Genomic DNA, 72,089 nt, shown 5'->3' with positions numbered 1-72,089 from the left:
TTTTCAGAAAAAGAACTGGTGAGTACAAAGGCCTAACGCAAATATCAAATATAATAATAAATTTTGCATATACTCAACTTTGATATTGAATTCCCAACAGTTTAACTTATACAGTGTATAATATTGGTATTTTTGTTTCTTAGGAAATAACTTGGTATGAAATCAAGATAATTGGTTTAAATCATGAATAGCATTAACATTGAAATTACTATTTGTATATGTGACATTAATTGAAATCTTTATAATTTTTCTTCAGGTAGTTTGTCTATTGGAGAAAGAAATCTTCCATTATAATAGAATATAAAAACAATTATTCACTTAAATCATTCTGATTTATTTCTGTTACTTCACAATACATTATAAAGATTCTCTCTGGCTCTAATATTTAAAGTTCTTCACTCTTTTCTGCTTTCCTTGCCCATTCTTTCTTCCCTTTCTATGTTGAGTACAGAAATGTTTGGGAACAAAATAATTCATTCAATGCATTCTGTTTTTTTCTCTTCTACTGTACTTATTTCCTACATCTTTTTGTAGCATTTTTTGTGGAATTAGTGCATTTTTTCATTACTCATTAAAAAAGTTACCATTAAAACTTTTTTTTGCATAAAATTTTATTTTAATTGTTTCTTGTTTGAGTATAGTTGAAATGCAATGTTATATTACTTTCAGGTGGACAACTTAGTGTTTGACAAGTTTGTACATAATGCTATGTTCACCAGAAATATAGCTAGCATCTGTCTCATTATATCACTATTACAATACCATTGACTATTTTTCTTTAAAATCTAACTCTATCAAGTCATTTCTGTTTCTTGCAGAGTAGTGAAGGTGATTGTTCTTAGTAGAACATCATCTTGTCACTTAAACATTATGGCTTTTAGGTGTTAGGTCACTTTCAGGGCTCAGTCATTCCTTATACTATTATGTAATTTTATTTTTTTCCCAAAAAAAGAATATATATTCACCCCAAAAAAGTCTTAAAAAAAAAAAAACTTGCTCATGTTATAGGCCATGATATTTCAAAGGAATTAGCTTTTATTTAATTTTTGTAATCCTTTTTTAAAAACCTTTTGGCCCCCTTCACCCATTTCTCTTACCCTCCACCCCTCACCTCTGGCAACCACCAATCTATTCTCTATATCTATGAGCTTATTTCTGTTTTTGTTTGTTTAGATTCCACTCTAAGAGAAATTATATGGTATTTGCCTTTCTCTTTTGTAGTCTTTGTATTTTGTAATCCCCTTTTAAATAATAGGCCCCTTCACTAGTTTGTGAACTGGTTGTTATGTTCTTGGAGATAGAGAACTTACAACAAATGTAAATTATTTCCCTAATATATTGAGTAGAGATAAGGATTTTCCATGAAAGATGAGTATGTTTATTTCTATTTTGGAATAAGCTGTCACCTCACAGACCAATAACAGTCTACAAACTAGAACTGGTTCTTAACCCCATTTTGAGTGGCATTGTTGTAAAGAATTTTATGATTTCCTTTAGGGACACCTGGGTGGCTCAGTTGGTTAAGGGTCTGCCTTTGGCTCAGGTCATGATTCCAGGGTCCTAGGATCAAGCCCCACATCTGGCTTCCTGCTCAGTGGAAATTCTGCTTTTCCCTCTCCCTTTGTACCACCCGCCACCCCAGCTTGTGCTCTCTGTCCCTCTGTGTCTCTCTCTCTCAAATAAATAAATAAAATCTTAAAAAAAAAGAAGGTTTCCTTTAAAACTATGTAATGGAGAAAAACTTTATATTAGCACTATCTGTAGAAAGAACAATAAATTTATTCATTTTCACCAACGAATGAAGAGTGGTTACTTATGGGAAGTTAGGAACATCCAAGTTTTTATATGCATGCATCAAAAGTTGGTTTATTAATCCTGTTATTTTCTTGGACATATTTTGGCATTCTCAAAATGATAAAATATATTGATTTTGTCAGCTATAAATGTCTTTATTATACACCATGCTTTTCTTTCACAGAAGTAAACATGGCTTTATGGTTTAGAAATTATATCAGTGAGGGAGCAGTCAGGAAAATAGAAATATACTACCTATTTCAAACAAAGGAGTTATGAAACAGGGAATTGGTGATAAAGTGTTAGGAGGACTGGTGTAGCAAAAATAAGAGGGGCTGGCAGAACAGAAGGGAAGAAGAGTGTTACCTACTAATGCCAATAGACTAGAATCTCTAAACCAGCACCTACTGCTGGCTGCTGGAGGTCGGCTACACAAAGACTGAAACTGCCAGAAAGAACTTGAAATTTCTGAAAGAAACTTGAGAAATGCAGCATGTGGAGTCCTAGCTCTTACAGTTCAGAGTAGGGTATAAAAGGATGGAGGTAGAACAGAGGTGCAACAGGTATAGAATCAGCTCAGTCTTCCTCATTGTCTGCTTCCATCCGTACATGTACTTCCATACAGTTTAAACCATGTAATACATATCCACTCCTATATTTAAACTTTGTATATATGTATAAAGATAATATATGTGAGATACATGTGTATACATTTCTCACAGGTTACAAACTATTCTTAGTAAAAACAAATATTCTTTAACCTTTCCAAAAGAGATGTAAACTAAAATCCATCATTAATGTTATCCATCTCTTACTAATGTTATTCCCTCTTAAGAGTTCAGTCATCATTTTAGCATGATATTCATTAATGTAATTAGTAACTGGGCTGAGTAGCAAAACTTAACCTAACTTTTTAGATGCAATAAAACAAAGAAGGGGCACCTGGGTGGCTCAGTGGGTTAAAGCCTCTGCCTTCAGCTCAGGTCATGATCCCAGGGTCCTGGGATCGAGCCCTGCGTCAGGCTCTCTGCTAAGCAGGGAGCCTGCTTTCCTTCCTCTCTCTCTCTCTGCCTGCGTTTCTGCCTACTTGTGATCTCTGTCTGTCAAATAAATAAATAAAATCTTTTAAAAAAAATAAAGCAAAGAATATGGAAAGCAAGGGGAAAAAAGGGAAGATAAAGAAGGGAAAAGGAAGTAAAGTAAAAATGGTTATTTTACATATAACAATGAAGAAATTAGATATGCACATTGTTAAAATCCTTTTTATGTAACTGATCAGAAACCCAGTACCTATTGGCTTGCTTAGTGTACATTCTGGATGTGGAAGTAAAAAGAGTTACCCAAAAAAGTCTCCTGAATTCTCCAGATATCCTTACAATCCAGTTTTTTCCTGTACAGTGTTTATTAGTCACCCCAGTCAGTGTAGTATCCCCATAGTTAGTCTATTAGCTTCAGTGTCAAAACATCTCAAATAACCAGATGGCATCTCAACTTCAAAATTCAAGGTCACCATTAAATTGTACCCTGGTGGAAGTTTTCCTCCCTTAGGAACTGAAACATTAAAGCATTAATGTTTTAACATTCCAGGCCTCAGGACTGGAAAATGGAAATTCTGTAGGATGAAAAGCAAAACATCTGCAAAGAGATTGTTATTGCAATAGTGAGAGGAGAGACTATAACTTTCCCTCCTGATTCTTGTGTATATATATTCTAGCTATTGGAGAAACAGCATTATATTTTGCTTGACAATTCAAAACAAATATTATAATCTTGTTAAGACTGCATCTCAATTTCACAGGGCCTTACCTTCTAACTGGCACTTTAACTAAGGCTTCAACAGGTCATCTCATGATTTTATAAGCAAGTTTTTTCTGAGTCCTGGGATGCATAGTAAGACCAGTAATTTCAGTGACTATGAGTTATTTGAATGGATGCAATGTTTAGTGTGGAATAGTGATGATAAATATGGAATTGTTTAAATCCAAGGAGAGTGACACTAATAGAAGCTTTCTAAGTAAAAAGGACAAATTCATATGCAAAATGTTTCTTTTTTATTAAAAATTTTATTTATTTATTTATTTATTTATTTGCATATTAGCATGCACAAGCAGCAACAGGTGCGGAGGGAGAAGCAGACTCCCTGCTGAGCAGGGAGCCTGACTCAGGGCTCAATCCCAGGACCCTGAGATCATGACCTGAGACAAAATCAGAGGCTTAACCAACTGAGCCACCCAGGTGTCCCACAAAATATGTTTCTATTACTCCCTTTACAGTGAAAGGGGACAATGTAACCTGTATACCAAGGAAATGGTGCCATAGCAGAATCTCGGCACTGGCCTTTGATGTAGGCTAGTTGACACTCAGCAATTGTAGTAACCAGACCAATCTGGATTAGTGAAGTAAAGGGCTTTTTCTTTACTAAGACATTAAAAAATACATTGTTGAAGAGTGGCAGCATCATCCTTCAGAAGCTCTGAGATGACTATCCTCTTAGGCAGGGAAAGAAAATGGGAGAGGCTCTCATTGAAATTATGGATCTTAAAGTGGCAGAAGACAAAGTGGGGATTGGAGATAGGTCTTGATAGCAGTAGGCATCATCTTTTAAGTCCGCTGCCTCAGATGAAGTCATTCCAGGATGTGGATCATCATTACAATGATGGGCCCAATGAAGCATGCCAACCAGTATCTGTCTTCCCTTGCAGTGTGGTGTTGCTAATACTCCCATCAGGACTGACAATTTTATTTCTTTGGCCCATTAAAGTTGGATTGGCATTGTATCTCTTTTTTGTTTGTTTACATGTTCTTTTTATTTTTTAAATTTCATTTTTTTTCAGTGTTCCAAAATTCATTGTTTATGCACCACACCCAGTGATCCATGCAAAATGTGCCTGCCACAATACCCACCACCAGGCTCACCCAATCCCCACTCCATCCCTTCCAAAACCCTCAGTTTGTCTCTCAGAGTCCACAGTCTCTCCTGGTTTGTCTCCCCCTCTGATTTCCCCCAACTCCTCCTCTCCATCTCCCAATGTCCTCTGTGTTATTCCTTCTGCTCCACAAGTATGAAACCATATGGCAATTGAATCTCTCTGCTTGACTTATTTCACTCAGCATAATCTCTTCCAGTTCCAATCATGTTGATACAAAAGTTGGATATTCATCCTTTCTGATGGAGGCATAATACTCCATTGTATATATGGACCATATCTTCTTTATCCATTCGTCCATTGAAGGGCATCTTGGTTCTTTACAGTTTAGTGACTGTGGCCATTCTGCTATTATGTATCTCTTTTTATATATACAAATATAATAGAGAAAAATAGGTCTTACTTTAGTTCCACATCCTGGTACCTTAAGAAGCCTTTTGGCTCTTGCTTTCACTCTCCCAGGATACTAAGACAAGCTACCTCTATCTAAGATGAGGGAACACATGGAGAAGAACCTCATTTCCCTAACTGGCAGTTAATATCAACTTCCAGATGTGTGAATGAGGCCATTTGGACCCTATACTTCAAGATGAGTCATGAAATGCAGCTACGTGAATGATTCCTGTCAAGACCAGACAAAGAACTACCAGGACAGATTGCCATCACACTAAATCATCAGAAATTAAAAATCATAGTAATTTTAAATTCCCAATTTTGGGTATTATATATTATGAAGTAAAAGATGGCTGAAGCTCAGGGTCTTCAGTCAAGGAAAATCTGTTCTCCTCAGAAAAGGGAAAACTCAGTTTTGTTGGCAAGACAGAGGAGGGATTAACATTCTGAGACACTTGGTCATCAGAATCCACATAAATATTTACATTTCTACTCTCAGGGTTCCACTATTTTCCAGGCAATGCACTAATTTTCACCAAAACACCTAGGAAGAATGTGCATTACACAAATGTTTTAATTCTGAGAACTTTAAAATTTACTTTGCTGTTTCATTTCCCTGCTGTAAAGCCCCATGGCTACAGAAGGTAAGAGATTAGAAGCTCCTTGGTTTTCTAACTGTGCCTTGAGATGGAATGAAAGCCTTGCAGTTGATACTTCTGTCAGCTTATAATGCAAGTAAAAAATGGCCAGCCCATCTCAGTGTTCATCACTGTTATTTATTTGATGTTCCGCTGACACTTGGTCTCCTGAAGCCTTGCATTTGGTGACACTGGGATATCAGAAATCTACTAACACACCTAGGTTAGGATGCAGGAATGTAAAAAGTGCTGTGTCATAGCTGAAGCCACTGACACTGGAATGGCTGGAACAGCTAAAGACCTGTAGCCACTGAGGTCACCCCCCATCCTTACTGTCATTGTGTGTCGGCATGAAACAAAGACCAAAGTGTGTCCTGCTCCCCAACCTCTCTTCACCCACAGTCCTTCCCATTGCCTTCCCAGGAAGGCATCTGGTAAGGGAGCCTCAGAAACGGTGTTTATAAGGCTTCCAGCTTACGAAGTATAAGAACAGAATATAGAATAGTCTGCGAGATAACAAATAATGGGAAGGAAAATATTTTCCACTGAAGAGATTGCTTTGAGTTTCATCAGAATGATTCTTCCTTGACTCTCAAGGTCATGCTGCACAAGACTAACCTCTCTGGAATTAGGTTTTATCATTTCTTAATAAAGGAGTTGGACTAGAATGACTCCCACTTTACCTTTATCTTCTAAAAATGCTTGCTGCTAAATATTGATATATCAGCTTACCTTTCTCAGTCTAGTTAGCAGTGTCAATAGAAGGGGAATGCAAGCCACAGATGCAACTAATGTGTGTGATTTAAAGTTTTCTAGTAGCCACGTTAAATTTAGTGAAAGCAAACAGATGAAAGGAATTTTAATAATATATTTTATTTACTTCGGTATGTCTAAAATATTATCATGTCAACATGTAATCAATATAGATATGATTAATGAAGGAATTAGCATAAGATGGTATATAGTAAGACGTCACAATCCAGATGTATTTTATTTTTTAGAAGATTTTATTTATTTAACAGAGAGTATAAGCAGGGGGAGTGGCAGGCAGAGGGAGAAGCAGACTCGCTACTGAGCAGGGAGCCCAATGTGGGGCTCAATCCCAGGACCTGGGATAATGATCTGAGCCAAAGGCAGATGCTTAAGTGACTGAGCCACCCAGGTGCCCCAATCCAGATGTATTTTAGACATACAGGGAATGCCATTTTGTAGAAACCCTTTCTCAGATGCTCAGTAGCTACTATTTAAAATGGCTACCACATTGAACAATGTGGATCTAAATAATAGGTTTTTTCTAGACTAATGGAGTAATATACTTTCTTATTTTTCTCCATTTTCTCTTTTCTTATATTATTCCTTATTGATAGTGCCTACAAAGTACTTTTTATTTGTAGAAATGAAAACTATAAAATAATAATAGCAACTAACTTATGAAGTAATATAAATATCAGACTTTAAAGTTATTATATCCTATTAAAAACATAATTAGAAATAACAATTTGTTAAAAATGTAATAAGGATTTTAATATATTAAAAATATGAAATAGAAATCAAAGTTTTCTAAAACAAAGTTTAAAATGATGCATAGCAAGAATAAAAAAAGCGAGAGTAAGCTTTGAAGTCGGGTGTTTGAATCTTAATTTCAACACTTCTGGCTCTGTTACCTTTGAAAAGCTGACTTTTCTTCCTCTCAGATTCCTGATCTGTAATATGGAAATAAAAGTGCCAATTTTAACAAGGTTGTTATAAGGATGAATGCAATCATTCTTTTCAGGAGTTCACAATAAAACTTTTTTTTAAAAAAAGAATTGAACTTTGAATTGTAACAGAGAGTAATATATACATGGGAAAACTGAAAACTCATTTTGGCATACTTAGTAGAGAGATGGACTGGATAAAATAATATGATAGTTAAGTATGTGACCTGATATGAAAATTGTATTATTGCCATAAACTATCATATACATGTATATATAGCCATATATATGTAAATGGATATATAGTAATGAATGCTTACAGCAACAATTTATATGTGAGTGCACCCAAATATACTTACATATATATTTACATACAAACACATATACGTACAAATATGTGGCTACCTTATAAGATAATGAAAATATAAGCAGTCTGATATGGAATACTGACTTTGTCTACTTTGCTTGCTCTGTGCCCTTGGGCAATTTATTTAACATAGGTTCTTTAGTTCACTCACCAGTTTAAAAGAAAAAAGAAAAAGAAAATAGTACGTACTCCATATAGTTGTCATGAGAACTAATGAATTATGTTATTTAAAAAGGTTAGACTGGTGCCTGGCATAGTTAAGCACTATGTAAGAGTGTGATATTGTTAGTGCCCAGTTTGCAGCAGAAAAGTGATACATATCTCTGTTTAAGAAGATCTCTTTAACTATTTCATGAAGAAAATTTGGAAGAAGATTGCAATATTTGGGTTGATACCTCATGATGTAAATATGATAGAGGCCAGAAGGATGGAGATAAATGGATAGATTTGAGAACAATTTATGAGGTGGAGTTGACAGAACTTGCTTGATATAAATATATAAAACAAAAATGGTACTCAGTTTTCCACATGAGCAAAAAGTGAGGAGGGGAAGGGAAAGCCTGGATGAAAATGATTTATTTCATTTTGAGCAAGTATTTGAGATTTCTGTGGATCATCAAGTAGGGTTATTTTGAGAGATACACTTTTAATTCTCTGGCATTTTGTAGATGATTGAAGCCTTGAAAGAAAATAAAACAACATTGGAAGGACAAATAAGAAACTTAGAGGAACCAAGAATCTCATCAAATAATAGTATAATATTGTCTCTATACTGTGTAATTTACAAAGCATCTTTATATACTTTACCTCATTGAATTCTTACAGCTGTCTTGTAAGCTAAGCACACTTACATTGTTCGGATGAGACAGATGAAATTCAGGGCTTAAGCTACTTGCCAGTGATAGTTCCAAAATTTCTGCAGAGGAGTGAATTAGGAGGGGTACTCTGGCTTGGAGATGAGGATGGAAGCTGGGTATACTTAAGAAAGTAAAGGTGTGTAAGTCAAGGGGATAATGAAGGAAGTGTCAAATACTGGGAGTGATAGATACAGTACATGATATAATAAGATACTCTTAGCCCCACCTCCCTATGCACAGCCAGTGGTTATTTTATGAGACCCTAATATAAATAAGTTATAAACTGAGAGAGTATTTGTCTTGTTTTGTTTTTAAAGATTTTTTTTTATTTTTTATTTTTTTAAGTAATCTCTATATCCAATGTGGGGCTTGAACTCATGACCCTGAGTCCATGCTCTTCTGACTGAGCCAGCCAGGTGCCCCAAGAGGGTATTTGTTTTTAAAAAAAAACTGTATGATTTCATGGAACAACTTATTTCAATAATCGTTTGCTTTCATCCTCCAAGCAATGTATAAAAATTTTCAAGAAGGTTAAAACCACAGTCTAATAAACCATTCTTTATATTTATGGGGAGATATCTGAGATATATTTCATAGCTGGATTATGAATTATGACCACATATTTGTACTCACTTTTTTAAAAGATAAAATGAGGTCTACACAGAACATATGAAACTTAAGGGTAGATTTATCCCCATTTTAAGAGAACCTCAAGTCTAAAAAACCAACTTACATCTTATGAAGGAAGTTATAAAAGTCACTTTAAAATGTAACTTGTCACTAACCTCTTCATTAACTACTAGTGGGCAGTATAATCCAAGGGCTGCAAGATTGAGGGGAAAAGGGGAAATGAGGTAGGGAAGAATGGAAAGCAAATACAAGGTGATGTGTTCCCAAACCGGCTGAGTTTCACATGAAAATGCAGCTGCTTCCTCCAGAAAAGTCATGTGGAATCACCAGGCTAAAGAACAGTCCATTAAGGAGAGGAAGGAAAAGAAATACATGTTAGTTCCTTCTCACTTCCACATTTTCATCCCAAGTGGCATTCATCTTGTTCCCCTAACTGTATTTGTAACTTAAGTTACCTGGTACCTTTAGGCACCTACTGTAGAAGCTAGATTCATGCCCCACATTGGGACAATTCATCATAACCCAGAAGTAGAAGAGGCCATGATCTTCTCTGAGTTCAGTATGGTTAGACTTAACAGCAGATGCCCAGCCCTTACTTGAAGGGTGGCTGAGCACCAGCAGTGACAGGAGGTAAGGGATGGACAGTAAATAGCAGGTCTCCAAGAAGCTGTCAAGGCCCAAAGAGCAGATGGATTGCTCATATCCAGCGGGTTTGATATATGAAATTCAGTAGAAATTCATGTAAATAATTACAGGTAGAGCAATTTAACAAACATCTTGCTCACGTGCTATGTATCACAAAAGGTGATGGATTCCAGTAAAATCAAAGATAAATAAAACCAAGTCTTGACCTCAAGAGGTTCACAGTCTTTTGAAAATGATAGGCATCCAAAGAACCCAGGACCAAGCAATATCAGAAGCCAGTAGCCAAAGTATGATTCTGGTGATGGTGGTGTCAAAAAGAGTAGAATATCTAGTTGTCAAATAGGAGAAGAGGCTCAATATAACTCAGAAAGGATGACTATACATTTTCCAAGTTGAAAAATATGATAAGAATGACAATGTACTACAGGTCAGTCTGGGTTATGGTCTCAATTTTGTAATTTTTTGGTTCTAGGGCCTCAGGGAGGGATTTTTTTTTTTCTCTTGAGGATTTGTTGACTTTATCTATACAGTAAGAGGATTTGAATTAGAGTATATCTGAAGTCAATCCAGCCTCCAAATTCTTTTATTTTTTAAATTTTCAGCATAACCGTATTCATTGTTTTTGCACCACACCCAGTGCTCCATGCAATCCATGCCCTCTCTAATACCCACCACCTGGTTCCCCAACCTCCTACCCCCTGCCCCTTCAAACCCCTCAGATTGTTTTTCAGAGTCTCTCATGGTTCACCTCCCCTTCCAATTTTCCCTAACTCCCTTCTCCTCTCTAACTCCCCTTGTCCTCCATGCTATTTGTTATGCTTCACAAATAAGTGAAACCATATGATAAATGACTCTCTCAGCCTCCAAATTCTTAATTTTTTGTGTTGTAGGAATATTGTGGAATTTAAGATTTCAAGTTTCAACTCCTGCATCATAACATCACATTTATATTTTTCCCCACTCACTTTACCTCTGAAAATATAGAAACTTTTAAAAAGAAAATGTTCTTTCCTCCTTTCTTCTTCTTCTTCTTCTTTTTTTTTTTTTAATGTTGCAACTCATCATTTTTACCATTATTACTGCTTGACGTGAGTCTTTAAAACTAAATCAGCTTTTCTACCTTGGAGCAGGGGATTTAGCATTTGCTTATCTGGCTTTTGATCAGTGTCTAGATGAGCTTCTGATACTCCTCAAATAAACCGTGCTCTTTTTTTGTTGCCTTAAGTGTTTTTAGATGATCTTTTATTCTTTTATTTTCTTTATTTTTCAAATTCTGTTTTCAGATACTGCATAGCTCTTCAAAAAAAGAGGATTTATTTTCCTTTTGAGAAGTTGGTGATAATTTAGTTGTACATTAGATTAGTGGTTGTTACAGCTGACGTTAAGATAGGGTCACATCTATGTAGGGTAGAATAACATGGAGTGGTTTCATGACAACTTGACTTTTTTATTATCTCTCAAAATTGAAAGATTTGGTTTTCAAACTGAGCTATATATGACACCCATGACGGGAAGCCAACACAAAATTGTCACATATGATATTTAGTTGTAAGATTTTTGTATTTAGCAAGAGGGCATGTGTGCTTCCACAGCATCAAGCAATATTAGGCATCTGTGAACTGTAAATGAATTGCTTCTGAGAATCACAAAGTCTCCATAGGAATGAACTATTTGACAAGTAAAGTATAAGAACTATTTTTAGATTGTATCTGAATTATATCATAAAATTCATTCAGTGATTGGTTGAATTTCTCTTGGCAGGAGGAAAACAAATACCGAATTATATAAAGTGCTGAGTCCTTTTGCTTACTCTATCAGAAGCTCTTTGCTTCTAGATGGCATTTAAGCATTTACGTATAAAAATTAAGAGTAAAGCTCTAGAATTTACATAAAAATTCCTGGTGCTATTTTCTGCAATGTATCCAAACCCAGAACAATGAGATCATATACCTCATTACATTAAATATTTACATTCTTGTGTTAGATATTGACAGAATAATACATAGCTTAGCATCTAGTAGTTTTTAATAATGATAAAATTTTGGTATAGCCACTATAGAAAACAATATTGAGTTTCCTAAAAAATGCAAAATAGAAGTACCAAATGATTCAGCGATCTCTCTTCTGGGTGTATATCCAGAAGAAATGAAATGAGTATTTCAAAGAGATATCTGCCCTCCTATGTTTATTGCAGCATTATCCACAATAGCCAAGATATGGTAACAACCTAAGTGTCCTTCAGTTGATAAATTGATAAATAAAATGTGACACGTGTGCATACACACACACACACACACACACACACACACACAGTGGAATATTATTTGGCCACAAAAAAGGAAATTTTTGCAATATACAACAACATGAATGAACTTGAGGGTATTACGCTAAGTGAAATAAGATAGTCACCAAAAGATAAATACTGTGTGATTCTACTTACATGAGATATCTAAAATAGACAAATTAATAGAATTAAATTGTGGATCATTGTGTGGCACAATCTCCAATTTTCTTGGAGATTATCTTGAGGTACCCTGCTTTTCTGGCTTCTTTCACATCCCCTCCACCTCTGCAAGTGCCACTTACAGATGGCTTCATCACTGCCACCTGAACCCAGAAGGGAGCTGAAGAAGTATTCAAAGAAGCAACTGGGTTACCTGGCATTAACTACTTTTTTTCGCTGCAAACCCACTCCGCTGCACTACTTTATGATTCACAGCATCTCCCTCCCATATGAAAAACAAAGCCAATACAACATTTAAAACTCCAGATTTTATTTTTTATTTTTTCATTCTGCTCTTTCTCCCAGAGTATCAACAGCCTCTTACAGCATTGCTGCTTACATGCTTCAGTAAACACAGCACAGATTCTTACAGTGAGGAAGGACCCACCCAAGTGTGCAAACATGTTCCTGTTAGGCTAGTATTTTTTTCTTTCCTTATTGCATCCCCGCTCCACTTACAGTCTAATTCCAGCAGATACTGTCACATCAGGGGTCCTGTGCGCTTTCATCCTGTGCAGGTGACAGGACAAATGTCAGCATACCCATTGTTTTCTCTTAGCAGGTGAGGCAAGTTAAGATTTTAAAAACATTGGACCTTCAGTTAGGCTCCTAACTGAGCTCCAGCTCTCAGAGATTTGGAACCACTGACATGCACATGGAACACACTGAACCAAGGAGTGGAAAATGGGTCTTGGTCATAGCTTCTCATATCCTTCAGGTCATGTAGGCATTTTCTTGCTACATAAACATCTTCAGTGGCAAAGCCTTCTGAGATTCTTAACCAATAACAGGTGAAAAAATCAATCTCATTGTTAGAAATAAACATTGCTATCAACCTGGTACAAAGCATTCCCAAACTCACTTCGGACAGAAAACACCATTAATCAGCATATTTCATGCCTTGATCAGAGGTCAGTGCCATTTAAGTACATCTATTACTTCAAAAAACCAGCTCAGGCCAATTCCACATTTGCTGGAATTAACTTTCATGATGCAAGAATATTACTTCATGTGTAGGGAAGCTGCTGAAGCAGTGTTCAAAGGGAAATTTATTACTTTAATATATACATTTTAAAAAGGATGAAAATCAAAGATAAATTTTAAAATTAAGATAGTAAAAATCAAACTTCAACCAAGAAAATAGAAAAGAGGAAATAATAAAGATAATTAAAACCAAATATAAAGATAAAACCAAACTCAAATACAAAATGAAGAGAATCAAGAGATAGAAGTTGCTTCTTTTGTGAGCTTAATAAAAATGGAAAGCCTCTTTCAAATTAATCAGAATCAAGAGAGGATATACATTATTATATCTACCAAAAAACCCCTATAGCTAACATCATGTATAATGGTGATAAGCTTGAAACTATTCCACTGAGATTAAATGCAAGGCAAAGGTATTCCCTCTTTTTTCAACACTGGCAGTTCTAGCTAATGTAATAAGAAAAGAAAAGAAAAGGAAGACAAGACATTTAGATTGGGAAGAAATAAAACCCATTTCTCTTTGCAAGGTGTAATCCTTTAAGTAGAACATCTGAAAGAATCAACAAAAGAAACTTCTAGAACTAATAAACAAGGTAGCAGGATATAAGGTTAATATCCAAAAGTAAATTGTTTCCCTATATATCAGAAATGAACAGTGGAATTTGAAATTAAAAGTACCACATCAGTTACATTACCGTTCCCTAAAATGAAATTTAGTTATCAATCTAAAAAAATATGTGTAAGAGCAATATAAGGAAAATTACAAAACTCAGGTGAGCAAAATCAAAGAACTAAGTAAATGGAGAGCTATTCTATGTTCATGGATCAGAAGACTCCAATAGTGTCATGACGATAATCTGACATTGGCAAACTGATTTTAAAATTAACATGGAGAAGCAAAAGACTCAAAATAGCCAAAACAATACTGAAAGAGAAAAAAGGTGGAGGACTTATATTACCTGACTCTAAGACCTACTATAGAGGTACAGTAATCAAGACTGTGATATCGGAAAAGAGTAGACAAAGAGAGCAGTGGAATAGAATAGATAGTCTAGAAATAAATCCACATAAATATAATCAATTGATCTTTGACAAGGAGCAAATGTAGTACAGTGGAGAAAAGCTAGTTTTTTCAACAGATGGTTCTGGAACAACTGGACATCCACCAGCAAAAAGTTAGTCTAAATGGAGACCTTACACCATTCACAAGAGTTGACTCAAAATTGATTGCAGATATAAACATAAAACACAAAATTATAAAACTCTAGATGACAATATAAGAGAAAGCCTAGATGACCATGAGTATGTTGATGGCTTTTTAGAGATGATACCAAAGGTACAATGCACAAAAGGAATTACTGATAAACTAGACTTCACTAAAATTTATAACTCCTGCTCAGTGAAAGACAATGTCAAGAGAATAAGAAGACAAGCCACAAACAGAGAAAAAATATTTGCAGAAGACCCATCTGATAAAGGACCACTAGCCAAAACATACAAACAACTCTTAAAATTTAGGACCAAAAAAACAGTCCAGTTAAATAACGGCCCACATATTTTAATTGATGCCTCACAAAGAAGATATATAGATGGCACATAAGCATATGAAAACATGCTCCACATCAAATGTCAGCAGAAAATATGAATTAAAACAATGAGATATCACTACACACCTATTAGAATGGCCAAAATCTGAAACACTGACAACCAATGCTGGTGAAGATATAGAACTACAGAAACTCTGATGCATTATGGGTAGGAATGCAAAATGGTATGCACACTTTGGAATACAGTTTTGTGGTTTCTTACAAAACTAAACATACTCTTGCCTAATAATTCAGTAATTGCACACTTTGGTATTTACCCAATTGGAAACTGTGTTCCATACAAAGATCTGCATGTGGGTGTTTATAGCAGCTTTATTCATAATTGCCAAAACTTGAAGCAACAAAGATGTTCTTCAGTAGATGAGTGGAAAAAGAAATGATATTACATCCAGACAATAAAATATTATTCAGCAATAAAATAATGAGCTATTATATCATGAAGTCATGGAGAAAACTTAAAGCAAAAGAAGCCAATCTGAAAAATTTGATTCCAACTTTATGAGATTCAGGAAAAAGCAATACTATGGATCCAGCAAACAGATCAGTCATTGCCAGGGGTTGATGAGTAGGATGGATGAATAGGCGAAGAATGGACAGTTATTAGGACAGTGAAAATATTTTGTATAATGATGGATACATATCATTAGACATTTGTTCAAACCCACATAATATTCCAAACCAAGGGTGAATCATAAGGTAAACTATGGACTTCAGGCGATTATGATGTGTCAAGGTAGGTTCATCAAATGTAACCAATGTATCAATGGGGTGGGTGGGAGATATTGATAATGGGGAAGGCAATGCGTGTGTCAGAACAGAAGGTATGTGGGAAAGCTCTGTACTTGTTTTCTGTGTACTTAAAACTACCCTAAAAAATAAAGTTTTAAAAATATATTTTATATATATATATATATATATATGCATACATATATATATATATAGTGAATGCTGGCAATTAAAAAAATTAGTAAGATAATCTATCTAAAATGCAGAAAAAAAAATTGGCAATAAACTTGACAGTTTGAAGAAAATGGACAAAATTCTTTGAAAAATATAACTTATAACTGACAGAATAAAAACAAATATGAATGTATTTTTCCCCTTAAAGAAATGTAGAACACATAGGCCAAGATGATTATACTGGCCCAGAAGAATTACAAAAATCCTCAGGCCCAGAAGATTATATTGGTGAATTCTTCCACATATTAAAAAGGAATAATATGAATTATATTCTTACACAAAACAAAAAAATAGAAGGTATATTTTCAACTTATTTATGAGACTGCATAATTTTTAATAAAGCCTAATAAGGGCATTAATAAGAAAGGAAAGTCACCAATATTTCTCATGAATATTGGCAGGAAAATTTTAAACAAGATGTTGGAAATCAACTCCAAAGATACAAAAAAAAGAATACTTCATCAGTGATCAAGTGGGGTTTACTTCAGTAATGCAAGTTTCAATTAACATCAGAAATCAATCAGCATAATTAATCACATTAGCAGCTTAGTAGAATAAAGCCATATAATTATATCAACACATGCAGAAAAACATTTGATAAACATCAACACCCATTCATGATTTAAAAAAAAAAAAACTTTCAGCAAACTAAAACAAGATGGGAAATTCCATAATCTGATAAAAAATATTATATATGTCAAGTTTCATCCAGAGAAAAAGAGCCAGTAAGAGGTATGTATTTAGATATTCCAAGAAATTGGCTTTTGTGATTAGTCTGGCTAGGCAATTTTGAAATTGTAAGCAAGTCATTGGGAAGAACAAGCTAGAAATAGTAGGCATGACTTAAAGTGGTGGTCCCAAAGGACTCGTATCTATAATGTATAAAGAATACCTTCAAACAATTAAAAGTCATAAAACCTAATCTAGACATTTCACAAAAGGAGATATATAAATAGCCAAAAAATATGGCAACATGCTCAACTCAATTAGTCATCAGGGAAATGAAAACTGAAACTACAAATAATACACAATTATCAGTTGACTGAAATGGGGAAAAAGTAAAAATACCTAAGGTGGAGAAGGATATGGCAGAAATACAAATATATGCATACCAAAAACCATATAAAGAATATTCAGAACAGCACCTTTTTGTAATAACCCCAGACTGCAAACAATGCAAATGTTGATGGTACAATCATTCGATTATCTACTCCCTAGTGATAAGAATTAAATCAGGGGCACCTGAGTGGCACAGTTGGTTAAGTGTCTAACTCTTGGTTTTGGCTCAGGTCGTGATCTCAGGGTCTTGATCTCAGGGTCCTGAGACTAAGTCCGATGTGGGGCTTCATGCTCAGTGTGGAGTGTGTTTGAGATTCTCTCTCCTTCTCCCTTGGCTCCTCCCACCTGAACTCACTCTCTCACCCTCTCTCTCTAAAATAAATAAATAAATCTTTAAAAAAATTAGTATACACAAAATGGATAAATTTCACAATGCTAAGTAAAAGAAACATGTTATATTTGATATAATGCCATTTATATAAAGTTCAAAACTGGCAAAATGAATCTAGTATCATATTGGAGAAGGGGTAGATATGACCAAGGTTGGGTATAGGCAGGATTTCTCAGGTGTAGATAATGTTTGTTTTTATTTTTGGGTACTGGGTACACAAATGTGTTCAGTTTTTGTTTCTGTTTTTGTTTTTAATCTGTTTTATAAAGTCATTGGGTTGTCCAGATTTCATTACCATACTACATTTACTTTAAAAATTATGTAATATAGTTGCATGATAATTAAGAATGTAGGTTCTGGAAGTCAAATGATCTGTTCCACACCTTACTTATAACTTGTGTAATCTTGGACAAATCATTTGTTCTCTTTTTTAGTTTCCCTGTATTAAGAATGGGGATAATAGTGTCATCTACTATTTAGATTTTTGGGGAGGAAAAATGCAAAAGTACATGTAAAATACTAAGAACCATAAAGCACATGAATAAATTGAGATACTGTTTTTATAATATATGCTGATTATGCAATATGTGCATATTCATATTTTGATGAATATATATATATACATATATATACAGATACATATATATATATAATCTGCATGGTAGTTTCTCCTTTTTGTTCATCTTAGTAACTCTCAATCTTATCTTTTAGTACCTTATTTCTCTCTTGCAGTTATGCACATAAAAATTTGGTACTAAAATGTAGTTTATGATAGTGTGATGAGGAAAAGACTGCAATCACACCCTTTTCAGGCATAACACTAAATTCTATGTAACAGCCTAAAGGATAATGTTGTGTCATTTTTAATTCATATAACTGGAGGATTAAACCATATCATCATTGTAAAATCCATCTTTACTACTTGTAAACAATTGACTGGCTTGTTATCCTAAGGCAAAACCAAATGCTGTTAGCATATTATATATTATTTATGAGTATTGTGGAGATTGGGTCATTGGCATTAAATTGGAAAAAAACAAAATACTAGTGTCAAATCTTAAAACAAAGAAGTGGTCCTGGGAATTGACAAGCCCAGCAGAGCAAAAACAGAAGCTTGTGATGATGTGTTTTTTCCAGAATCCTGGAGCCTTAAGTGTTGGGCAAGAATTCAAGGCAATTTTATCTAGAGTGACCATAAAACATTTTTGACTAAACCAAGAGATTCCTGAGGATAAAATGAGGTGTTAATATTTTTATTAGGATATCCTTGTCTATGATTCATGTAGGCTAACTGAAGTAAAGTCATGTTAGTTACAAGGTTTCCTTTGAAGGGATATTTAGTCCTTAAGTAATGTGTGTGTGGTAGGGAGGGGTGAGTTGAATTCTGGTTGTAGTAGGCAAAACTGCAAAATCTAAGTTATAAATGAAGTTGAAATCTGAAGGGGCCTCAGATAAGGCAGCGCAGATGTTTCCCACAGTTGCTGACCCTCTCAGTTCATACACAGTCCAGCTGCAAGTGCCACCTCATGCCATGGAGCATTTTAATGAGTCCATGAGTCTTCTTTCCTTTAAAAGGGTAAAATGCTTCAACCTAATTGAAGCAACAGGGTCCTAGTCATCATTATGTAAATATCACTACAACATGAAAAAATTTAGGTCTGAAATTTGGATATTGATACACAGTGCTCCCACTTCTCTCCAAAGAAGATTTCCCTCACCCCAAGCCCAATGTAGAAACTTTGCATCCCCAGAGAACACTTTGCACACTTCCCTCACAACACTTTTCACACAAGATCTCAATTGCTGACTTGGTTGTATGTTTCTAATTCTTCATTTAGGCTTTTGACAGTACAGACCATGCTATATTTACTTCTGTTCAAATGCACTGCCCCATTCCCAATGGTTGGTGGCCACTGAAACTTTATTAAATTCATGACTAAAATTTGAATAATACTTTGCATTTTACAAAGTGCTTTCACACCCATTTATACTATATGAGAAATACTCAGAGTAGATGCCTAGTCAATTTATTTGAGTTGACTTTTTTTTAATCTATTGAGAATAATGCAAAAGCTCTGCTAAGTTTATATTTCAATAAGTCTCTACCATATATTAAAGGGAAATTTCAAAAATTGGTTTGTTTACTAGTAATAATTCTATTTTCATGGAATAAAGGAAGAAATCACTCAGCTTTCTGCATATCTGGTAGAATGGCCATCTCAGCAGCAATGATTAATAGATTTGTTCAGCATATTCAAGGAACGTCGCAATAGAACAGTGAAAGAACACCAAAATCTACCATACTGCATTGTTGATCCTAATGTTTTATACATGATTTCTCAGCTCATTCCAGACCCATCAAAGTTCATTGCTGACCACTGATAAACACATTTATCCTTGTCTGGAACTTTACAAGAGCTTCTTTAACTTTATTGTCTTATTTAATGTACTCTAGCCAACATCATCCCAATGGGAATTGCTGGCTTAATGCTTCCATTTTTTGCTTTGGAATATTAGCTTCCCTCTGTGCCTTCATTTGAAGCTGTCCTTACAAAATTTTATATTTCTCCCTCATATATTGTTTTAGTTAACTGTTTAGGTAGATGATTAGATATACATATTTTAACTTATTTGACCTAGGGCATGCTCATTTAGTTCTGAAATTTTATTTTCTACTTTATTGCTAGCTTTTTAAAATTTTTATATTATGTGGGAAAATCTTAAAAGCTTTAACAGAAAATTAATTTTTATATATAGTGTTACTCTTGTCTTCAATATGTTATTAGATACTCAGATTTTCACTCATGATGTTAATTATATATGCCTCTGTTATACCCAAATAAAAACTGGTATTTATGATAGGTAATAATCATATATATGCACTTGATTTTTCTTATATTATGACTAACAGAGGTTGGTGAATCAGAAGAATTAAATTCTATAATTTGTGTGTCAGTTAAAGAAAATACCGTCAAATCCAGTTTCCTAAAAATAAAACTTGGAGATTAAAACACATCATTTGCTATGGCTTTACTAAATATTGAAGATCTTCTTTAAAAAAAGTGCTCATTGACTTCCATGATAAAATTATGAAAAGAACCAGAATTAGTACTTTATCTAAGTATTCTTAGACATGAACACTGCTCTGCCTTCTTTAATTGTTACAATTTTATAACATTGTATTGCACTACTTCACTTTCCCATCTTTCTCTTCCAATTCAAAAATCTCTTCTGTAGGTTGTCATATATTATTATCTGGAATACTTTTTCGATCTACTCCTTTGCTTTATGCCAAAACTTTGATCAATTCAGAGAAACTGAGGCTGTTAAAGATTTCACATAAATCAACAAACAAGGAGAGCCAGGATATACTGTAGCTTTGTTTTCTGTACTCAAAGTTCAGAAGCATCAGGTCATCAAGTAGTTTAGTTTAGTGCTTCCTATTTTGGCTTCAGTGCGGTGGTTTCTCACTAACGTGAAGACCTCTTTTGACTCTCCTTCCACTGAATCAACCATCATATGAACTTAAACATGTTCAGAAATACAGTAGCTGGGTATAGTAAAAAGTGTTTCCTTGCAGATCAGCTTTAAGTCTATGTATTTAGATCATTGATATCTTTAAAAATAAAATAATTAAAATAAACTCAAAGTATATGTTATATATATGAAATATAGTGAAAATATTTCTTCAGTTTGGTTACATAAGGCTAATTATATATATATAAGTATATTTTGTTATTAAATTAAGCTTTAACAAAAACATAGTTAAATGTATGGATTTTCCTCTCAATGCCAACAAAACCTAACAAGATATTTAGAGGAACAAAGCTGTGTAGCAAACACTAATAGATAATAGACAAAACTATTCAGCCAGCTGTACTAGACATTTTTAAAGCTCACTGAGTTAATCAGTTTCATTTTACCACAACAAGTTACGAAAGACACACTGGTTCATTGAACTTGCCCTAACTGAAATGATACCCAGGGAACACTTTAACAGGAATCAGCCAAAAAAACAACCTCATTACTGGAGCTGCTGAATTTGCACACTAAAGCCTCTAAGGCAAGGCTTACTTTCACAGAATTAAGATTTTTTAAAAAGTGTGCAGAACTATGTGAAGAGAATTAGCCCAGATTCATATACTTCCTGTTGATAGCCTTAGATCTAAAAGGGATTATTCCCATTTTAACTTCCGGTCTAAAAGGCAATTTTGTTAATATTTTTTTTCTGACATTCGAAGGTATTAATTTATTCAGCTTTCTATTTCATTGCCAGGGTTATCCAAGCCTGATGATCATTGTCATATTTTCTTGATTTTCAGTTTCAAGACCAGTACTTTCTCATTTTTATTCTTGCTCATGATTAATATTTTTCAGTGATATATCATTTTAGATAAGCCTTTGTTAAGCATTTTTACTTTGCTGTTAAATATTTCCTTAATATAGAAAAAATCTGAGGAAGAAAAACCTTAAACAGAATTATTATGAAAGAATCTACTTAAAATGATTGTTTCTTATTAAAATTAAAGAGCTAAGTGGAGAATAGGGCAGTCTATGTCTTATACACATACATGTCTGGGTGATAAAGGGAAGTGAAGGCAGTTAAGTAGACAGGTTGATAAGTAAATAGGTAGGTAGAAAGAGCTAGATATTAGTGATAATTACAATATCAGTTTCTGTCACTTTAAACATTGAGGTATAATTGATATACACTACATGCATTTCAGGTATACAACATAATGATTCTGTATTTCATATTTTGCAAAATGATCATAGTAAGTCGGGTTAACATATTTTGCCATGCATAATTCAAATATGCAATAGAGTATTATTAACTATAGTTACCATGCTGTTCATTACATCCCCACAACTTTTTTATTTCATAAATGGAAGTCTGTACCTTTTGACCTCCTATGCCTATTTCTCCTACCTTCCACCCACCACCTCTGGCAACCACCAATCTGTTCTCTGTATGAATGAGCTTTTTTTTTGGTTTGGCTGATTTTGTTTGTTTAAGATTTCACAAGTAAGTTAGATCGTACAGTATTTGTTTTTTCTGTTTAACTTATTTCATTTATGACAATGCCCACAAAGTCCATCCATGTTACTGCAAATAGCAACACTTTCTTCTTTCTTATGCCTTCATAAGAAATTCATTCCATTGTGTATGTACATCACAGTTTCCTCTCAGTCATCCATCTGTGGACACGTAGACTGTTTCCATATGTTGGCTATTAAAAATAATGCTTCAAAGCACATAGAGGTGCACATTTCTTTTTGCATTCGTGTTTTTGTTTTCTTTGGATATATACCTCAGAGAATTACTAGATCATATGGCAATTCTGCTTTTACTTTTTTGAGGAAACTACACTATTTTCCATAGTGGCTGCACCAACTTACATTCCCACCAGTAGTGCATAAGGATTCCCTTTTCTTGATATCTTTGTCAATATAAAGATAATTGTCTTTTTGATAATAGCCATCCATTCTAACAGATATGAGGTAATATATCATATGGCTTTAACTTACATTTTCCCAATGATTAGTGATGTGAGCATCTTTTTATGTACTTGTCTTTGGAAAAATACCTGTTTAGATCTTCTGTCCATATTTTAATTTGTTTGGGTTTTGTTTATTTGTTTTGCTATTGAGTTATATATGTTTTTTTTCTATATTTTGGATATTAACCTCTTATCAGATGTATGATTTACAAATACTTTCTCCCATTCAGTAGGCTGCCTTTTCATTTTGCTGGTTTCCTTTGTTGTGCATATGCTTTTTAATTTGACACAGTCCTGCTTGTTTATCCTTCTCTCCCCCACCCCCGAGCAACCCTTAGTTTGTTTCCTGAAATTAGGAGTCTCTTATGATTTGTCTCCCTCCCTGGTCTCATCTTATTTCACTTTTTTCCCTCCCTACCCCCCACAACCCCCGCACTCTGCCTCTCAAATTCCTCATATCAGTGAGATCATATGATAATTGTCTTTCTCTGATTGACTTAGCATTAATACTCTCTAGTTCCATCCACGTTGTTGCAAATGCAAGATTTTGTTTTATTGGTGGCTGCATAATATTCCATTGTGTGTGTGTGTGTGTGTGTGTGTGTGTGTGTGTGTATCACATCTTCTTCATCTATTCATCTATTGATGGACATCTAGGCTCTTTCCACAGTTTGACTATTGTGGACATTGCTGCTATAAACATCGGGGTGCATGTGCCCCTCTGGATCACTACATTTGTATTGTTAGGGTAAATACCCAGTAGTGCAACTGCTGGGTTATAGGATGGCTCTATTTCCAACTTTTTGAGGAAGCTCCAGGCTGTTTTTCAGAGTGGCTGTACCAGCTTGCATTCCCACCAACAGGGGAATGTTTCTCCACATCATCGCCAATATCTGTTGTTTCCTAACTGGTTAATTTTAGCCATTCTGACTCGTGTGAGGTGGAATCTTGCTGTGGTTTTGATTTTTATTTCCCTGATGCCTAGTGATGTTGAGCATGTTTTCATGTGTCTTGGCCATTTGGCTGTCTTTGCAGAAATATCTGTTCATGTCTTCTGCCCATTTCTTGATTGGATTTTTTTGTTCTTTTGGGTGTTGAGTTTGATAAGTTCTTTTTAGATTTTGGATACTAGCCCTTTATCTGATAAAGTCAGTTGTCTTTTGGTTTTGTTGATTGTTTCCTTTGCTGTGCAAAAGTTTTTGATCTTGATGAAGTTCCATTAGTTCGGTTTTACCCTTGCTTCCCTTGCCTTTGGTGATGTTTCTAGGAAGAAGTTGCTGTGGCTGAGGTCGAAGAGGTTGCTGCCTCTGTTCTCCTCAAGGATTTTGATGGATTCCTGTCTCACATTGAGACTTTTCATCCATTTTGAGTCTATTTTTGTATGTGGTATAAGGAATGGTCCAGTTTCATTCTTCTGCATGTGGCTGTCCAATTTTCCCAACACCATTTGTTAAAGAGACTGTCTTTTTTCCATTGGACATTCTTTCCTGTTTTGTCGAAGATTAGTTGATCATTGAGTTGAGGGTCCATTTCTCTCTATTCTGTTCCATTGCTCTCTGTGTCTGTTTTTGTGCAGTACCATACTGTCTTGATGATTACAGCTTTGTAATGGAGCTTGAAGTCTGGAATTATGATGCCACCAATTTTGATTTTCTTTTTCAACATTCCTTTGGCTACTCATGGTTTTTTTCTGGTTCCATATAAATTTTAGGATTATTTGTTCCATTTCTTTGAAAAAAGTTGATGGTATTTTGATAGGGATTACATTAAATGTGTAGACTGCTCTAGGTAGCATAGACATTTTCATAATATTTGTTCTTCCAATCCATGAGCATGGAATGTTTTTCCATTTCTTTGTGTCTTCCTCAATTTCTTTCATGAGTACGCTATAGTTTTCTGAGTATAGAGGCTTTGACTCTATGGTTAGGTGTATTCCGAGGTATCTTATGGTTTTGGGTGCAATTGTAAATGGGATTGAATCCTAATTTCTCTTTCTTCTGTCTTGTTGCTATATAGAAATGCAACTGATTTCTGTGCATTGATTTTATATCCTGAGACTGAATTTCTGTATGAGTTCTAGCAGTTTTGGCCAATTACATTTCATTAAAGGTGGGGAGAAAATACTCAGCTCCATTAACCTCGTGCTTTCCTCTTTCTCCCATCTTTCACATTGTTGCACTAATAATCTCTGGAAAGAGCTACTTCAAAACACTGCTATTATCTTTCAAAAAAATTCTTTCAAATTGGCATTGAAAAGCCAAGAGTATATTTAATCTGTCAAATTAGATTAAATGGTTTAGGAATCTGAGGACAATAAAATATCAACATTTTACTGTTATTCTAATGCCAACTTTAAATGAGTATATAGAGCCTTCTCTATTATTCTAGTATATGCTCTTGCCTTTTAAATGGCATTCTCTGTGTGCCATTTCTAACATACAATATCTAGTTAAAATCAGATATATGGGTATTTGAACATTATAGATGTACCACATTTGAATAATCTTCAGAAGTATAAAAATGGCCTCAGCAAGATTTCTTGTTGCAAACAGTGTTGCCTGACTAAATTCTCCCAATGAGTATAGCATATTTGGACTGGATACAGATTTATATCAATTTACAAAGCAATAATTTATACTATTTAGGGTTAGCCTTAACTATTGACATTTTGGGTGGGATAATTCTTTACTGGGAAGACTGTTCTGTGCGTAGTAGGATATTTATAGCATCCTTGACTTCTACCCACTAAATACCAGCAGCACTCACCTTCCCCTTTCCAGTTGTGACAACCTAAAATGGCTCCAGATCTTGTGAAATATCCCCTTGGGGGAAAAACAGCCTTCTGTTGAGAAGCACTGGGTTAACACTAGCTGCTGTAATAGATTCCCAAGCACATACATGTTTAGACACAATAGAAGTCTGTGTCCCTCCTAGTATTCCTGGACAGGTACACAGACTGGTGAATCATCTCTCCTTCACAGTCTTTCAGACACACAGGCTAAAGCACACTCAGCCATCTTCAATAAGAGCTTCCAATTTAGTCTCTCTCTTCTTTTTTTTTTTTTTTTTTTTTCATTTAAACCAGTCAAAGGAGTAGAAGAGCATCAAAGGGGGAGCTTCCATGTCTTAAAAGTTTTGGCCTTGAAATAATGCACATTATTTCAATTTACTTTCCATTCATGATAATAAGTTGCATGGCCACATCTAACTGTAGGGGAGACTGGAAGATTATTATAACCCTGTGCGCAGGAGGAAAAAGAACCATTTTTTGATTAACATTTAGCCATATGCCTTCCTACTCTCCAGTTTTCCATTTGGGTTCTTTATCCAGCACATAAAATACATTCACATCATTTTACAGAGGAGCCAATCCAAACTTTCCTCCATTTACTACATTCAGTTCAAGCTCCAGGATCTCAAAGTTATATAGAGTCTCCTTTGTTGAGTTCAGAGGTAATTCTTCATGGTTCAATGACCTGTGAACTAAAAGAGACTTTATCTGCCTTACCCACAACCTACAAACTCCTAATGTATAATTATCCTTTACATCTTAAAAGCTATTGCCTTTTAGGGATAGCCTTACATATCATTTCACTCCCATTGCATTGGCAGCAACTAGTCACAAGACCAGACCAAACTGTAAGGGAAGTTGGAATATGTAGCTTAGCACAAAGAGAAGGAATTTTATTTTGATGAACAGGTAGCAAAGCATATAATGTAATCTGAAGAATTAAGATACAACACTAAAAATTAGGTCCCCGGTGATATTAAGCACAGGACATGCTAACAATACTCTGGTTCTAAGCGATCAGTCAGTAGTGATAGTTTTCCAAAGAGGCAGGGGTCACTTTCCCTATGGTAGGAGGCTGGCAATACATAGACTTAAAGGTAGGGTATCATTTCCAAATGAAACACAAAACGAAAAAAGTAAAGGAAATGTCTTTTGTGTGAAAAAAGAAATCAGTGGGTTAGGTGGAAAGGCTATAGCTCTGGGACAGGGTGGGAGAGGAGGGGAATGGTTTCCAACGATCATTCTGGATAGTCTGGAGATTATATTTAAGATAACAATCCTAAACTAGATTTCAATGACTGGTGGGTGAGAAAATGTTAAGCAACAGGTCAAAATTGAGCTGATAAGATTGGACTGCCTCAGGTTAGGTAGGATGAAACTAAAGGGCTGACAAAAGGTAGAGAAAAACCCTCATTCTCAGGCCTAGCTAGGCCATTATGGTTTTGTTTGTTTTCTGTATTTGTTCAAATTTATTTATAGATTCTTTGATCTGTAGTTCCTAGAACTTTTGCCAAAGAAAAATTGCTCCAGACAAGGTAAATTAGCAAGGAAGACTTTATTCAATACTGTCGCAGTAAGAGAGAGAGAGATTGAATTCTACTTTGCTCAAACAAAAGGTGGGAAAGTTTTTAGGAACTGGGGTCAGCTAGTGGAAAAGTACTGAAGGACATTAGTGGGGAGGTTGGCCAATGTAATTAGGCCATCTGTGTTTGCTAATCCCTGCTTTTTGAAGTTAGGCTCTTATTCTCCCACAGAGACTGGGAAGATAGGGGCATTATCTTCCTTGACGATTAAATTTCAAAGTGATGGTCCCCAGGTCCTTGAAAAAGACATTCCTGAGATATAAAACTGGCAAGAGGCTATGTAGGAGAAGATTTACATCTCAAAGTAGCAGAGAGAGAATTTACAACTGAAAATTTTCTACAGTAAATGTTCTTAAAAAAGAGAGGTCAGGGGCCTATAGACAGGAAGAAACCTATCTAATGTTTAGTCAGTCTGAAGGGAACATTAAGGCTGTCAGTTGGGTACTAAAATATAAAAGTGGTATATTCAGTGTAGAGTGAAGGCAATCACCAACATGTTTTTAAATGTAGTCCTCTAATCATGCAGTCCAAATGTCCATTAGCCGTTTTGATGACTCATTTAAATCTGTCAATTTAAATGGCTCATATAAATCTTTCACCTAAAATGACCACAGCTCTTGGCTTTTAGGATATAAAGGTAAAACATTTCCTTTGGTTCTACATTTGGTCCTGTCAGATATTTTCAGAGTAAACTTAATTTTTAATAATGATATGCTTTATGTAGTAATCCAAAACTGGAAAGTTTTTGAAATGGAGAAAGCTGAAAGAACAATGTGTAAGTTTTCTATTTTTATGAGAACTCCTAGGCCCCAGTTGAGTAATAACTATTTATATAATTATATTAGTATAAGGTCGTGAGTTTCCATTTGTTCATAAGTATTTGATAAATACTTCACCAAAATCAGATGTACTCTGTCAGCACTATCTCTTAAATCCTAACAAAGAAGAGAATCCATTAATATGTGTGAGGATTTGCAGAGTAGCTTTCTTTTGGTATTGATTATTAATCCAGCATTTATCTTTATGCATCTTTAAAAGTTTCATGAATATTCTCAGCCTATTTTGTGGGTTTCATCTAATTTTTTTTCATACTGTTGCCTTTATGTACTCTTGATTCATTTTCTTATTTCATGAGTGTCCATTTTCTCTCATATTTCCCCCACAAGTTTCTGTAAGCATTGTTTGGTCAGAATATAATGATTACTTTGCTAAAAATAATATTATAAGAGAAAGCACTTTTCCTATTGTTTTATTATTCCAAAATTGAATCTTCCCAAGTCCTGGATGCATAAATATGTCTCATATTTCTCCTTTATCATCGAGGTGGTCCTAACCTCCTGTTACCAGTGAAATAATTAATTCCTTATATGATTATTTTGCAGCATTAATGTCTCTCACAATTACTTTGAAAGAATTATTTAGCTCTTTGGCAATTCTAATGCCCTTGACTTTGTAGAACGCCCTTGTCAGTCTCAGTGGGCCCATTTCTTTTCTTTTAGAAGAAAGTTATTCTATTGAGATAATGACCTTAAGTTTTGACTTTTAATTAAAAAAGAAGTTAATTTTTACCATAGAATTAATGTAATGATCACTAAGCCTCAATAATTTTTGAAGAAGTTTTTACTTATTTAAAAAATACATAGATAAGTATTGACATTGTGTTTTGAGACTTTTTAACTCACTATTTAGATTAATTTTCATCTTTAATCCATAAAATACATTGAAAATAAATACAGTTTAAATATGCTCTTTTCTGTAAAGATTATGAATCTAAAATAAGTATGGAGTAAATAATTGATCATGTTCTGACCCTTCTTAAAAAAATTTTAGAGACTGATCTGAAGGAGAAAAATTCATTGGCAATTTTTGATAATTTATTAGTAAAAAGATTAGTTAAAATATCCTGTCATTAAGCATTTGAATAATGATAATTATGATAAATAAGTGACTTATTTTTATGGAGTTAGTAAAATACATTGCTGGCATAGCAATTAGTTAAATAGTAAAATTAGAGAATTTTCAGAACTAAATGTACACTGAAAATCAAAGATTCAGTGCTTTGTAATCAAGGGAATCACACAGATTCTTGGGTTAGAATAAGGTTACAATTTTATAGAAAATAATGTGTCCATGTATTTAACATCTGTGTTATGGAATAGTCATTATTAAATTAAACTTCTAAGATGTGTGGTAAATTACCATATTGTTGAGGCATGACTTTGGATTTAATTCCTTTGAGCCTAACATATTGAATCAAGTCCTTCTGATAACGAATAATCCTACTTTACTCTTCAGTATTTGCATCTCAATGTGGTTGTGATGCTCTCTGTTGAATGTGTAATACTTTTGTGACATTAAAGAAACTACCTATATTCATTTCCTAGGGCTCCCATAGTAAATGATCACAAGTGGAGTGGCTTAAAATAACAGAAATATATTCTCTCTCAATTCTAGAAACCAGAAGTTTGAAACCAAGGTTTTAGAAGGCGTCCTTGCTCCACCTGAAGGCTCTAGGTACGAATCCTTTCTTCTTTCTAGCTTCTGGTGATTGCTAGCAATCTTTGGCATTCCTTAGCTTATAGCCACATCACTCAAATGTCTGCCTCCACCTTCACATGTCCATCTCTCCTCTGCGTGTGTCTGAGACTTCACAAGGCCTTCTTGTAAGGGCACCTGTCATTGGATTGGGGGTCTGCCTTAATCCAGTATGATCTTATCTTAAACTGATTACATCTCTAAAGACTCTATTTCCAAATACGGTCACATTCATAGGTAGTGAGGGTTAGGACTTGAACATATCTTTTGAGGAGAAACAATGCAGCTCACACCACCACTAAACTTTGTTGCTGGGAAAATTCAACTACTACTAAGTAATTCAGCTACTGTGATGCAAACTTAAAAAGTGATGATCCTTCTTATAAAATGGAGGTTTTGAAAAAAGTATAATATTCAGTGTTAATCCATCTTTCACCAAAGGAAAAACATAGAATTGTGGTCCCCTTCCTGGTCACAGGCTTAAGATTATTCTGTAATCAGACTTTGGCTGAAGCTTTATAGCTTTAGTATGTGATTGCAAATGTACATTTCTATTTACCTGCGTTATCTGCTCTGCTTTTCTGGATAATATCAAATTAATGAAACCATTGTAAAGTCTTGTGCTGTCTGTTATCTCTTTAAAACTTCTGTTACTCTGGACATCACTTTTATGTTTTGTGACTGACCAGTGATTGCAGTCACTGCACATTAATGATAGGCTACGGACTGTGCCTATCGTCATATTGATCATAGTATTGTTTATCGTCATATTGTTATAGTCATATTGATCGTCATATTGATCATATCGTCATATTGATCATAGTATTGTTTCTCAAAATGTATTTGGGAAACTTTGGGAGGGCTCGTGGAAGGCATGCACTCATTGAGGCTGTTCTTAAAGCCATGAGATCTAAATAGTCAAACCTCTATTGCCAGAAAGTATTTCTCCACTGAATGAAGGTAAGAAAAAAAATGAATTTAATAATCACAAGTATTTCCTTTTTGAGAGAATGTCAGTGAACTAAAATAACTCACAGTGACTAAGAACCTAGAATAAAAATAGATGTCAGCCAAACTGTTAAAAGCTTTAATGTGTAATTTCGAAGAATTTGTAAAGGTTATAGTTGGATTTTCTTTTCCCATATTTAAAGTAAGATGCTTATTTTAGAGAAGTGTGCATCTCTGAAAGATAATGGAGATAGTAGTTCTCTTGCTAATTTTAATTATATATAAATGGTATACAGCCATCTCAAAAGAATTGATCAAATTACCTTTATACTCTGAAGAATCAGGAAGGATGGATGTTTTTGTTCTCTGTTTCTTCATGCTTTGACCCAAATTTTCCATTCTATCGCTTTAAGCATCTGGATAAAATAAACACTTCCAGTGTAATTTTTCTGGCTTGTCCAGAATTCACCAGTGCTGGAATATCCTAGGAACACAATAAATACCCATTGCATGTTTTCATGAAAGAACAAAAAAAGATTTTCCAGTTGTGATTTATGACTAAAAAATAATAAGGAAAATTGGAAAGATCTTATAATAACATGTTGAAGTGTATGTTTTTTTTTCTCTTACAGGATCTAAAAATGGAGATATGCTGAAATAAAAATTTATATTTTACATATAAACGACTATTCCATTTATCAGTTCATTGGAAAAAACCTGCATATAAGCTTTATAACCTATAGATCAATGTTATTCAAATTGGGTTCCTCAGAACCCCTGCACTGGAATCATTTGGGGGTGTTTATTAAAAAGCCAGAATACCAGGCCACACTCCAGACCTCAGTGCAATGTCCAAAATTTGCGTTTTTAGTAATCTTCAACAATGTGTCTTATGTAATCTTTTATTTTAAAACAACTATTTTATTTTATTTTATTTTTGCATATCTAGGAAGATGATGTCAAATTTCTAAAGTCATTGTTTTTTGGAAGTAGAGATAATGGAGAATGCCAGAGCCAATATATCTGGGTTGGAGAAATCTAATCTAGTTAGAAACCTTTTTGTTGAAGGTAGCCAAGCAGTTTGATATAGCACTGTTCAATATATACCATTCTATAGGCACCATTGGTTCAGGTATAATTCAGTATAAGTCTACAGTTTCTGTGGGAAACTCTAATCTTCAGTCAGACTTGGTAGTGGCAGCTTCAGTAAAAGATGGTAAAATTCTGAGTTAGCCAGTCTTCAATATCAAGGAATTGAAGATAACCTATTTATTATGGGAATCACATAGTGGGTAGGGAATGCATAGAGCAGGATCATACCCTTCTTGATTAAGGATATTTTAAGTAGGTAGAATCTCAGGACTGTGGGTTATTTTCTTACTGGGGGCTTGGCACACCATGTACAGAAACAATGGCAAAAGTCCTGTGGCTCAAAGTCAAGTGGAAGTCTAGAACTTTGGTATGTAATTCTCTGTCAATTAGAAATAGTGAGATCAAGAAACCTAATAATGTAGGTACTGATTTTGTCATACCTGACAGAAATAATGATGGCTCTGGCATTTGTTTGTGTACATTGTAGACATCACTCGAGATTTTTATTTTATATTTTATTTTTTTGAGATTATCACTCCAGATTTTTTAAAAAGAGAGAGAGTGCTGGGGCTGTCACCATTTCCTAAAATATCTGAAGCATGGTTCTCTCAGCAAGCCTTCATTGTGAAACCTAATCTCAAATTTTAACGGAGAGATTTTGAGCTCACTTACATGTTCCGTAAGAGTCAATGTGAACACCTCTGAAATCCTATGGTCCCACACATAGGTCTCTGTAGAAAAACTTATTTTCCCGGTGTTTATAAGCCTTTCATACATTTTCATTATGACAGTCTTCAAGGACTTTAAATCCAAAGTAGGAGACCTTTCACCAGTGATATAGAAAGAACTTCTGTGATATGTTTGGAGAATGATGAGCAAAACGAGTTTGCTGGGTATATTTGACCATTTATATTTGTATTTATATTTGTTTTTTATATTTGTAATTCTATTACAGATATTTATATTTATTTTTTTATTATTTATATTTGTAATTATTTTTATATTTATATTTATATAAATATAAATACTGAATATAGATACTGAATGATCTTCTTTGGGTATAACGAGGGACAGGAGATGAGCATTAAAAGGTCTACAAATTGCACTTGATCTTAGCCAAAAGGCCGAGAAGCGATAAAAGGTCTACAAATTGATGGCCTTGGTTATTCCCAAATTCTACATTATAACCTTTGTTACCTCAAAAAAGTCATTTAAACTTTTATTTTCCTTTCCTTAAGTTCCTTGTCTAAGTAGGAACAAGTAACCTTATGGAATTGTCATGAAGGCTGACTGAGCCATGTGGCTCCTCCCCCAAGGATGATAGTAATTAAGTGAGTGAATGAATTCCTGCCCACTTGACTTAGGTCTAAATAGGTTATCCTCTATCAAATGGGAAGGAATCAATTTATTCATTTATTCACACATTCAATTAACCTATTGAATGATTACTAAGCATAAAGAATTATCTTAGATCCTGCAGATAAAAGTGAATCAAGTATAGCCCCTATCTTCAACTTGCTTAAAATCTAGTTAAAAAAAAATAATAATAACCTGTACTATTTATTTGTTAATAACAGCTTATATTTGTTGAACATTTATCAGGCTAAAGACTTTACATGAATCATTCAAGAATTCTGAGTTAAAAAAATAAATCCCTACCTTAATTAGTGTCTGCATTAGCTAGGGGCTATGAAGGTTAGGAAGTGAAAATTAATATTTAATTTTATATAAGCTTATGCATGTAATAAGGAAATAATTATTTTAAGTCATAATATTATAAGAGTTGAAGTAGAAAAAATGAAAACATCTGACTTAGAATTGGAAGTTTTGAAGACCCCTGTTTTACAGATTGGGATATAGAAGCAGAGTTAGCAAATAAGAACTCTAGGTTCAATTCTAGTATTTGGGAATAGATTAGATGATCTTGCTTTGAAACTGGTTTCTGCTACTTTATGGTTTGACTTTGTACATATTAGGTGGGCACAGTGGTCTAAAAATAAGCAAATAATCAAATATGTTTAAAGCTCTTTTGTTTGAAATTCTTGATCAAATATCCATGGCTCTTAAAAGAATAACCAAAATCCTGTATTGGCTCACACTGCCTCTGAGGCCGGGTTCCCTTTCTAATTGCGGGCTTCCTACTTCAGCAATACGGTCACATAACTTTCCAAAATATTCTTGATATGTTTATATGTATTGGGGAGATATAAATTCTTTACATGTAGATTCTGATAATTATTTGTTTATTTAGGGGGGGCATTTGGTCTGTTTGCCTCCTGTCTTGCCCTGGGTTACCTCAAAGCAGAACTGAGAGAAAGACTTGTGTGCAGGTGGTTTAATTAGGCATGGTTCCCCCAGAGCAGAAGTGAGAGATGAGACTAAGGAAAGGGAGGAAAGCCATTCAAGATTACAAGTGGTCTGTCCTATTGGAGCTTAAGAGAACTTTATAAAATCCTTTTTACAACTGTCTACCCTACAGATGGAAGAGGAACTAATTTATTCATTGTCTCCATCCTCATTGGTCCAGGGTAGACCATGACATTTGTTTCTCTTCTGATTTGCAAATAAAGAGAAGCTGAGTGGATCACCATGGAGTCTCATTCCCTGGGGTGGGAATGGAGGGATTAAGTAGAGGCCTGGGCTGGTGGGTCCAAGAAAAGGCAATGTTCACACTGTTCAAAGCTGTACCACAGAAATGATATGTATAGGAGGTAGGGCTGAGAGGTTTGGAAGGGGCATGGGGGTTACACCCTCCCAGAACCTAAACAGCAAGATCTATGACTATCTTCCTAACCATTACAACTTACCACCTTGCTTAATGACTGGTGTAGAGTTAGTGCTCAATAAATATTTTTCAGAAATGATTTAGTGGGGTGTGGGAACTCCTTCCTGTTATATTATTGAGTTTGCCAATCATATAATTTGGGAGGACATAAAATTTAAGTCTGGGTAGGGAGATGATGAAATTATTTCAGAAAATTTCCCTTTTTAAGTTGCTGGGTATATTGCTGTCTTGATTGGTTATGTAGTTAGTGGACATGCTCTCCAAACTTATGGACTGTTACATTAAATTCAATGATTATTTTTTGTTAAAGAGAAAATATTTGGTGCATACAAAGTGGCAGCTCCATCTGGGTAGGGGTTTTGTGGTGTCAAAGCCTTCTCTGACTCAAAAGGAAAAATGCAAGGCTGCTATCCCACTTCACAAATACTAGAGATAAGATATGGATGTTTCAATAGCCTTCTGTATTGGGCGAGTGTCCTCACATCTCACTAAGGTGTTTGGGGGCAGTTAAAATAGATAATAAGGGATTATATATATGACAACCGTGCACACATATCAGTGCACAGGACACATGTAAATCAGATGTTAAAAGAGCTAAATAATGTGAGAGAAGGAAAAACAAGCAGACAGACAAACAACAGTCATCTACGCAGGACTGCTAACTAAACTTTCCAAATATCAACACAGTGTCTCCATCTACCTGATTCAGTTTTATGCTCAGATGTTACCTCATCAGGGAGAACTTCTTGGCCCTCCATTTTAGTTTAGCAAGTCCTTCTTTGCCTTTTTCAAACTCTAGCACCTTATTCTGCTATTTTTCTTCATGGTGTTTTTCTTCATCCAAAAGTACTATATATTCAGTCATTAGTTTACTACTGTTAATTAGTACACACTAAGTGAATAATGTATTGTCACCAGATCCTGAGCTTCCAGAAATAGGTAGTTTGCTCTTGTTGCTGCTTTAATTTCAATGTCTAGAATGGTTACTGGCATAAATGAGTTACTTAATAATAATTTAAGGAATGACTGACCAATCAAAAGAACACATGCATCAGTATAGAGTAGAAATTGGAAAACTACAGCCTGCCTCCTGTTATTGTAAATAAAGTTTAGTTGGAACACAGCCATACTCATTTATTCCCATATTGTCTATGACCATTTCCTTAGTACAGCAGATTAACCATATGGCCCACAAACCTGAAAATTTTACTAGAAAATAGAAAAAAGTGTGCTAACTTCTGTTTTAGAGTCCTAGCACACCAGGATTCATAAGTACAATTCTCATTTCCTGAAAATCATATTATAGATACAGACTTTTAACTTCTTTTACTTTTCAGTATGTGTATATGTATATGTGAGGTATATATTTATATCTATCTATTAGATATAGAGATAAACATACATACATATATAATGTTGATATTTTTCTGTGACAAAGTCCACATAAATAATATCAAAACTGTTATTCTTAATCAATTCAGAAGAATTCTGATACAAATTTTTTCCATGCCTATAACTCTTCCAAGGGCTACTGCTGCAAGAAAAGCAGGCAGAAGAATCCTCTATGTTTTCCTATTGAATTTAGATGTAGAATATATTTGGTTCTAGTCAAAGTACTGGCATTAACTAGATGTGTGACCATACATTACATAACTACATAGACATCTGTTCTCACCTTAAAGTAATGAGTTATATTAATTCTCAAGTTGTTTCTGGCTCTAAAATTCTGATGCCAATTATTATTTAAGTAAACATTCAGGATATAAATTTTGAGGTGAAAAAAAGAAGCCAGTTTAAGGTATATCAATTCTTTATTTCTTAAGGCATTTGTCTTCAGAAAATTGCAAAACTGAGGGGTAAAGAAGGCACATACTGGTTTAATGTTCTTTCCATATCAAGCTGACAGAATGTGACAAAGAACTTCATTAATCGACTGGTATCATTGTTGTTCTGAACTGGACTGATGGAGTCCTAGCATTGTACAAATTAGGACTCAACTCAGATCTGGGAGTTGCACTGTGGAATATTGGAATATTGTGACTGAGCCTTTTGTGAGGTATGAGAGTCAAATTATCTCATTTTTGAAAGTCTGTTAAAGAGGTTTGTATTTCTTGTTTTTCTGAAAGAAATGGCATTTCCCTTTTCAGTTATTCTGAGGTAGAAAATGGGACAGTTCTTAGACTGGGTAAAGAAAAGAATTCTTGCAGACTGAAGGGAACTTTGGATGAAACATGGAAATTCTTGTTAATGAGAATTCACTTACCCTTGCCATGGGAAGTTTTGCCAAGAGCAAGGCAAATGACCTGAGGACACATGGAGGCAGTGTTCACTCTTAAGAGAAATTATTTATTTTCTCAATTATACATACAGTTTTTCCAAGTTTTCATTAACTTTCATAAACTTACATAACTTGTTTTTGTCAGAAGATCCTAGTGATGCTCCCTAGTATTGAACACATTCCCCCAGACTAGAGAGAATCAATTGCATTCTCCTATAAAAGAAAAGTTTGCCCAATAGATTTGCTATCTTAAGAAGCTGTTACTCTTTCTGTTATACTGTTAGAGGCAGTAGAGTATAAACAATGAAAGAAGACCCAACCCAGGTTCGATCCTGTCTCCATCATTTCTGTAGTATGGCCAAATTTATTATTATTGCTTCTGTTTCCTCATTTACAAATCCTTAATAATAATTACACCCATTTCATAAGGTTGTTAAAGATGGCCTCTTTGAAAATTTCATAACCTCCTGGCCAGACAAAGTAAGCACTTGGTAAATGATAAATGTAAGGTAATACATATCAGGCTAGATTATTTTTCCGATTATGGCATTTTATATGGATAAAACTGGAGTTAGAGCCACAACATTCAATAAATGTGAAGGAAAGACGATAAGGAAGTCAGGTTTGAGAGGAAGTATTAGAGCACGAGCTTCAAAGCCCCAGAGGGTCGAGGTCCAATATTTGGAACCTGGCATGAGGTTCATTAAGTAGGACAGCACTCTTAATTATGCAGAACTGGTGCAAAATTGGTGGTTTCTACTTTGGAAGGCCACTGGGAATGCCATATATTCTAGTAATGATAGATGTATCATAATGTAAATGGCTATTTAAAGAGGAGATTAAAAACAGCATAGATTTTAAAAACTGTTGTTTCAGAAGGATTAAGGCAGCAGTCATTAAAATTTGGCATTGCAGGGGCACCTGGGTGGCTCAGTGGGTTAACCCTCTGCTTTCGGCTCAGGTCGTGATCTCGGGGTCCTGGGATCGAGCCCCGCATCGGGCTCTCAGCAGGGAGCCTACTTCCTCCCTCTCTCTGCCTTCCTCTCTGCCTATTTGTGATCTGTCAAATAAATAAAATTTTTTAAAAAAATTTGGCATTGCAGAAGAATGAATGTTGTTCTATTTCAGAGTTTCACCTGTTTCTTAATGTGAGACTTCAGATAAGTTACTTAACTTCTCTGAGTCACAATTTTCTCATCTATAAAATGGGAATATCACACCATTTTCCAGAGGCAATGAGTCATTCCGAAGAGGTGCATAATGTATTATTTTTAAAGTTGCTAATATTGTCCAGAGAATAGCTAAATCCTCAAAAAATACCTACAGCAGACAAATCACTAAATCAGTTTGCAGCTGTATGCCACATGTCTCTGTTTGGAATCTACATGGGAAACCTTTTTTTTTTTTTTTTTTTAAAGATTTTATTTATTTATTTGACAGAGAGAGAGATCACAAGTAAGCAGAACATCAGGCAGAGAAAGAAGCGGGGGGGAAGCAGGCTCCCTGCTGAGAAGAGAGCCCGACGCGGGGCTCGATCCCAGGACCCTGAGATCCTGACCCGAGCCGAAGGCAGAGGCTTAACCCACTGAGCCACCCAGGCGCCCCCATGGGAAACCTTTTAAATAATATCCCCAAAGTCCCAATTTTACTATTAGGAGAATTTCTACAAGGAAGGGAGCAGCTGATCAAGGCATTCCTCTTCTAGATATCTGGCCAATGTGTGAGAACAAACAGGCCTCCCTTAGTATAATTAGCACCATCTAAAGTTTATTTTTAAAAAAACTGCAAAAATTATTATTTTTAAGATTGAGAATAGAATAAAAACACTGAAATCCTGAGGTGAAAGAATGAAAAGTCTATAGACATGACCTAAACACATGAAGATATTCAAAATTCAATTATAACAAAAGGAATCAAAATTAGAACTACTCTATATCATTTTTTACATATTAAAAACCTCAAACTTCAAAAGCCAGAAAACATGCTCTGTTGCTTAAACTATAAGGACGTTGACACTGTTTAACCATTGGACCCCCAGAAAATTCACTGATTTTGTGAAGGACCCTGTGTAGTGAAAGACCCTGATTTTTTGTTATTTTGTCTATGACCATCTAATATACATATGTCTCACTAAGGCACCTAAAATACTTGTTACTTGCGTCTCATGGGACTGTCAAAATACTGTTCTCCATGTAGTGCACTGGCATACAGTGTTGTATGGAATGACAAAACTATTTATACCACTGCTCTGTTTTTCAGCCATCTTTTAAAAGGCATGTATGGAATGACAAAACTATTGATACCACTGCTCTGTTTTTCAGCCATCTTTTAAAAGGCAGTGCCTAAACTTACCCTTTTCTGCATATCACTTTGGGCCCTTAAATTCCTTTCTTATCTAATTACTATCATTAATCTTTCTTGGTCCTTGGGTGTTATTTGCTTCATTGTCACTATTTTCATGATACCTTAGCATTTTACTATATTTATTTGCCTTTTCAGTTGCCTGGTTAGCATCCTTATATGGCTAGTTGTTCTATATATTAAATTCTCTGTTAAAATATCTGATGTATTTCCTGACTCCTGTATAGATACTGACTTAGTACAGTCAAGAACTATAACACATTATATTATTTTTAAAACATCAGTCCATAAAGCCACAGTGCTACAAATAAAATGGAGAAAATGGAGGAAAGCAATTATTTTCAGATTAGTTAATAAATGTAGAATAATGATATATTATGAAAATTACCATTTGCCACTGCCACAATAATAATAAATGTAGAGAAATATCATTAATAAGTATTAAACCACTAGATACAAAGTTATTGGGTTAGAGGGTATTTGTCATTTCTGAAGATATCACTTAATAGATTATGTGTGATGTTAAAAAAGTTAAAATAACCTTTTCTATGTATATATTTGGCATATACCACCACAATAGGACTGATACAATGTACTTCTTGATATGTCTCCTCCTTTCTTCTTCTTTTTTAAAGATTTATTTATTTCTTTGGGGGGGGCATGAAGGGCAGAGAGAGAGCATTTTCAAACAGACTCCCTGCTGAGCCTGGAACCTGACCCCAGTGGGGGTAGGGGTCTCGATTCCGTGACCCTTGAGATCACGAACTAAGCCAAAACCAAGAGCTGGAGGGTAACCAATTGAGCCACCCAGGCATCCCATCTCCTGCTTTCATTGAGGTGTCCACATCATTACTTATTTTAGCATTCTTGCCAAACTATTCCATCTTAATTTAACTGTAGGGAAATAGTCAAATAATTCAAAATTAAGGGATATTTTATTTTAAAAATTGTATAATATTCAAATGGAAAGAAGGAATACTTTTCTTTCTATTAAAGACACACTATATTCAGATGTAATGCATTATCTTACTATCTTCTATAACATTTTAGCTTTAAAAAACATGTAAAGAACTTTGGGAGCAATTGAGACATTTGAAAATAGACTATTAGGCAAGATAATTGTATCAATGTTAAATTTCTTGGGTGTGATGATGGCATTATGGTTATGTAGAAGAATGTCCTTGTTCTTAATTGATACATGCTGCATTATTTAGGGATGAATTATAATGATGGCTGCAACTTACTTTAAAATGGTTCAGAAATATATATATATATATATTATATATATAATACATATTTATATAATATGTATATTATATATATAATATATATATATGAGTAGAATAGAGTGAAAGATAAAATATTGCTAAAAATGAACAATTGGTGGGGCACCTGGGTGGCTCAGTGGGTTAAGCCTCTGCCTTCGGCTCAGGTCATGATCCCAGAGTCCTGGGATCAAGCCCCACATCAGGCTCTCTGCTCAGTGGGGAGCCTGCTTTCCTTCCTCTCTCTCTGCTGCCTCTCTGCCTACTTGTGATCTCTCTCTCTGTGTCAAATAAATAAATAAAATATTTACAAAAAAAAATGAACAGTTGGTAAATCTAGGCTAATTGTATACGCATTGCATGTTCTTAACTTTTCTATAGATTACAATAATTTTTCATAGGAAGTTAGGATGGGAGAAGAGGAACAGCATGATCTTATTTCAGATTTAAAAGATTTCGCAATAGTGTTACAGTAAAATTTAAGCAGACCAGGACTGAAAGAGAAAGGCTAATTAGGTGGCTATTTCAATAATTCCAAGGAGACGAGCAAGTGGCTTGGAATGGGGTGGTAAAAGTTAAAGTTGTGTGAAATTGTGGATTCTGGGTCAGTTTGGAAGATAAATTACTGGGAAATAAAATTAAAAACAAAATCTCCCAATATAGAAATCCTCTCCACAAAATTAGTGGAGAAAAGAAACAGTTTCTTATTGAATAAGTATTAAAGTAGAATGTGGTAGCAATCTGCTGAGATTTCAAGACAGAAAGAAGTCTCACCTTTTTATATAATAAAGAAGACACGACCCATTACATACGTGATCTCAAGACAAACAGTAACTGGTCCTCAAGTAAGAGGACTTGAGAACATCATTTGTCAATTATAAATTTGCTGTAAATTTACCTGGTGATTAGCTGACCATTTATGTTCGTTAATCAGTCCTATCTGGAGATGAAACACAATTGTTTTATTTTTATGACAGGAAGTAGTTTTGCATCTTGAACAATGTGTCCACTGAAGTCAGGCTCCTACCTTCCCACAGAAATGTTTACATTTCAAAGAGATGGCTCCTGGGTCTTTAGAAAAGACATTTCTGGGTCAAAAAACTAATAATAGGCCTATATCTGGTTCTCAAAATGTATTTACTCATTTTTAAAAAAGTATTTAAAATAACAAGTTTTTTTAAAGTAAATGTTCTAAGAAAAGTGATAGAAGTGGGAGAAGTCTCTGACTTTTTGTAGGGAGAATTAAGCCTCCTTTTTTGTTTTTATTTGGCCTTATAATAGCTTCCAACTGATAGATTAGATGTAGGGGAAGAAAAAGAGAAGGGAGGCAGTAAAGTTTTAAGACTGAGCAACTGAAAGAAAAGACTTGAATTAAATGGAGAACACTTGAGGAGAAACAATAGGGAAAGGGTTACAGATTTGGAGTTTTAGTGCATGAAGCTGGAATTGGCTTTTGTACTTCCTAGTTGTTATGCTAAGCAGGCAGGTATATGAGTTGGGAACTTAGAGGAAAGGTCTGGGTTAGAGCTGTAATTTTTTTGAGTCTTCACTGGCATTTAAAGTGGTTAATGGGACCAAAGCCAATATCAGCCACTTTATCTTTATTCATTAGAGATCCAAAGAAAAGGGATTCAGTCTGCTCCCTGAACCACTACAAAGGAAATGATTGGGGAGATAAGGAGGAATCAGTAAAGGACACTGTGAAGAAGTAGTCTGTGAAGTCAAACAGAAAACCGGGTGAAAGCCTGTGTTCTCTACAGGAAATGAAGAAAATATTTCAGGGAACAGATTGATCATCTGTGTCAAATGCTGCTAAATCAAGCTAGATGAAGCCTGGGAGATAAGTATTGGATTTATCAATGTGGAAGACATTGGTGACATCCAAAACAGCATTTTTCTGTGGAGCTGTGAGGTTGAAAGCCTGGCTGGTATAAGTTTAAGAGAGAAGGGGAAGAAAAATTTAAGATAGTGAATACAAAAATACTCTTTCCCAGGGAATTAGTGTAAATAGCACAGATGTGGAACTATAGTCAAATGGGAAATAAAGCAGATTTTTTTAAGAGGAAAGAAATTACAGGATATATGTATGCTGACAGCAATGACGCAGCGAAGAGGAGAGGCAATTAATAATACATGAGAGAAAGGAATTGCTGAACAATGTTCTTGAGTAGGTGAGAGGGCACACGTGGAGGAGTGTGTGGTCTTATTCAAGAACAACCGTGTTTCATCTATGACACAGAAAGGAAAGGGCACAGATGCTGGTTGGTCGCTGTGATGGTGGGAATTTAGAATATTCTCTGCTGATTATACTCTCAGAAAAGTTGGAAGATTATCATGATGATGTGGGGAAAGTGTGAGCGGTTAAAATGAAGAGCAGAAAGTGTGTAGCTGTTTATGAAAATGGGAGAATAACAAACCGGTGCCATAGAGTATGTTTGCGGGGCAGCCTCAAAAGCCTCTTTGTGGTTACTGACCTTGAACGTAGCAAAAGCAATCAGCATGGCTATGTGTGTGTGTGTGTGTGTGTGTGTGTGTGTGTGTGTGTGTGTGTTTCTCTGTGTGTGTGTGTTTCAGCTTAGAGGCTGTGGGTACAGACTGGGGTTTGCATTTTTCCTTCTGGCAAAGCAAATGTGGCAAAGTGAGAACATGACAAGACAGTCGAGAGTATGTGTAAGGGAGCTATTATAGGAATTGGCCATGGAATTTAAGCTGCCTTAGGAGGGAAGTGAAGAGGTGATAAAATCAATGGGTTATAGTTATTGATGACTGTGCCATCAGAGTTTGAAAAATTTAATATAGCTATAGACACGAGATTGCTTCAGTAAGAAACGCCACAAGATAAACCACATAACTAATATATGCAGTAGACACATTAAGCACTGTAGAGGGTCAAGAAATTATACAGTGTTGGAACAGGTAACAGTTCTGTTTTTTCTAAATGTCAAAAAAAATCACAAAATGTAAACTTTTATACTTATTACAGTTTAACAGTTTATCCTTCATTGGTTGTAACTGAATAGTGCATTCTGCCCATTAACAGTTAAATCTAATATAAGGGAGAAAGTTGTATGTGCCAGTTGTGACTTAGCCATACTAATATTATTTAAAACATTCATGTGAATAATTCAGATAGCTTTTTCATGATAAGCTGATTTGTATTTATATCAACATTGTTTCCTGATTCAACAAGGAACAAAGACCCTTAAACTTTATGACCAAAGTTTACATTCATGAATTTTTAGGATAGTTTTGCCAAATTTGCTATAGTAACAATCTGTCAGTAATAAGATTCCCTTGTCTCTTATTAAATAAAAATCAAAGGAAAAAAATCCTCTTTGGAGCTAAAAATTCTGGCATGCCTAAGAATGGAAAAGAAGCATATTGGAAGGAGAAGAAGCATATTATTTAGAGTATGCATTTTGGTTTGCAGATCTGAAATTAAAAAGATGATTCAAAACAGTTAAGCTAGTTTAAAATTTCTCATACATCTTGGTGTATTTTTATAAACATCAGGCAAACATGTCAGGGAGGTATTAGTATTATTGCTTAAACTAAAAATGACATGGGTTTTGACTTTGTCTTGGATTATTGACTTTTTCTGTTACAAATGGAAAATAAATCTTTTTCTGAAGATAGTTATAATTGAAATATTTGAATACGTCATTGTTTTCTGTGAAATGGGATCACTTTATAGACCTGTACCAATGTGGTGGAACTATACCAAGAGACTAATCTAATGTCTATAGTTTTCAGTAACAATAACAACAACAACAACAACAGCAACAACAACATTTGAAATATGGTGTCAGACGCTGGGTGATGCATGTCAGGGGGAGATTTGGGACTGATTTGTGTGGGTGTGTGAGTGCTGGTCAAATAAAGAACTCAGGTGGGAAGCCTGTTTGGAGATCCCCTTCAAAGCGTAAAGAAACAACAGATGAACCCATCCAGGGGCTTTGCTCTCAGGAATGGATTTTACTGAGTGCAAGGTAGAATGCTGTCATAACTGTAATATTATTACCTGAGTGGGTCTTTCAAATATAGATAGAGTGTAACATTAAGGTGCCCCAGTAGTTGTTTATGTTGTTGTAGTTAAATAAAATATACTTGAGTGTTCAGCTAGGTGTCAGAAAATAATTTGTAGGGAGTTATTTTTGTTAATTGTGTGATGGTAGAATAATATATTTTTAAAGCACCGTACTTGGTCTTAAAATAAGCCTTCTCTCTCTGCTTGACTTATTTCACTCAGCATAATCTCCTTCAGTCCCACCCATGTTGATAGAAAAGTTGGGTGTTCATCCCTTCTGATGGGGGCACAATACTCCATTGTATATATGGACCATATCTTCTTTACCCATTCATCTGTTGAAGGACATCTTGGCTCTTTCTACAGTTTGGTGACCGTGGTCATTGCTGCTATGAACATTGGTGTACATATGGCCCTTCTTTTCACTGCATCTGGATCTTTGGGGTAAATACCCAGCAGTGCAGCAGCAGGGTCATAGGGTAGCTCTATTTTTGGTTTCTTAAGGAATCTCCACACTGTTTTCCAAAGTGGCTGCACCAACTTGCATTCCCACCAATAGTGTAAGAGGGTCCCCCTTTCTCCACATCCTCTCCAATACTCATTGTTTATTGCCTTGTTAATTTTGGCCATTGTAACCGGTGTAAGGTGGTATCTCAATGTGGTTTTGATTTGAATCTTCCTGATGGCTAATGTTGATGAACATTTTTTATGTGTCTGATAGCCATTTGTATGTCTTCTTTGGAGAAGTGTCTGTTCATGTCTTCTGCCCATTTTTTGACGTGACTATCTGTTTTTTGAGTGTTGAGTTTGAGGACTTCTTTATAGATCTTGGATATCAGCCCTTTGTCTGTAGTGTCATTTGTGAATATATTCTCCCATCCCATGGGTTTTCTCTTTGTTTTGTATTATGGAGGGCACATATTGCATGGAGCACTGGGTATGGTGCATAAACAATGAATCTTGGAACACTGAAAAAACAAACAAAAAAAAAAGCCTTCTCTACAAAAATAAAATTCATTCCTTTTCTCATAAAACAAACATTTGTTGTCAGCCCAATATGTGTAAGGCAATATTCAAGAGCCCAATAATAAAAATTTCAAATCTGGCATCTTAACTTCACTGAAAATATGCATATGTACATACATATTAGCTAAGGAGACTTTCTTAACCACGGGGGAAAGAAAGGAATATGTTAAACACTATCAGTGTTTATAGGAGTTGGTTTTTATTCCCATGACTTTAGGTGGTGATAGTTCTCAAATTTGTATCCACAGGACAGACATTGCCACTGAAATTGAGACAGTCTCCCTGACATTTCCACTTGAATATCTAATTGAGCCCACAAATTCAGTGTTTCCAAAATAAACTATGATTTCATCTACCAGAACATGTTATTCTTCCCACCTTTATATTTCAGTAAATGGTCCAAGGTGATTGTTTCCTCCCTGACCTCACTTTTTATAACCAACAGATAACCATGACCTCCGCTCACATTCATCTCAAATTCATCCAAGTATTTCCCTCCTGACAGCTCCCACATAATCAAAACCAGCATCTTTTCTTGGACTACTGCAGAATTGTCTTAACCAGTCTTATTTTCCACTTTTGCCTCTTCCGCTCAACCTTTCTTCCATAGAAAAGCCAGACTGATCTTATTAAAATGTAAATCTAATCATGTCTCTCCTTGCTAAATCCTACAGTGATTTCCAATTACATATTGAATAAAATCTGAACATTGTATTGGGGCTGCAGAGTCTCTGGATTCCTTGGTCTTTGCCCATTTCTCTAAATTCAGCTCTTTTTACTTTCTCCCAAAGCACCAATATCTACTTTGTTTATTACTGGTGAATCTACCTTGAATATGCCACTGTTTCACAGACTCTGAGCCTTTGGTACTCGATTCCTCAAAATTCCTCGAACCAGCACATATGCCATCTAACTAATGGCTTTCTTCAGTTGTTACAGAATTTACATTAATTTGTAAGAATCTCCTCCATTCTTTCTCTGTTTATTGCATGTCTAGTTAGACTGCAGGATCCAAGAAGGCAGGAACCTGGTTGCCTTGTTTATTATTACTACCAGCACAAATAATTAATGATTTTTTATTAGAATAGTATAATATTCCAAATATTTCCACTACTCCTTATTTTCTTTCAGTATTTATTGATTTAATAGAAAAAACATATTTATACAGCTACATAATTATAATCATAAAAATATTATAATCAGTATGTGGAACTTTCTTCACCTGATATTTTACAGGGACATTTCTAGTATCATCTTAGTTGGTTCCATTTAACAAATAGATGTTGTCTATCTACTATATATCAGGCTTTGTATGAGGCCCTCGTAACACAGAGATTAATACAGTATGGTGCATCAGAATGTTATTAGTGCTTATATTTTTTGAGAATTCATAAATCATAAAATTCATAAATCATTTTTATTTCACTCAATTTTCATGCATTTTCCATAATATATGAACTCTTTCCATTCTAGTTATTTTATGATAAAACTATTTTTGTATTTACTGATTATAAAAAGTATTACATGCTTATCATGAAAATTGAAACAATCAGATGTGTATGTTAAAGACTGTCAAAACAACCAGAAATAACATTATTTTGGTTTTATACCTTCAAATCCATTCATATTAGGCCTAATGCTCTATAATCACTTTTAAACTCAGCAGTACGTCATGGATGTCTTTCCATCTCTATACTTGTGTTATAACCCGATCTTGATAAAAGCTTTATAGTAGTCTATCATTAATTAATTACTTCATTTATTTATTTTTTTTAAAGATTTTATTTTATTATTTATTTGACAGAGAGAGATCACAAGTAGACAGAGAAGCAGGCAGAGAGAGAGAGGGAAGCAGGCTCCCTGCTGAGCAGAAAGCCTGATGCGGGACTCGATCCCAGGACCCTGAGATCATGACCTGAGCCTAAGGCAGCGGCTTAACCCACTGAGCCACCCAGGCGCCCAATTACTTCATTTATTATTTACTGTTTACTTTTGATAGAATTTTGCAAAAATAACAAGTAAAAGCAAGTTTGAACACTTCATTAGTTATTTTTGTTGGGTTAATTCATACCTTTGATTATCTTTTTAAATCCTTGTTTTATGTTTCTCTATGCAATATGAGTCACATTTTTCATGTCAGTAATGGATTTTATACTTGTCACGGTTAAGTGACAATGAATAATAAGTACATGGGCAAAAATAACATTACTTATCTGCATTTAAGAAACCCAATTATTTATTTATTTATTTATTAAAGATTTTACTTATTTATACGAGAGAGAGCATGAGAGCATGAGAGGTGGGAGGATCTGAGGGAGAAGCAGACTCCCCACTGAGCTGGGATTCCCAATGCAGGACTTGATCCTAAGACCCCAGGGTCATGACCTGAACCTAAGGCAGTTGCTTAACCAACTGAGCCATCCGGGCACCCAAGAAATCCAGTTATTGCCAAATGTGTCCACACGCATATTGCAAATTGCTCAAGTTCCTTGAGTTACAGGTTATCTGGGCCAGCCAGGACAAAATTTGCCTTGACATAGAATTCCTCCTTCTCTTGCTGTTGGCAGGGCTTTTGCCCTAATTAATATGAATCACTTTATTTTTAAGCCTGTATTTAACCTGTGTACATTTGTTAAAATTGCACGTGTCTGGTATTATTTCTTCTATCATTTTCAAACTTTTGTATTTTTTCTATTTTCTTGCTTTATATATTCTCTTTTCCTTGCTTTTTTCTGATTGACAATTTTTTTCTTACAAATTTTTTTCTCTTTCAATCCTTACTATACCAGTTTTCAACTATGATACCAGAATTTCCTACACGGTTTTTGTTCAAAAATATACTCCAAGAGCATATTTTTCTCAATAGCTTATTCTGAATTAATTTAATAATACTTTGAACCACACAAAAATACATATCAAATTATTAAATTATCTTCTGCATTCTGCCTCAACTCTCTTTCTCTGGAGACTACAACTTTTATACTGGCTAAGTTTAATGTTCCTCTTTTGAATCTCTATTTCTCTTCATGAGTCTTCTGATTTTTCATTATCTGCTATATTTGCAAATGATAGTCTATACCAATAATCTGTATCAGTAGCTTAGATTGCAGTCTATATCAATTGCAATTGATAATCTTTATCAGTCTGTCAATAGTTTTCACAATACCTTGTGCTTCGTAATCTATGTCCTGAGTTTTGTTTTTTGTTTGTTTGTTTTTTCCTAAAAATCCATGTGCCTGGATACAATTGATATATCCTGAATCAGAACCAGAAAGCCCAGAGAAGCCTATGGCCCAGTATATTTTAAGAAACCTTCTCAGGGGATTCTTGTGCCTACCTTTGATTAAGGAAAGCTGGATCATATTGACATATTGATGGCTTCTTCAGACTCCCTCAGCAATTGTAGAAATCACTATTTCATTGATTTTCCTTTGTGGGCTTCAAGACCATTTCACCCATCTTCAGAGAGTGGCAATGAGGCTTGTTTACTATTAAAACTAAATTCGTTCAATGTCCTTTCCTAAGCAAGTAAAACTGGGAATACAATGCTCCAGTCAGGTCCCCTGGTGGCTAGGGTCTGAGGAATTTCTAAAAAGTCACTCAGTTTTCTCCCTGCTAACCCATCAGCAAGCACCTATAGTCTCTGCTATATTTCTTTGTGACTGCCTTCAGCAAGAGCTATAGTTATCATGGGAAGGAGTTACACAGAAAGCTGATCACCTTAGTGGCCTTCACCCCTGAGTGTTTCAACAAGATGAAATTAGAGATTCTACCTCCTCACTTCCTCTTATTTTCATACTAGCTATATCAGAAGCCTGTCACAGCTAATTCCTCACATTACCTTTTTAGTAGTTCAGTAAAATCTGAGGATGAGTAGCCCTGGAGGGGCATTTGCTGAGGTCACACAGTATTTTTCAGTTTTTCCCCTCCTAATTGTCACACAGATCCCCACCTAGAGCCCTTACTCTCAACAATTGCTGCCCTTAGCTTGGGATATACTGGGGAGAAATTATTTACATATTTTTCTGGGAATCAGTCCTTTTCTGGTATGACATCTAGGTATTTTCAGCATTACTTCTTCATCTTGACCCCTTCTGCCTCATATATTACAGATATCTTGCAGAAATTTCTGGAAGTCCCTGGTCCTAATTTCAGTAGCAGAACAGAATTTTTTACTCTTTTTTTGGGGGGTGTCATTTCATGACAGGGGAGTAAAGCTGATAAAAATTGTCATTTTGAACACTAAAAAAGGAACATTGTTATTTGTAGGTTTTACTTCTAGAATTTTTATTTGGTTCTACTGTATAATTTCTATATCTCTATTTCCTATCTTGTCATTCTTTGTGAGCATATCTTCCCTCTTGTCCTTGAGCATAGATCTAAGAATTGCTTTAAAATCATTGTCTGTTAATCCCAACATTGGAGTATCTCACAGTTGATTCCGTCGGTTGTCTCCCTTCAGAGCAGATTGTGTTTTCTAGTCCCTTTGTAATTCAGGTAATATTGGGTATTATTTTGAACTTGAGGAGTATAGTGTGTGTATTTTCACTTTGAAGCAGGCAGTTAACTTGGTTGAATTCAACCTATAAAACTCAATCTTCCCTGTGGTAGGCAGAACTTAAATTAGAGTGTATTCATTTTAGTTTTAGCTACATTCTTAGAGCTGCACATTACATGTGTGGTGTGGTAAGCAGAATAATGGCCTCCCAAGGACATTCATGTCCAAATGCCTGCAACCTCTGGACATGATACCTTACATTAATTTAAAAAGAGACTGGCAGATGTGATTAAATCAAGGACCTTGGGATAGGCATATTATACTGGGTATCCAGGTGTATCCAGTCTAATAATATATGGCCTTAAAAGCAAACAACTTTTCCCAGCTGAGATGAGAGTTAAAGGGAGATTAGCTATGGGTAAAAATGGTCAGGGAAATGCAATATTTTTGGGTTTGGAGATGAAGAAGGGCGAAAGCTAAGGAGTATGGATAGTCCTAGAAGTTAGAAAAGGTAAGCCAGAAGGTTCTCCTGTAGAACCTTGCCAACACCTTGATTTTAGCCCAGTGAGACACTAAAAACTTAGAACTTCTGTAACTGTAGGATAAGTTTGTGTTCTTTTAAACCACTCATTGTGTGGTGATTTATATGGTAGCACTGGGATGCTGATAGATTTGCGCAAGTATCAGTCAGGTATTGGAGTAGAATTTATACACAGAATTTGGTGCTTACCCTCTCTATCTCATTCTGAGTTTTCTCCCTTACACTCTAGTGGTTATGCTATTCCAAATGCTGTCCTCTGGTTTTTTAAGCCAATAAGACCATCAGCTTCTCACTGGAGCGTCAGATATCCCACATGGTACAGACTGGACCTATCCTCTGAATTAAAGTCATAAAAATAGGATTTTTGATTCCTGCCATTCCTTCTATCCAGGAGTAAATTCTCAGTGTCTACTTGTTTTTGTTTATTCTCTATTGCCTTCAAATAGTTGTTTTTAAATCATTTGTCCAGTATTTATGGCTCTAATCTATAAAAGGATTGGTCTTTGAGAAGTTTACTAGGCCATACCGGAAGAGGGATTACCTTGTATTACCCATATAATTGAAAAACAACAACAACAACAACAATGGTTTAAAAGAAGAAGATTAAATAACAAAGCTGGCCCCCCCTCCCCTTTTGAGGGACTTTCACTGTTTAAATAACTAACATTTTATATTATACAGAATATACATAATTACTTAGTCACATCTTATTGGCCATTTGAGTTTGTTTTTAAAAAATATTCACAATGATAAATATCTCATCTAGGAATGTTTCAGTATAATAGGAACAGAGGCAGTGGGGGACAAATTCTTTGGAGTATATTTCCCAAATAGCATTTTATTAGTGAAATATATGAGTGATTTTATAGCTCATATTACATATCACAAATTTGCTCTTCTAAAAGACTAAGGCAATTTACTATCAACATATAAGTATACTTATTCTTCCACATCACAACACTAAATTATATATAATTTACTTTTATTATTTTAATAGGTGTGTAATGGTATCCGTACTTGACCTTTATTGCTTTGAATTATCTATTATCCTTCTCGTGGTTCTGGTAATAGTCAGATGTTTTGCAGAATCAATCTTCTCCTCTGAGTCCGTGTGGTCTGAGTGGACAGACCCACTACTGGCTCTTTCCTAAACATTAAACATTAACTTAAAGACTAAAAATAGCTTCAGTTGATTCATCTTGATGGATGCACATTCTGGTAGGATTGTGCTTCAGTTTGATCACTAGATCCCCTGAGCTGCATTACTCTGCCTATGCTGAGCCCGTGTCAGCAGCTTTTCCTTTGAATAAACAAATATTTCTCTGAATACACAAAAAACAATCCATTATTCACTTAAATTTCTCACAGTAACTTTCCATTACTTGAAAGAAAATTACCTAAAATCATATATATAGAGATAGATAGATAGTGAGGATATGAATATAATTTATATTTTGAATTTTTCACTTTATTTACTCAATTCAGTTAGTCTGTTTTAGGCACCTAGTGTGACACAATATTCTATTAATTGGGGATAAAAACACTAACATGATGGAAATTCTGACTCAGGAAGCTTACAGAATATTTGTATAGTCAGGAATACAATATATAACAATAAGTACTACATTCCAACTAAACACTTGTTTTTCTACTTTTCAAATATATTTTGTCCTTCATGCTAACACATTTGGATACATTTGTTACATTTTAGATAATGCTATTCTCTGTTATGTTTGTAACATATTTTCCTCCTTTTCTTTCCTTTTAATATTTCTTTTCATTATATTTTATTATATGTATTTTTTGCCAGAGTATAATAATGTATAACCATCCTTCTGATTTGTCAAAAATAATATATGCATCTCCATTCAGCTACTGTAGAATACTTTTGATAAGTTATTTTTAAAATACAAATTATTAATTCATTCAACATATATTATGACACATAGTATGCTATCTCTTTCATGTTGTCTTTATTTTTATATTTAGTTATATAATATTGGTTTAATAAAGCCTTTTTGTTGATTTACTTTTACTTCATTTAATTTTAGTATAAAACTTTGAGTTAATTTTTAGAAATATTAGTTTTTAGAAAATATAGATTATTGTTTACTATTTAAATACAATACTGTTTAAATAAATACTGTTTAAACACATGTTAGATAAACTAAATTCATAATATACTTCAAATTTTTGAAGGGCAAATCTACCATCTGAACCTTGAAAGAAAACTTTTGCTGACTTTTCCAGAAGGAGTTTACTTTCTTTGATGAAAATTTTATGAAATAACCCACAGGGACTTAATTAGAACAGGCTTGTCTATATATTAACTTAAAAGTGGTATCATCTTTACTATGTTTGGTGTTACAGCAAGAATTAAAATTTCCACATTTAAGGATGCCTGGGTGGGCTCAGTAAGTTAAGCGTCTGGCTTCGGCTCAGGTTGTGATCCCATGGTCCTGGGATTGAGTCCCGCGTCTCCCTCTGCCAGATGCTCCCCCTGCTCATTCTCTCTTTATCTCTCTCTGACAAATAAATAAATAAAATCTTAAAAAAAAAACAAAACCAAAGCCTCCACATTCGTTTGTGTCTTATTTATTTTTTTTCCATTGGTATTTTATAGTTGTCTTTGAGTAACTAGCTTAGCTTAAGTTAGTCTGAGATTATTTTTATCACCATTGTACATAAATCCTCCTTTTGTCATTTTCTTGTTGCATGTCACTTGCATACAATGACACATGTGATATGGTAAGAAGTGTTAGCTAAAGCTACAGTGATTATTATATTGCAATACGTAAATGTATCAGATCAACATATTGTACATCTTAAACTTATACAGTATTACATGTAAATGATACCTCATTAAAAAAAATGTGTCCCCAAATCATTATTCCAACATTTTCTCCCAGTGGTACAATTGTACATATTTTGAGTCATGGTCAAATTTAACCAACCATTGCTCTTTTCTCTTCCAAGAAATTTGAACAAAAATAGTCTTGAAGTTTCTAGAATGCTGATACTTTTTCAATCAGCCTATAGATACTCCCCAGATATTTTTGTGGATTGTTTTGTAGACTTGACTGTAATAGGTGACCAACAAATGTCAAAGACATTTTTGAAAGCCTGGGGAACTGCTCCTTCTTTTTACATTACTTTTAAAAGTAGTCCCACTATCCCTGGCATCTACCCTTATTGAGAACAATTTCACAAAAATTATCCAATATATCAGATACACAGTAGTACTGGAAATATTCCCTCCTTGAGCAGGAGATTGAAGCACTTTTCAGGTAAATCAATCCCAACCTCTAGCATCATTTCATTAGATTCACATAGAGAAGGGTCCAGATTCTCTTTAAAAATAAGAAGTGTTTTATAAAGAAGTATCATTATCTGAAATAGAAAGGGTTTTATGTCATCTGTGCTATGCTTAGAACAAGTCTAACATTCAGTCTGAAAATTCTGCAGAAATAACATAATTCAATCCTCCCAGAATGGTAAACTATGAGTCACAGTTTCCCTTTCTTGGGTGCATTTCAGTACTATGAGAAATAGAGGAAGAAAATTTTAAGCACCCATCAGAAACTCCCCAGTACAAGATCTAGGAGGTGCACAGACTATGGCAAAGACATGAGCCACTTCACTGACATCCTATTTCTCTGCCATGTGTCAGTTGTGGTATCGTGCTAGAGGATCACTGAATATACCTCCATGTTTTTCTTTCTCTGATTTATGTTCCCAACAGTGAGGAATGAAGTTTGGATATGGGCCAACTTCCTTCTTACCAGAAAAGTTGGTAACAAGAGAGAAATATTGGAACTTGAGTGAACAATCTCATGGAACAGAATAGAACCTGGTACAGGAATTCCAATACACCAGAAAAGCATATGAATAGAGGGATTTAAAACTGGCAGACAACAACTCAAGTGAGAAGACAGATTAACTCATTTTAGACCTACCAACTCTCAGAAAGATTTACCACACATACATCTTTTTTTAACTAAATTGCTAGAAGATATGCTGCATAATAAAGGAGTAAATCAAGAGAGAGAAAAGGATAGAATTTAGGAAATAGTGACTCCTTGCCAAAAGTCTAGTAAATAAAAGTCCCAGACTCGGTGTGATATAGGATAAGTAAAATGTTCTTGATTACCATTATCATCAACCATCGTCATTAGTACATAATAGCAAACATTTATTGCCCACTTTCTATATTCAAGACACTGTTTTACATATGTTAACACATTAGATATACACACATTCCTATAAAGTAAATACCTATAAAGTAAATAAAGGAAATAATTGAGGGTAAGGAGCCTGCCTTAAGAAGACAACTAACAAGTAGGGGAGCCACGCTGCCAACCTAGAGATAGTCTGATGCCAGAAACCACACTCTTTTTTTTTTTTTTTTTAAGATTATATTTATTTATTTGACACAGAGAGTGAGATCACAAGTAGGCAGAGAGGCAGGCAGAGAGAGAGGGGGAAGCAGGCTTCCCGCTGAGCAGAGAGCCCAACTCGGGGCTCAATCCCAGGACCCTGAGATCATGACCTGAGCTAAAGGCAGAGGCTTCACCCACTGAGCCCCCCAAGTACCCCTAGAAACCACACTCTTACCAGTTAAATTCCATGGTGTCTACATCAACATCATCCAGCAGCTGGCATATTATTTTTAAGCATAAAATTCACCTACAGTAAATAAGTACTCCAAGAAAAAGAACTAATAAGTAAAATTAACTTATCTGAAAAACTATTTATTATGTAACTCTGTTTTGTCTAACTACTAGGAAAATAGAGGTCATTACTTTGAAATAATTTGCTTATCCAGTGACAAAAACATGTTACCCATGGGGAAAAATACATTTTTTTAAGACAGGATGCTATACTTGTTTCTCCAGTACTTGGAACTTTAACATTACATAGTTTTCAGGAGGGACTGCTTATGAGTTGTTGTCTTTACCACCCAATCACTAAATAAACTCATTTGTGTGCATTCAGGAAGATACTTACCTTATGATCATATGATGATAGATTTATATAATATCTATAATGAAACATCACCTGTGAATGGAAAAATTATTTTTTCATCGATTCAACATAAAGCTATAGGTAATACAACATATGAGCTTTACTTTGTGGTGCTGTGTCCTAAAAGTATTATTAGGAAGGAAACAGTTGATTTTGTAAATTATTCATAACCTAATTTATTTCACAAATAAATTAAAATAGCTTATGCAAATTCTTGAATCACAACATTGATACTAAATGAGAATGAGTAGTTAGGAAATTGGGATAAAGATACAAATGAAAGTAGAAAAAATTTTAAATGTAATGCATCACAGAACTCTAAGTCAGTACTCTTAATTGTTGATCACAGAAACACAGCTCAAGCTAAGTTAATCATAAATGAAAGTTATTATAAGAACACTAGAGTATGTCAGAAACCAAAGCATTATGAAGCATCTGGATAAAAACAGCACTAAAATCCTCAGCCAACAGATCATGAGACAGAACACTTTATGTACTATCTTGAACTCATATTTTTTTCTTTTTTATTGATATTTTTCCACAGCAATAGTATTTCTCATATGTTGGGGGAATGGCTTTCATTGGCCAAAGGGTCTACATCCTCACAAATCTACAACCAGAAAGTAAAGGAAGTTTTCCTTTAAGCTAAACTGAAACAATATTAGAGAAAGACCTGACACAAGTTGGGTCATGTCCCCAGTCATAAATACATCACTTTGGCCATGGGGGCAAAGGACTAATGTTGGCTACTTTGGGTCAAATGCTTTGGCAATTTCTTTTGGCCACATGTCCTATCCTTATGTCTAATTCCCTTGGCCACTTAATGATTTCATCTGCAATAAAGTAGATGTTCTGTGCAAGTTCAGACTTATTCTATCTTTTTAAAAATATTTTATCTACTTGAGACAGAGAGGGAGAGAGAGCACAAGCAGGGGAAAAGCAGCCAGAGGGAGAGCTGGAAGAAGACTCCATGCTAGCAGGGAGCTTGATGTGGGACTTGATCCCAGGTCGCTGGGATCATGACCTGAACCAAAAGCAGACACTTAACAGACTGAGCTACCCAGGAGCCTCAAGTTCAGACTTCTTTAGAACTCCTTGACCAAAATCCAGATTTTTTCTGCTTGCTTTCTTGGGACCTTCTGCATAGGAGCCCATATAACAGTGCAGCTTGGTAAGATAGGAGAGTCAGTGTCCCAGGAAGCAATCCTTCATCAATAGAGAATGAGAGCTGGTGAATAAATGACTTAACCATCATCTGTTAATTCTTAGAAGGCTCTGTTTCTCACAGTGGTGTCTAGATTAATAAGACCCTGTTATGTTGATCTTTCCTGATTCAGTTTGCCATTCCCTCATTCTAGCTTCATGATCACCTTCCAAGTAAACAACCTAATCCTTACCTCAGCCTCTGCCTTCAGGGAATCCACACTAAAATGTCCATCCTTCAATCAGTTATTTTATTCAGGAAATTAGTTTTCTCCTCGTTCTTCTCTGAGTCACTGACCACAACTTAAAACACACACACACACACACACACACACACACACACACACACAAAGGCAGCTTGTTTACTTTTTACCAACTCTCACCTTTATTATTATTATTATTATTTTATTATGTTAGTCTCACCTTCAATGCGGTTTTCATGTCTTCTCTATTTATACTGACTATCCAGATGATTTCATGTAGTTTCATGTTGTCCAAAATCATCCATGCTCTAGTGATTACTAATTTACATTTCCAGTTGGGACTTCTTCCTTGTACCCCAGACTTTTACAAAAATACCTATTTAGAAGTCACTTAACATCCTAGGAGGCAGCTCAAATTTAGTGTGTCTAAAGGAAAATTCTCAGTTCCCTTCCCAAACCTGCTTCAGTTTTCCCCATCTCAATATTTAGCAACCTCTTAATTCCAGGTGTCCAGGCTCAAAGCTGGTGTGATCCTCAAGACATCTTCTTTCTTTCTTGAGGTATCTTTCTCATCCCACATTTAATCTATCGACGGAGTTTCAAAATATATCCCAAACTCAAATGTATCTCACTACTTTTATTTCTAGCAACCTGAAGGTTCCAGTAGTACCCTAACTAGTCTCCATTCTCTACCCTTGCATTCCTAAAATCTGTTCTCCAAGCAGCACTAAAGAATGAGCCTCAAAAAAACCAAATGTAACACTCTTACGGCTTCTAATAGCTTCTAATACCTTCTAATACCTTCTAATAGCTTTACTATATCACTCAGAGGGAAAACCCAAGTACTCATAATGGTCTTTAAATCATATGACCTAATTATTTTTCTTCTATTACTGTCACTTACTTCACTTCATACTAGCCATACTGACCTCCTTGTTTTCCTTAAATAAGCCAAGCATATTCCTCCCAATATCATAGTTAAAACATTTACTTCTAATAGGTGTCCCCTACAGTCACATTATCAGAGAAGCCTTTCTTGAATATCATACATAGCAATTTCCCATATTGTTTTAGCTTCTTTAGTAAATGTCATTGCATTTATTACCACTTGACATATATATTTATTTGTTTCTTGTCTTTCTTTTGTCTCTAAAATGTAAGCTTTGTGAGGGGAAGAGATAGTCTGCTTTGTTTACTTCTATAGCTGCAAGATGCACAGGAATGCTTGAGATGGAGGAAGCTCCCAGGTTATATTTATTGAATGAATGAAAGGAGATAAATGAAAAAAGATGGCAGTTCCAGTTCAGTCCACATCACTAAATTAGTGAGCTACTAGGAGGAGAGGAAATTCTTCTAGATGGAATCTGGAACATGAGTGATTTGGGTAATCAGTAGAAAACTGTGAGCAGAGCAGTTTCCTGCTCCCCACTGGTGTATACTACAGTCCTTTATTGTTTCTAGAATTGAGTTATAAGAATCACTCTGTTTCTCAGACACACATATACACTCACAAAATACACAATGTCAATGAGGTAAAAGAAATGAGAGACATGAAAAGCACAATTAATTTTGGCCTGAAAATGGATAAAATGGGATCAGATAAAGAGGATATTATATAGTATATTGAAGAACTGCCTCAAAAATATAATTACAGTAAACATAGCAACATTTTGTTTATTTATTCATTTATTTACTTATTCATATGTTATATATCAACAATGCAATGTTTCCAGTGATTTCACTTCTGAAAGTTTTTGATAAATGTTTTTATAAATATGTCCCTTATAATTCATCTAAATTAAAAATTGATCATTGCTACAAAGATATTAAGGAGAAAACCCAGTGACTGATGGCATTTGAATGTACTGAAGAAACTATTATAACTTTCAAAAATTATAATTTAAAAATAAATCTTCTTTCATAATATCTCTACATTCCCTACATCAAAATGTTGTACCAACTCATTGGATCATTATAAAAACTGGATTAAAATCCATCCATCTTTTTTATTACAATTCAGAAGTATTTCTCAAATCAAGCAAAATTTAATAAATCTTTACTGGACTTAATAAAAGAACAGAAGATTTATATATCTAATAAAAAATTCATTCAGCTCCAACAGTTTAATTTGTTTCCATGTGTCTTATCACCTGTTAGATATCATTTTGTTTTTCAAAATACAAAGACTAGAAATCACTTCTAAAATAATTTTTATAGAAAAAATAATAGATTTCTCAGCTATTCCGTATCTCTGGATTAGAGAGAATGGCTTGCACAATCAAAAAGCATCAGGGGAATATCTTCTTGGCTGCTGAACTTCAAATCAATTTTGTGATTTTTAACAGTCTTTTCCTCATAAAACTCACAGAGGGTTTTCTCAAAGAGCTCCAGAGAATGAAGGAGTTAAAATTAAGCATTTCAAAATGGATCTAAAATTCATTTCTGTAGCTAAACTACAGAATTCACATCTTAGCTTCTTTTTGTTTTTAGTAGCAAGGAGTCTACTTTGCTGATGAATATTTCATAGAATGTCAAATTATGTTGTAATCCTTCCTTTCTCAAGGAGAAATAAGTGTAGTTCTCATTTGAAAGCTCTTTTGAGTATTTATAGCTCATCAATTAAGAATTAAGACCAATTAAAAGAGAATCTTTTAGGTTAACCATTTGCTAATAATTGGAATATGCCTGCTCTGAATGTAAGCATTTGAAGATTTGAATAATAGGGATGGCCTTGTTTCATGAAGATAATATTAGATGGGAGTGGTAATATGAATCTCTCCCAACAAAGTATGCTCTTCTTTTGAGGACCAGAAAGGGGTTTTAAAAGCAATATGAGGCACAACATAAATGAGAAGTCAGTACTGACATAACCTTTTTTAAGTCATATGGATGTGTACCCAGCACTATCAAGAGCTTTACGAAATAACTACTGTAGCTCCATACTGGAAAATTTTTAGTCTAGTCCCTTTTCCCATTTAACAAGTTATGTGACCTTAAGCAACCTATGTAACCTTTTGGGCCTTATTTTTCCTTTTTGTAAAATACCAAGAACTTTCACTAGGAAGATTTGTTCAGGTTTAAGAGTGTCATTTGTTTCAAAATTTTAATGCACATGATGTTTTCCTACTAGTCCTTAGTATGTAAAATATCATATTAAATGTATCATGTGAACCCTTTCCATATGTTCGAAGCTCAGATTATCATATGGCAGTTGGCACTTGTCAAAATGTAAATATTTGCAACAGACCTTGTAATTCAGCAAAAGAGCAAATGGAACCTATATACCTTATTTAATAAATTATTATTTTTACCCTATTTGTTAATATTTACATATTTATGATAATACCAAAATGACAAAAGAAAATCTAAGCAAACCTAAATACCAGGATTTCAAAAGAAAATCTAAAATAGTTGAGCCATATGATACTTTCTGATACTGAGTTTCTTTTGAACTGAGGGTAGGTCAGTTTTATTAGGTAAGTTGTATTTTTTTTTTTTTTCACTCACTAATAAAAGAATCTTGAGGGAATATATAATTTTCTTAAAATTCATATCTGGTCTTTTTTAAAGACAAGGTTAAGTCAGAGTTTTATATATCAACTTCACAATATCCACTCCTTGCCCTGTATCACATTCTATACAACCCATAAACAGGGCCCAACTGTAGAATAAAATTGCATGTTCATATTTGTTTATATTAATTGCACGAATAAAATCTTCTAACATGTATCCATCACTATATCACTGTGCTCAGATCACCAGTAGTTGTAAAAAGTACAAGGAATAAACAAAAACATATTATAGCAGAAGAAAAAATACACATCATATAAACTCATTTTAAGTTCCTACTATGATGGAAAATAAGTGCAGATCAGAGAACCAGATGGCCAAACAGACTGAAAAGAATTTTAAGAAAAACATACCTCCTTGTATTTATGCATGTCTAGCCTTCAACCATTATAAAATTAACCTAACTTTATCCTTTGCAATATTAATCTTTCAATTAAGTATCTTTTCATGACCAAGTTTTTTCTTTGCTTCAAGTGTTCCGATATCTTTAAGCAAGCAAATTTTATCATTATCTTAGTCCCATCCAGCAGGAGAAATTTTATCCAGGTTTTTTTTGTTTTTGTTTTTGTTTTTTTTTTAAACAGAGGTGAACAACATAAAACCCTGCCCTTACAGAACATATATCCTAGATAGAGAAAAAATCAATATTAAACATGACCAAGATGTCCTTAATGTTTCCCTCAGCTTGATTAACCTTTAGACAGGCTTTTTTCTGCCTCTAGGCCCCATACTTATTACTCATTCAGGCCTTTACAGAATCCAGATGGACTAACCACCGAGGTCCCTCTCCTACATTCTTAGGGCATTCACTTTAGAAAAATCCTTACTGTGAATTCTTTCTCTTCCCATTTGAGATACAAATCTTTTTTTAAAAGCTAAGGAGTTTTAAAACTTAAGAGGACTATCTTTCTTAAGGACCTGAGAACCATCATGATAATCATCAGGGAAAATGATACCCCTGTCTCCTAGTGTCCATGATAGGGTAGGAGCCTACACTCAATGAACACTTTGCTCCAAGTTCTAAAACTACCTTCTATCATGAAGATACAAGAAATTTTACTTATCCTTACTGTAAAGTAAGTTAGCAAACACAAATAGCCTATGATCCTTTCCACCCCAGCTCTTAAAGACTCAGGCCTTTGTTCAAACAGAATTCAAACAGCATCCTGGTCCTTTTCTCTGAATACAATGGCTTTGAATTAAGTCTTTGTTACCTATTTAACTTTTCCCAGTGCAAATTTTGTTCTGACAAAACCTAAATATGTACTATGGGATGTAAAAGCATAAAGCAGGACCTAGGGTACTAGTGCTGTGAGGAATGCTCTGGGGAAAAGTATGCCTTTACATTAAGTGGAGTAGTCAATATAAGCTTCAAGGAAAAGAGAAGATTTGAGTAAACTGTTGACAAAGACTTGTAGGTGAGGAACAATCCTTGTGGGAGGAGACTTCCAGATAGATGAAACAGTCAACTCAAAGGTCCTTTGGTATAGATGAGGAACTGTAGAATGTGATCATAGTGAAGTGTGGTGAGTGTAGTCATAGTGAAATGACAAAGTGACAAGAGTAGAAGAATCCATTATGAAATCACAGAGGCCACATGGCTAATGGTATAGGGCCTTGTGTATTATATTAAAGACTGCTTTTATCCCAAGATAGAGAAAAGGAGAAGCCACTGGAGGATTTTGATCTAGAGCAGGTAATGATCTGACTTGTGCTTTAAAAAAGTCACTGCTCTACCGAATATAGACATCCAGAGACAAGAGTTGAGACAAAGGTTCCAGTTAGAAACTTATTGCAATAATTTAAGAGACTCCTGAACCAGAGTATACTGGAGGTGATGGAAATAGTTGGATTCTGGATATATTTCAGAATATAGTTTGAAGGCAGAGTCAATATCACTTCTTACCATTGGGTTGTAAGAGTAAGACAGACATCAAGGGTAGATTGAAGTGTTGTTGTATTTTGTTTTTGTATGTTTGGTTTGTTGGTTTTGGTGTTTTATTTCTGTGCATTCATCCTTGAAGCATTGAGTTTCCTTAACTGAGCTTGTCAGTTTGAGGAGAAGGTATAAAAGTTCAGTTTTGAACTTGTTATGTTAAAATATCTATTTGATTACCAATAATTGAGGACCCACAAGTAAATAGATAATAGAAGTATCAATTTCAAAATGTTAGCTATGAGAATCAACAGAAAATGAAAAGTTCTTAACTGTATGCATAGGACTTAATAAGATCCTTATAAATGTTAATATAATATACATGTGCCCCTGTGCATGTACAATCACAATGATACCACCTTTCACTATTCTGAATGAAATTTATAAATAATAAATCTACCTTTATGATTAAAAACATAAAGCTTCAGGGCATATACTTTAAAATATAATCACAATATATAATCTCATCATAGTATTCTATCAGTGCTAAATAAATTAAAAATAGATGGGCTATAAATAATGTAAGATATTTTACAGTAAAACTAATCAATTCAATTCAAAGCTATCTCTAGGTTTTATGTGTTGTGCCAATTTAAAAGTACTGGTTCTAAGTGTGTTAACACAAACTTATATTTCTCTGTTAAATATTTTCAATAGGATTTGGTTTTTGTAGTAACTGTTACTGATGTATTTTTATAGTTGCTGATGTTGTAATACATAGATTAAATAGTATGGTCCAAGTAAATATGTTATCCAACAATTTTGAGAAAATGTCTTCATTCCATTTTATCCTTTATTCCCTTTAAATCTTCCTCTTTATAACAAATTTCTTCTGCAGTCCTGGAACTTCATAAAACTTATTAAAAAAATAAAAGTTATTGATTTATAGTTACAACAGAATACTTGAAAATAGTGCTGGACAAAGACCGTTCTCTGCTGTGGAGGATGTATAACATTGCTAGCTCCTCTCCACTAAATGCCAGTAGTAAGTACCTCACCTCCATCACTGCACCCATCAAATGCCCTCACACATTTTCAAGATGCCCCCATTGTAACAATTCATATTGATGAACACAATAGAGGTCTTTTATCCTTGAATCAAGGGAGGAAATACAACTAGCCTTGTGATTGCCAGTTGAATATCTATTACTTCAACAAAATGTAGAAAAGGAGGCATATAGTTGAATACAGAATTCTTTACCTAAAGTTGGCAAAAATGTTTCCCATTTTTCAACTGGAAATGCTAATATATAGATGTATAATATAATTCATATAGAGTACATTATACATCCAATATAGTATCTTTATTATTGGTAATATTACTGGACCACGAGAGCAATGATGCAAACATAATGGAAGGTAATATTCCTCAACTGGGGACAAAGAATACCAGATTAATGTTAGTTAACATTTATAGATCACTTGCTTTATGATAGATACTCTACTATACATTTTGCATATTTTATCAGTTGGGGCCCCACTATCCTTAAAACCTTGAAACCAAGGAGCTCGTCTCAATGGTAACAACTCTCACCATATTCTTAACTTAGAGAGTATAGCCACAGAGCTTTCCAGGGATGCTGGGGCATCCTTATTTTCTACTGCTAAATGGAAGGAAAAGTTTCTGGTTGTCCACAGGGGATAAGGTATGGGATAAATATGCAGAATGCATATAATAATATTCACTTTTCCAGGGGCGCCTGGGTGGCTCAGTTGTTAAGCATCTGCCTTTGGCTCAGGTCATGATCCCAGAGCCCAGGGATCAAGCCCCACATCAGGTTTCCTGCTCTGCAGGGAGCCTGCTTCTCCCTCTCCCACTCTCTCTGCTTGTATTCCCTCTCTTGCTGTCTCTCTCTCTGTCAAATAAAAAAAAATCTTAAAAAAAATAATATTCACTTCTCCATTCTCATTTTTTTTAAGTCTTTGGATTATTCCCTCTTCTGCATGCCAGGGAAGTGTTGATATCTTAACCTTATTAATATTAGGCCTCTTTGACCCATGGTTTCTGTCAAACATTTAAGCAAACTGTTCAAACTAATACATTAAATCCAAAATCTCTGTTCATGTGTCTTTAAATCTATAAATTGGATAAATCAGAGGTATATTCATTCTTGCTTGACCTAACATTTCCACATGTATTTTTCAAGATTGTGCATATAAAAAAATTAGTAAGTGGTACAATTCTTCTGGAGCGTAATATTTCCCTCTAAGTCAAACTTTGCACTTGTCCTTCTAAAATATGATCGGCTCCAATGCTAATTATACCTCTAAAGGCAGTGAGAGATGATGGGGATATAACTTGGGGAAAATAATCTTCTCCATGCAAGGCAACTACTTTGGGTTTGGAGATTATCAGAATTCTGTTTCTCATTGGCAAGGAGCTCAGCCACCAGAGAAAGAGATGTGAGCCATGAGATGCTCATTGGGAGACTGTGTCACACTCTTAAGAGAGGAAGCATGAGCAAGGTCTCATTCTGATTAGCAAAGGGGTAAAATGAAAGATAAGACTGCTGTATGCTGGCTGATGAAGTGATACTGACCAGGACTTAAAAACAGGAGGGAAGTGTCTTCCTTAGAAGAAGTGTTACATTTCCACTTTCTGGTCTCCTTTGTAGGCCTTCCATTAGTGAAGCATAATAGGCTTGGATGTGTTTGGCCTTCCTTTAACATGAAAGTTCTAGAAATGTCCCTTGCAGAGTTCTTGTCTCATCATCACGAAGGATAGAATTAGTAAACTTGGAGCCAAAAGACAATAGGTTAATTACCAGTATTCAAATATTAATTAATTTTTCCAACACAATATGTTATTATGCTATTATGATCACAAATATTATGAATTCACAAATAAGGAAAATCAGGCAATGGGAACTTAAGATAAGCACCTAAGTTATATAGATGATAAGTAGGGTGCCGAGATTTGATACCAAGCATCATATATTGGAATGGAAACACCAAAATAATGTTAAAATGCATATGATTTTTGGCTCATGATAGAAAAATAATTTGATCTGGCTAGATGATTCCTCCAAACCCTAGGCTTAATACAAGCTGCATCTTGGTTATAATTGCTTTAAATATATTATCCTGGCTGATAACCTGACATATACAGTTGGTCATGCATTTATCTCTTACTAGTGCAGAATAATAATACATAGTTGGTCATGCATATATCTCTTACTAGTGCAGAATAATACAGAAATTGATACATGTTAAAAATAAATTCAAAGATACCTGAGTTAATAATATTTTAACAAAATCAGTTTCCTGGTTATGACAATGTGCTATGACTGAGGAAGATAATACACTCAGGAAGCTGATTGAAGGGTACATGGGAACTTATATTATTTTTGCAATTTCTTCGAAGGCCAAGATATAAAAGGTAATTTTTTTAAAAATTCAACCCCAAATCCTAAATAGTGGTTAAAAATGGGTTCTCGGGGAGCCTGGGTGGCCCAGTGGGTTAAAGCCTCTGCCTTCGGCTCGGGTCGTGATCCCGGGGTCCTGGGATCGAGCCCCATATCAGGCTCAGCGGGGAGCCTGCTTCCCACTCTCTCTGTTTCTGCCTGCCTGTCTGCCTACCTGTGATCTCTGTCTGTCAAATAAATAAATAAATAAATAATATTTTTTAAAAAATGGGTTCTCATGTTCTATGTTATAGAATGGGAGTACATTTAAATATGTATGTATAAATGAAAAATTATTACATTAAAATCATTGAACTACTAGGTTAAAATACAATAGTAGTTACCTTTGAACATTTAGTATTCAAAAGTCAATGATAAGTTTATAAATCTTCTAACAATTCTGACAGTTATTGCTCCCCCATTTCAGTGATAAGAAAACCGAGACTCAAAAAGCTTTCCTACCTGAGAGTATGCAACTGCAAAATATCAAAGTGAAAGCCCGTGCCATTTCCACTGTAAACTATTGGGTCTGATGAAATTTTAGTATGTCTTGATTGAAGAGGTCATTTTGTCTAGCTCACAACTCAGTGACATTTTCAAATGTGCTCTATACTGTTTCACCCTGTTCATCTGAAAAACAGAAGTTAAATATTCCACAATATCCACCCTGATCCTTGTAATGACTTTATGTGTTATACTTGACTTGCTGGAATTAATAGCTGGAATGAACCAAAAATGAACAATTGCTTAACAAATGTAGAACCTCAGGAGTTCTTGGGGCATGTATTTGTTGACTCTCCTCTCCTGTACCCCTAAATAAGTAAAACCTCTAGGGGAACTATATACCTTATGCTCAGTACTATAATTTCTATGCTTAAGTATTTGTCCACATGTTCTCATAAAGAATGCCACCTTAACTGACCTGAAATTAATGACATTGTTAAACTGCCCATTTGACAAATTATCAGTAGCATATTTGTGTTTGACAAATATACTGTATTGTCTCTCTTGTCCATGTAGAAATACAGACTTATTTATAGGTTATTTAAAAAGCCATGTAATAACTTCATGTCAAAGCAAATTATTTAGATATTAACCCTGACTTTATGGTTTTGAATAATTTTTCAGGGGATTTGTTCGGTGACTAAAAGTTCATCTATTGAAACTAAATTCTATATAAATCAGTTTCTTTTCTTACGGTTTTATCACTGATGGTTGGCTTTCAAAGAACAAAGTAAATTCCATATGGAAATGTATGGTTATTTACTCAAATTATTATGATTCATTTCAAAATTACACGAAAGGAGTAGAATTTCCTGAGATTTTATCACCCAATTTTAAAATACTCCTGGTCGTATGCTCAGAAGTGTATTACACATACTCACTCATTATATCCATTGCATCACTGATGTTGGCTTGCTTTTCCATGTTTGATAATATGATAACTACTACATATCCATAATGGTTTTGCAGTTTCCAGGAGAGTTTGACATATGATAGTACTAAGAGACTTAATGTTCCTTCAGAGATTCATAATTTGTACTTGTACAGCAATTCACAGTTAAAAACAAGTAAACCAAAGATTAGGAAAGATAGTTAACATTATGCCAAAGAAAATAAACACTATAGGACTCTGTGTCTGTGTGTTTAAATATGAGCCATACTTGAGTTTATTCATATGTCAAAAACAAGTTAAAGAAAGAGTTTGAAGACATAGGGAAGAGGAGTGAATAAGAATTAGACCTTAATATGACTTCCATACTTATTTAACTTATTTAGCTTTCCTAAACTTCAGTTTCCTTGTCTCTGAAGTGGGAATATCAGTTATATCTTCCATGTAGTATTCTTTTGAATATTAATTAAGATAACATATGTAAGTACTTAGCATATTATGGATTCATAAAAACTACTATTCCATACATTTCTTTCTATACTAGTGTAGAGGTTAAGAACATAGACTTAGGATTCAGACTGCCTGGATAAAATTCTTGGCCCTCCATTTACTAGCTTTATGACCTTTGGGGAAATTGCTTAAACTTTCTATGCTTTAATTTTCTCATGTGTGAACAAACTACATCTTTAAGGATTAAATTAATGCATGTGAGTTAAAGAGTATGCTCTCTAGTAAGTGCTATAATAAGATTTGGTCAATATTCCTTCTTCTACTACTACTACGACTGTTACCATTACCACAAACACTATCATCATAAGAACTGGTTTTGTGGAAAGAATGGTGGTACAAATCGTCTTACCTTTCTCATCTCCTCAATCCACAACTACCCAACTTCAGCATCCCTCTCTTTCCATACTTTTCCTGCTCAGTGTTGTTAGGATGATTTTTCCTTCTCTATTTGTAAAACCCCATAGATTATTTTAAGTTTTTATTTTAGTTAAATTTTGTGATAGTGCTAGTTCTGTACTCACTTTCTTTCCAACATACAATATTGGTATTAGTCAAGGACTCTGTTATTAGCTCCCTGCCCCCTTTCTTTTTCCCTTCATGCTGAGCATTATTACTGGGCAATCCCAGGGATGCTTGGGGCCTCCCCATCTAACAGACAAATGAACAGACTAATCCACATCTTTCTCTTTCTTTCTGGTCCCAGCATAAATGTCAGGGCCTCATAAGTGCCTTTTCATATTTCCCAGATGAAATAGGCCTCACAGTTTGGTCAGAAATTGTACAATCCATAATTATTTTTAAAAAATGGAAGGACTTTCCTCAAATTCTATGTTCAGTATCCTACCTTCACCACTAGCCTGTAAACCAGGTAGGGTTCCAAGTCTATCCAACTCACCAGTGTATTACAGTGCCTTTCAGCATGCCAGGCACATTTCTGACATTCAGTTATGTTTGTTAACTGATCATCGAACTGAATCTTGAGTTCTATAACTGAATATCTACAACAGTTTGCAGGTATCAATCCGAGTGTCCCCAAAGCCTAAGAAGAGTATATCCAGAAAGCAAACATACACCTTTTTCTCTCTATAAGCTCTTGGACTCATTGCTTGTGAAATTGTTTGGGTATGATAAATTTCCTTTGCAACTTCTCCAAGAAATTTTCTTGAAGGTACCTAAACAACAATAATAAATAAAAATCTTAGAGTAAACTTAATTTCCCATTGGACGATTAAATGATTGCTATTGCTGATTTTTACTTCAAGATATGATAATAATAAAAATGTAACTTGTATTTAGAGTAGCATCATGAGCTCTTATACCTCCCTAGCTTCTGAGGCCACTCCTCTATGTTCATTGCTTATTTCTCTGTCCTCCCTCTGAAATGTTAAGAATCAGCCCCGAGGGACACCTGGGTGGCTCAGTTGGTTGGGCAGCTGCCTTCGGCTCGGGTCATGATCCCAGCGTCCTGGGATTGAGTCCCACATCGGACTCCTTGCTCATCAGGGAGCCTGCTTCTCCTTCTGCCTCTGCCTGCCATTCTGTCTGCCTGTGCTCTCTCTCTGACAAATAAATAAATAAAATCTTAAAAAAAAAAAAAAAAGAATCAGCCCCAAGTTTTATAGCCAGAGAGCTAATACTTCAGCTTCTCAAACATGACCCAAATAGAGGTTGAAGAGAAGAGATTCATTGTCTCACTTGAAATGTATCCATTCTGTGTCTGCCTGTTGGTGCAGATTTTGCTTTATGATAAAGCAAAATATTTTACTTACAAAATACTTTTACAAAAGTATTTTACTTACTCTAACTACACACATTTTATTAAAGACATATCTATTTTTAAGAGCCATATGGCTCTTCCAAAAAGAAATTTCATTTTTGTTATCATCATTGTCATCTTTTTCAAAAGGTAAAGGTGTTTCTTTTGGTTTCCTGCTCTGCATTTAAAAATATACAAAGTATATACTTCTTCTGTGTCTTAAGAGTAATGCGTTATTTTTAATAGAATAATTATTCCTAGTATAGCAAGAACACAGAATTTCAGGGCTCCAAGCTACATATGAGGCACAAGTCAACAGTATCAATCATTTGTTCAATACTCCAATGGGAAATTAGGTGCATTCTAAAAATCTATTATTTATATTGTAATTACAAGAAATTTTCCTGCATTCAGATAATTGAACTAGCACACATTGAAAGGAGGGAAGAGTGTTCATTCACAATGACAGTTACTTTTTAGGGACATAAAACCAAAGGAGCATAAAATAAATATTTTTTGTGAAAGACAGTTTTCCTGGTGTTACAGACCCCAAGCAACACTTCTCAACCATTCTCCAGAAAGTGGTATGATTTCAGAAATTGGACTGTCAGTGTCATAGTGAAGAATGGTTTTCTATAGTTTCACAATTAGTCATGGCTGCTTTGATTTAAAAATATACATATATTGATTTCGATGACTATATTTTATTTATTTCTTCATGATACTATGTGTGCCTGGTATTTATTGTTATATCACTTCAACTGATTTTACTCTGAAATGCACTTTGATCTAGGTTAAAAAGAAATTCAGGTTAATTCATTTAGAACATACTTTTTCAAATTTTGGAATTAAGATATGAACCTTAAAGTTTTCATATTTACATTGATTGCTTTTAAATTTTCTCATAAAAACCCAGAGCTGTGTTCTTTCACTCAGCCTGGTCTCTCTCAGGACTCTCTTTCCTGCCAAGATCAGCATGTTTTTTGGATACTATTAGCTTGCAAACTAAGGCATTTGGGATTTACTGGAAAATAAAAATAGGTTTGAACTTGTTCATATTCACCTGCTGTTCTCAAGATGAAAACACCCAGGAAAGCAATTTGGAACTTCATAAAACTTTTTTTTTTTAATTTAAGGAAATTATTATATTTAATGAAAGTATGTCAGCTCAGTTTTGCACCAGGGAGAACCACCAAGCTTTGGAGAATCAAGTCCTGGTAGAAGCCTAAACCTCTGTTTGTTAAATTATTATTTTTTAACCTATCCATCATGCATAAACTTAATTTAAGAATAAAATAGTATGAGCAATATGTCATTTTAATTTTCCTCTCTACTGAGACTTTGAAAAATTTTGGTGGCTGCTTTCTAGGGAGTCTATCCCCCTTTTAATTCTTTTACCCACACATATCTTCCTCAGAGTGATATGGTGTGGGAGGTGGAGAGAAGAAAATGTATATAACATGATTAGAGGGATACCTCCACACCAAATGTACTTAAAACCAGCCAGCAACAGTTCTGAATCACTTGCTATTTGAATTATTCTTATTTTTAATTGTATTTTGTTTTTGATTGACCCTGTTTCATAAAAGAGGAACCATCTATCCTTTGAATTCTGGGCTCAAATCCGGGATCTGCTTCTTACGAACTGTGTGGCACTGGACAAGAGACTACCCTGATTTAAAGTTTTAATCTGTAAAATGGAGACAAGAGCACATCTCCTACAACTATGTGAAGATTAGATGAAATGGCTGTTGAGACGTGTATCGAATAGAGTAGGTACAAGAAAGATATGCTTTCTCTTCCTTTCCTCACCAATGTTTGAATATGCATTCAACCAATACTTTATGCTTCATATTTACAAATCTTTCTTAAATTATTAGTCACTTTTCTTGGGACCAAATATTTTTCTGGTATTATTTCCCTAGTTTCCTACTATTCTGCTGTGTTTGTAGAAGTGCTCTTTTGAGAAAGAAAAACAAACAAAAAAACAAACACAAAAAACCTTGTAACATATTTTTTACTAGACTGTGGCCTTAAACTTCACCTATTTCGTCTGTCTCTCTCTGTCCTCCTCTCCTACCCACTGCCCCCTCCCCTGGACACAAGTGTTTATGCCTGTGTTGTGGGTATGTGAGTGTGCAGTGTGTGTGTGTGTGTCCCTATAAAAATTATAATTGACAAAAAGGATCCTGAAAGTTTTCAGGGTAAAAACTGACAAGATTCTATTGCTTAACTTTGAATAAAGAAATGAGTATCAAGTGCCTTAAGTTTATTTTTATAATTCTGAATATCATGTTCTACTTTTGGGGGGGTGGGTAAAAAAAACTCTACAAGTTAGTGACAACTTTTTTCTTCTTTTGTGCAAAGTAAACACTGAAAATTTATAATATAGTGCAAGGAAATCAG

The sequence above is a fragment of the Lontra canadensis genome, unplaced genomic scaffold (genome assembly GCF_010015895.1).
Source record: "Lontra canadensis isolate GAN:19392208 unplaced genomic scaffold, GSC_riverotter_1.0 scaffold42, whole genome shotgun sequence".
Classification (NCBI taxonomy): Eukaryota; Metazoa; Chordata; class Mammalia; order Carnivora; family Mustelidae; genus Lontra; species Lontra canadensis.
This window is presented reverse-complemented; position numbering follows the sequence as displayed.